Source organism: Notechis scutatus, chromosome 2, assembly GCF_049901735.1.
Source record: "Notechis scutatus isolate UNSWTSFEM ecotype Mainland chromosome 2, rNotScu1.2, whole genome shotgun sequence".
Classification (NCBI taxonomy): domain Eukaryota; kingdom Metazoa; phylum Chordata; class Lepidosauria; order Squamata; family Elapidae; genus Notechis; species Notechis scutatus.
The window spans coordinates 85,573,448-85,645,536 of NC_142010.1; the positions used below are offsets into that span (position 1 = coordinate 85,573,448).

The window sequence follows — 72,089 nt, forward strand, 5'->3', positions numbered from 1 at the left end:
TTTATTCTTTTGTATTCAATCTATCTGAATGCATATCATCTGATTTTCTTTTATTGTTCTGCTTTTATTACGTAAAGAACCCAGAGTCACCTGGAATAGAGCATTTTTTAAATCAATGTAAATAAATAAATTTCACATGGAAAAAGACCAGTTACTGTAGCATATAGCTAGGGAATTCTGTTGATGCAACCACATATTGTGGCAATGTTATCATCAGGCTTTTAATCAGAGGCAGCGTTCCCATGGTTTACAGGTAGTCCTCGACTTACAACAGTTCATTTAGTGACCGTTCAAAGTTACAACGGCACTAAAAATGTTATGACAGTTTTTCACACTTACAACCTTTGCGGCATCCCCATGGTCACATGATCAAAATTCAGATGCTTGGCAACTGGTTCATATTTATGATGGTTGCAGTGTCCCGGGGTCATGTGATCATCTTTTGTGACCTTCTGACAAGCAAAGTCAGTGAGGAAACCAGATTCACTTAACATGTTACTAATTTAATAAATACAATGATTCACTTAACTGTGGCAAGAAAAGTCACAAAATGGGGCAAACTCACTTAACAAATTTTTCACTTAGCAACATAATTTTTGGACCCCAGCCACAGAATTATCAGAGAAGCCATATAGATTGAAAAAAGACCAGAAAGCATGAATAGAAGAGATGATTCCACCAGACTGTCAATTATTTGGAAGCCTGCACTCACAAACAAAAAAATATCCACACCACAAGCCAGGCAAACACCTGGGCACAAACAGATCCCCCCTGGTACCTCCAGCTCAAACACATCCCAACCAGGCACCCAGATGAAACCTAGCTTCCTAATAAATGATAGCCGTCCATTTACTCGGAGCCAAGCCGCACTAAAAGCCTCCAATACAGGAACACAATGTTGCCAGCCAATCAAGATACAAAAAAAGCCACAAAACAGACAGAAGATATTAGAAACACTAATCAAGCAGAACACCCCAACTCCAAGACCAATAAACACAGACCAAGACTCCCAACCAATCAGGATGAAGAAAAAACCATTCTGGCACAGCAGTAGGCTAGCCCCAAATTTAAAACTAAAATGGCTGTGAAAGTCTGACTCACAGACGAACACAATACAGAAGCCTGATGATGGCAGATGAGATTCTGCCGAAACGTTGCTACAACTTTAAAAGCACTACTATAATGACGTGGGAAAATACCCGAACAAAGCTGAATACCATATATATATATATCTGAATACCATACATGTAAGTACCCGCGAAAACTTAAGAATATACATACATACATATATACATACATACATACATATGTATATGTATATGTATATGTATATGTATATGTATATGTATATGTATATGTATTCATAGATTTTCATGGGTACAATTATGCAGATCTTGGTGTGTTTGGGTCTTTTCCCGTGTAAGATTGAGAGTATCTTGGCGATGTTTTGACGAGGTCCCACTTGTCATCTTCAGGCTGGTGCTTTCGGCTTCGTGCTTGTGCGAGCAAAGCGTGATCTGAGCTGCCGTCTCTCTATAAATATTGGTGGGGAGGTTGGCTGTATTGTCATTTCTTGATTGGTTGATGGAGTTGATGTTTGCAGATTGGCTGGCTTTTTTGTAAGAACATGTGTGGCTGAGGTATTGGCTGTGTGTCTATCGGCCTCCTGTGTTGTAACGACCTGGGTAATGGGCTGTGTGATGACCTTCTGAGTTCTATTGTTTTGACATCCTGGGTTTTGTGCTGTAATCTCCTGGGTCATTGGTTGTGTTGTAACATCCTGAGGTTTTGTGGTGTAACCTCCTGAGTTCCATGATGTGATATCCTGAGCGGGTGGCTGTGATGTGATATTCCAGGTTTTGGTGTGTGTGTATATGTGTGTATATGTATATGTATATGTATATGTATATGTATATGTATATATTTCTTTGCCCTTGGCACAATACTTTATTGGTTTTAAATGGTTATATAGTTTAAGGATTTTGCTTCTGTGTGATACACAAGTATTCTTAAAAGCTGTCTTATAAAACCTTGAAATGGGCTTCATGAATAATATGCATTTTCAGGGTGAGAAGATGTATTATAGGCTGTCTATGGCTATGGGAACTATACACTAAGATAAATGCTTTTTTAGGAATGTTAACAGATTCATTTTGTAGGTAATGCTATGGTATACCAATGAAATTGTTGAGGCCGAATGGACATTTTAGAGATGCCGTGCATATTTTCCATCTCAAATACTTTGTTGTCCACCTTTTTGTTTGTTTCCAGGATGAGAAAGAATCAAAGGGGACAAAAGGGAAAGTTCACTGGTGGCTTAATTTTAGAGGGCAACTTTTCTAATGGAGGGACAGAAGCAATCTAATCAGGTGACACTGGCAGAGGAAGGAAAAGAATTGCATTCTGGCCATAATTAGTCTTCGGTCCCAATTTGCTGTTTCCATTCTTCTTCAAGGCAACATACCAGTTCTTATCTGCGTGCATCTTTGACTTGTAAGTATTGTAATTGTTTTCTTCCAATTTTTCCAGGAACACACACTCTGCTGTTGGCAACTGCTAAAATAAAAGAGTTTGGGAGCAGTCAGAACGGAAGCAAATACAATGAGCAAAACCCAGTTATGGCACCGAAGGACCATCGTGATTGTGTTTGGATTGTGGAAGAGTTGGACTCTTTCTGGTCCCACTTTAGAAGGTGGGAAAGCCTGACTATCTGCTGCCTTTTGGCAGATGATAAAATTAACCCTTTTGCCCCAGATCCTTGCTGCTTAGAAAGGTACTTTCCATTTATCTTGCAAGGCTTTTAGTAAGTCTTCCCATTGGTTTTGTTTTTTTTAAATTATGGTCATAGACCAGCAAAACTCAGCAAACCCGATTACCGGATGATCCTTTATTTAGTTTAGATTTAAATATGTCTCAATTCCTTCTAATGGTTTCATCTTATCTGGAGGAACCCTGCCACTTTCTAATAGCTAAAATGTTTAGGAATGTTGTTTTCAAATATTTCTCTTTCTTTCTCCAGAAATCAAAATTGGCCCAAAAGGATCCACCCAGCAGCAAAAACAAGTGACATTTAATTGTGCATGTGTGAACGATTTTTGATTCCAAGCAAGCTACAAGAACTTTGCCATCCACAAAGCTTCCCTATAATTAAGATCATGGGAACTTTATACTTACCGAGCCATGTAAGCGTCCATTGACATCCATAGCCAAGTACAGTCCAGATCCGATACCCTTTATGTACACAGCACCAAAATATTCTGTGCTGAGCAGTAACTGAACTACAGTTTGAAAGAAGAAAAAAAACATAGGAGAGATTATGAATCACTGTTAATACATAACTATTGTTGAAGCTGTGCAGTGAGGGCTAAGTTAATTGCCAAGACTGATAATGCTTTGGTGTTATCCTAGGAACTTCTGATTGCATGCAAATGTATTCGCCGGGCATGGTTTAGCCTGATTGGCTTGCGAAAAGATCAGGGACCCCAACTTGCCAAGCCTGATTTCCGAAGACAGAACCGAGGCTTTTCTGAATCCCTTCCTAGCTCTATACAAATATAATTGCATTAGCTTAATGGGCTGTGGAAAGTAAGGGCACTACCCAAGTTTATTTACACAGTCTGCACCAAGAAGTGTACTCTGTAACTAGGGTTATTCCACTGGCACATTACCGTTTAAAGAGTTTCCTCTGTAAATATTTTTTCAACAGGATGTCCAAGTTTAATAACTCATTTACAATAAATTCATTTCTAGCATTAGCAAACATACTTTTTTTTTTAGAATGTGTTGGCTTGAAACTACTTCCAGGAGAAAGAGAAAATTATAATTTGAGTGATATCTAATGGTTTTTTTTTTTACCCCTAATCAGCTCTTCCTTCCTTCTTTGCTTCCTTCCTTCTTTCCTTCCTTCCTGCCTGCCTGCTTGCCTGCCTTCCTGCCTGCTTCCCTCCTTCCTTCCCTCCCTCCCACCCTTCTTCCTTCCTTCTTTCCTTCTTCCTTTCCTTCCTTCCTTCCTTCCTTCCTTCCTTCCTTCCTTCCTTCCTTCCTTCCTTCCTCCCTCCCTCCCTCCCTCCCTCCCGCCTGCCTTCCTGCCTACCTGCCTGCTTTCCTCCCTCCCTCCCTCCCTGATATGTTAGGGAATCTTTCCCCAAATTGGAATTTTATCAAGATGTGCTGAATTACAGTACAGTTTCCGGAATTCCCAGTTATGGGAAATATTAGCCAGAACTTCTGGGAGCCTCAGGTTAGAAACAGAAGTAGAAGAAATAAATTCATAAGTATAAAACCAGAACTGAACACTAAATCGGGTGGTTGTTAGGAAATATCAACAAATTCAAAGGCTGTCATCACCCAACAGCTATGAAAACAAAATGCCTTTATGTGTGTGTTCCTGGTTGTGAATACCCAGAATATCCGGCCATTTTTGAAAACCAAAGGCTGAATTAACAGGCAGCAGGATTTTTCATATAGTCTTATGACAACAAAAGCAAGCCCTTCAAACTTAGGGGTTTGGATTTTCTCAGTCATAGAAAAGCACAGACCCAAAAAGTGGGCAGGAACAAACAAAAGTAATGCTCTTGTAAGACTTTAAAAAATAAAATAAATCCAGTTGATATCATTACTTCCCAGGTTAATCATGTTCTTCTTCTGTCACTTGGAGCATGAAAATTCCTTGGCTACATTTGAAGGAGCTCTGGGGGTGTCCATTCCTTTTTGAAAGATCTTTTTAGAGTAGCATGCAATCCTAGAGCATCAAGTTGTACCTTTCATGCTGAAGTTGGGCCTATTTTGGGCAACTCTGAAAAAGCCTGAAGTTGCTTAGTTTGAAATGCAGGTATGTGTGACGTACATATTAAAAAAAACAACAACACAGACTGGCGGGCCATAAAAACCCGCTTTATAAAATAAATAAAAAATACCATACTGGAAAAAAAATCTATATGGTTCCAGAGGGAAGACTTGAAAGAATGGTCTTACATTCAAACAGAAGCTCTGACCTTTTAAGGAGGCTTTAATTTGGATACCTGTCCTGACCAGTGTGTCTATGGGATTGGGGGTAAAGGAAAAAGTCAAGGTAGCATCCACATCTACACACACACACACACACACACACACACAAACACAGACACACAGACATCTAGATACACAGACCCCTAGACACACAGACACACACACACACAGAGACACACACACGCACACATGTATCAGGCTGCCAGCCTGACTTTTGACTCCATTTCCCCTAGACCGGGGACTGGACTCAGTGCTCCAAAAGGCTCCTACCAACTATAATTCATTGCCTCTCTTTATTTCATAGTGTTTAAACGTATGTATAGCCAAGGCTTCTATCCTTTTTTTTTCCAAAATTTTTATTAATTTTCAATAAACAAACATAGACAAACGAAACACAAAACATGAAAACATAAAACTTCTTTTTGGAAAGCGGCTTAGTCCCGGGTTACATCTTTTTATACAGACATAAATCAAATTCATGCTCACCTTATATACCATTTCATATCTTATTTAGCATTCTATATTTTCTATATGTCTTCTCCCCTCTTTTCACTCTCTTAATTCTATTTTATTTATTTCATCTCAGTTTAAATCATTATACTTGTATCTTTTGTCCGTTCTTTTTCAATTATCTATTTATCTTTTCTCTTTAATACAAAATTTCTCCTGTAATCACTGGTTGAAGTGTGACGCCTTTCTATCTTTCCCCTAAATTTAACACTTAAAATAATATATAATTTCCATTCTGATTCTGCTTAGTACATTCTACATACTACATTTTAAAATAAAAAAATAATAAGTTTATAATATAGTTAAAACAATGTTCCATAGCAAATTAAACTCTATCATTAAATCTTAGACATTTTACACATTCCCTTTAATATTTTATTAACTCTTATAATATTCCAATTTTCTAACTCTATTTCAAATACAAATACTACAATACAGTCTTATGTACTTTTGCAGAATCTCTTTTTTAATTGTATTTTACCCTTTGTCTCTGAAAAACCCCCTGTTTTTTAACATCTTGTTTCAAGCCTTTATAACTTCTCTTCCCCCTTTCCCTTCCTTTCTTGTCAAATCTAGCCTTTTTACCTCCCCCCCGTCTCTTAATCTCTGCCCTCTTAGTCTCCCCTCTCTGTTGTATTCCTCTTTTCTGTTGCTTTCTGACATTGTATCGATTTTTCACCTTATTTTTCCCTTTCTTGGTTGTTTTTTTAAATCTTAAATTCTCCATTCTCTTTCCCCTCTTTCCCTTTTCTTCCTCAACTAAAATTGTTTGTTCATTAAAGATGGCTTCTTCTTCTTCATCCCAGCCTTCTTGTTGTTGTAATTCCTGGTAGGTAGAAATTGCCATTTCTAAGAAGTGAAAAACAGATCCAGAAGAGCCCTTCCCTTCTTGTTCCTCTTCTTTTAGCTTTTTGAATTCCATTTTCAATTCTTCAACAGATAATGCCATTGTGAGATTTTTTTTAAACAACCCAAATGTTTTTAATCTTTCAAAAAATAGTTTCCAAAAGTCCCAAAGTCACCAAGCAATCCAAATCAACACAAACTGTTTCATTTAGCACTTTCTTCTTTTTATACTTTCTCTTCCTGGGGTAGAATTCAATTGCAAAGTTCCAAAATGTATTTTTTAGAAGTCTTATTACAGTTTATCTCTGATCTTATAAGCTCCAAGCAGTCTCCTCCAGCAAAGTCTTAATATAAATTCTTTACCTCTCCCTTCCCACTTATAGCAAAAAGATTTTAATTTTTAATTCCAATGTTCAGAAATCTTTAATGTCCCCTTGGCTTTAATTTTCAGATTTAATTACCTTCTGTTGCCAAAACGGGTTTTTCCGATTTCCATCTGCTATCTCCGTAGGGAAAGAGAGTGAGAAAAAACAAACTTTCCCTTTTCACTTTCATCCGCCGCTTTTTACGATCTTCTTAGGGCACAATGTATCTTTAAGAAAGTTGAATTTCCAGGGTATTTAGACGTTACTTGTTGTCCCGGTTCAGCCAAAAACTTTCACTTTCTCAGCTTCCTCCTGCACATTCTTGTCCGGCTGAAAGCTTCTTTGTGGCGGCCATTGCTGACCACCACTCCACCGCCTTTGGAAAAGGGAGTTAAGCCGGCTGAGGAGGGGGGTTGTGATTCCCCCGGACCCCTGCCCGGATCTCCCCTGTCTTCAGTTACCTCTACGGGGTAACTATAGCCTCCAAATCCAACTGGATTGGGGGCACTCCAGCAGCGAGCGCAGCAGGAACTGTGCACGATCGCGGATTCCTGCTGCCGCCAAAGCCTTGCAAACCGGAACTCTCAAGGCTTCTATCCTTGATGAGCATGGGGATGATGAAGGTGTCCTCTATTAAACCTGCCAAGTATTTATACAAGTGGTTTTTCTCTCATTCTCATAACCCCTGTCTGCTGATGGATGTGCAGTTGTCAGTCTAGACATCTTCCCTTCGGTTGCCATGAAATTAGTTTCTTTTCTTATCTGGTGCATCCATTCATGGGACTGATGATTCACACATGCATTCTGCAATGGCATAATGGCTTCAAGGTAGATCTCTTGATTCAGGTTGGAGACTTGAAGTGGCTTTCTGTGCATTTTTGGCATTTCTCATCATGGCAATGCAACTTCTTTTTCTTGTGGAAGATTTCCCATGTCACATGGGAAACCATTTCATCCAAGCCTGGATGCTAGGTGTTCCTCATATTACTTGGTTTTGCTTGAAGAAAGCTACAAAGCCAGTGGACTGCTTTGGAAATCTGATTATCAGACAGTCAAGATATTGAGACATTGATACCTAGAAGTATAAGGGCAATGGGAATAGGCTGACCCAGTCCATGATCATACTGCCCCGGAAGTTCTGGGAGTTCAAGCTCCATATAATCGGAGGAAACCAGGTTGAAGAACTGCGATCTAGAAGAGAGACATTTTGATTTACGCTTAATATCTAAGCACTTTATCACAAGTGTTTTGACTAGGCTGCTGTTGGAACCTAATGTTGAAATTCAAAGTGCTGGCAAAAGCATGTGTTACATTTTAGCTGCATTGCACTTTCCATGCATGGCATTTTAGTGATTGAGAAATGGTCTACAGCAGGGATGGAAATGGCTGATTTTTAAGAAACCAGCTGTATGAGACATGAAGAATTTGTTATGTACATTTTTAGATCCCAGAATGAGCACAGGATGTCAGCAAGTCCAGACCCCTGCAGGAGATTTCTGAGTTAAGAAATGAGGATACTTAGCCAAAATTTCCGAAAAGTGAGTCCCATTTAGCCTATGTAGCACTTGAAATCAGGCTGCCTCCTTGGGCATGGATTTCTGATAAGTGATTTCACAGCATGTGGCATTTTGTCTTGTGCTTGTTCTTGAAAACTGGAAGCACACTTGTGCTTTTACAGAATCTCTATCTTGTTTGCTTTCCTACCTCTATCACTTGAACAAGATTTCAGAAAGGCTATATGCCAGTTTACTCTACATTAGCGACTTCCTGCCTGTCCTTTGCTGTGTTTATTCAGGATGAGATCATCTTCATTCAGACCAGTGTTGAGGGTTCAAGCATGAATATGTAATAAACCTCAACCAACTTCAGAAAAAAAAAAGAGAGGGAGGGAGAGAGCGAGAGAGCACAGAGCTGGGGCAGGGAAGGAAAACCACGTATTCTTGTGGCTTTTCTTTTTTAAAATAAGTGCTTTTCTTAGAATTGGCATGTGCGTTTGACTCCATCTTCAGCACATCTTGCACCAAGGAATCCAGCTGGATTCCAGTTAGTGCTCAGCAATGCACGATGCAAGGAATTTCATCCCAGCATCAAATATTTCAAGATTTTCATAGTATATATGTGATTGATATATTAGAAATATAGAAAAAGAAGTGGAGAACTAGAAGTAGATAAATCATGCACATATACTGTAGAGTCATAAAGAAGACAGTCAATTTGTAAACCTGTAAAAGCACAAAGAATGGAAAGGCAGATTAACTGATAGCATGGGAAAATTTGCTTCCTATCAGAGGCCAAAAGCCAGTTTTCTACACTGCACTACCACTGGATAGATATTAGCAGATGTAAGGACTTTCCAGATGAGATGTTAGTTGTACAGTCACCACATACCCCTATCTGGTTCAGATTTATGTTGGCAACTTTCACTTGTTACCCACCCTTGCTTTTGTACTGATTGCATTTTTTTTCCTTACCACATAAAAATCTGTTGAATAATAGAAACATGGAATAATTGAACTCTTATTTTTTTTTAATAAGTAAAGCTCATCTCCCTTGAGTGAAGCTCAGTTGTTGATGATCTAGCTTCAATCATGTAGCTTCCTGTACTACAATACAAAAGTTATTTGCCATTTTAGGATTCCTCTTTTAACTTAATAGTTTGGGCTACAATCTTGGGATTACCCAAGAATCTCCCACTCAGTCACATTGACCGTGTTTGATCCTGCTTAATTTTAAGATCAAATAAAGTCAGCTAAATGCAGCTATTGTGTTAGGTAGCACTAAATTTGGGACAATCTGCATACCAATAATAACGATAATAATTACATCCTGTGATGATACTTTTAATAAAGCCACATCTGCCTATTTCAGGACTCAATAGGTGGAATCCAGCCAAATCCAGTCTGAACATCTGGCTGACTGTGCGATGAACCAAAAATGATAATACCATCAAATATCCACATCAGCCACTTGATAGGTAGACATGTCAAATCCAGTCTGAACATCTGGCTGATTGTGCAATGAACCGTAATGATAATATCCTGTAGCGACACCTTTAATATTATTAAAAAACAATATCTGCCTGTCCCATGCCCTTTGAAAGCTTGGGACCAAAATCCCAAACCCAGAAGTTCTGACAGGTTCTGGAGTACCAGTAGCAGAAATTTTGAGTAGTTCAGAGAACCGGCAAATACCACCTCTGACTAGCCCCACCCCCATCTATTTTCTGCCTCCCGAGTCCCAGCGGATTGGCTGGTCTTCTTTGTTTGCCCTGCACAGGAGAATGGAACTGGAAAACAGGTTAATGGGGTGGGGAGGGAATAGGATTTTGCAGTAACCTTCCCCCAGAGTGTGGAGGGAATGGGGATTGTACAGTATCCTTCCTCTGGAGGGGAGTGGAAATGGAGATTTTGCAGTATATCCTTCCCCTGCCATGCCCACCAAGCCACACCATACCCACCAAGCTACTCCCACAGAACTGGAAATAAAATTTTTTGAATACCACCACTGCCCAAACCCAGCCTAAACATCTGGCTGGCTCTGAAATCAACCAGAATAATAATATCTCCCAGCAAAAGTCCCACTTTAGGCATGATGTCAGCTGGATGATCTTGGGCCATTCATTCTCTCTCAGCCCTAAGAAGAAGCAGAGGATGGCAAATTAGTTCAGAATCTTGCAAAGACAATGGCAGGGTTTGTCCAGGCAATCACCAGGAGTCAAGATTAATTCAAAGGCACACACACACACACACACAAAAAAAGACAAAACAAACGGGGGGAAAAATCCTAAGAGGGGAGAGGGTTTCACTCTCTGCCTTGTCTCTTCTACTTCTGTCCTTTCCTGCTGATAGGGGATAAATCTCAGGCATCTGAGTGGGTATTTTGCCTCTATACACTTAGGGAGCCGGATTGATGAGTTACAATTTTGCTTTGTACCTTTCTTGTTAGTATAGAAATATTTGGCTGCCATGGTCCATTGTGAAGATCATTAAATCTGAAACAGGATTACAGTGGCAAAACCCAGCAAACTTCATGCTCTAGTTAATAATACGTAAAAGTAGGGTTAAAACTGCATTTTGTCAGCTTCTCGGTCAACTGGACATTTTTATTGAGTGTGGCACAAAGAGCAAGCTTCGGATCAATAGACCAAATTGTTTGTGTCCTAAGAAATAAAGATAGACTCCTGCAGATTTCCTAGCCTTCTCATTTCCTCTTTCCAGGCTGTTATGGCACAGAGGAGGCTTTTCAGTACGTTCTACTCCCTCAGGAAAATGAATCCGAGCTGAGAATACATCCTGCACAAACAGACATAAAAGGCATTTTGTCTTGGCAAGACAACAGACTTTAAATTAGTGCAAGGATGCCACTTCAAACAAACAGGCAAATGGGTATTATCAAGAAGGGCATGTCAGTGGGAGATTTAATATATGTAAAGGAGAGCAGCTACAAGCTTTAAATGCTTATAAGACATGTTTATAGCTTTTGCTGCCACAGCAGAAATATGTCCAATTTTCCTGTAGTCCTCTTTAGAGTACCAGTATCACAGGTCAATCGCTGGTGTAAACTTTCCTAAAAGGTGGGCTATTGTAGCTGAAATCTAACAGAATTTAATAGAATAAGAGAGTTGGAAGGGACCTTGGAGGTCTTCTAGTCCAACCCATTGCTTATGCAGGACCCCGTGGATTCCTAGATAGAGATGTTGCAATTTCTCCTGGCACTATTTTCAATACATTTGTGGGTTCCTACTGTACCAGTAATAGATGTGGTTAAAGCAAAAGGCAACCGTCAGTGGATTTAGTCCAAATGAACAGGGATGCAACAGTTAATCCAGACAAACATTATGTTTAAAGACTGTGGAGAGCTTTTCTCCCCTCCAAATTATACATCTGTTAAAAATAACTAAGGGCCCAGTTAGATATTACAGGGGATTCATAATGTTGAAACAGCCTTTGTAAACTGTTGGTAAGTGCTATGCAATAACACAGAACAATATTTTTTTCCTATTTGGATCAATTGATTGAATATGCTCAGGGTAGGGAAATGTTAAAAAAAATAATTATGGCACTTTACCCGTCTCTTCCAGAAGATATTGCCAGAAAGAGGCACAACAGAAATATAATTTGGCTTTTGCAAGCATGTTGCATAAAATCTCATTATGGGTCTTCATCTGGAGCTTTGTCAGAGGTGGTATTCAGCAGGTTCTGGCCAGTTCTGGAGAACCGGAAGCGGAAATTTTGAGTAGTTCGGAGAACCGGCAAATACCACTTCTGACTGGAGATTTTACAGTATCCTTCCCCTGCCACGCCCAGCAAGCCACACCCACAGAACCGGTAGTAAAAAAAATTGAATCCCACCACTGAGCTTTGTTATTCTGATACAACATATCCAATCCTTTCTTCAACTAACAGAAGGAGAGGAGAATATTTGGAGACTGACCTAGTGTCAGCCCTGCATCAGCTAGAACCTTTAAATAAGAACAATCCTTGATTCAGTTTGGTGAAAAAGGTATAGTTTACTACAGGTCAAGCAGAATACAGTAGAGCAAAGCCAGAACTGAAATTTGGGCACCAAAACCTCTTAAGTTTAACTTTCCACCCATGAGCCAGTCCCCACTGCTGATCTCCCAGTGTCCAATCATATTCAAATGAAATTGTTTGGGGAACAAACAAAGGGTCGTGCATAAGTGCACAATCGTGCCTACTGTCCCTGTCTTATTGTCCCCAATTATTAGTTCCTATTCCTTGTATTTAAACTTATGTTTATTCTTGTTTCTGTTATATTGTAAGCTTTTGACAAATAAAATAACTAAATAAAATAAAATAAACAATTGTGGACTGGGTGGTATGCAGCTGCATGCCATTCTGACCTTCAGACTGTGTCTCCAGAAGGTATGGTTGATTAATTATACAAATAGAATATAGGTCTTCTGGCTCTGCTTATAAGAGCTGTGGAGGCACAGTGGTTAGAATGCAGTACTGTAGGCTGATGACTGCCGGTTGACTGCAGTTTAGCAGTTCAAATCCCACCAGGCTCAAGGTTGACTCAGCCTTCCATCTTTCTGAGGTCAGTAAAATGAGGACCCAGATTGTTGGGGGCAATAGGCTGACTCTGAAAACTGCTTAGAGAGGGCTGTAAAGCACTATGAAGCGGTATATAAGTCTAAGTGCTATTGCTATTAGATATAGCCAACTACAATTTATGTTTGAGTTAATGGTTTAATTAATTAACACCACACTTAAAAACTCTAATGGGCTTTGGATGGGTTACTTCTGACTACTTAACTGACTTGACTTTCAGTGTTTGTGGATATGTGTGTGGATGTGGATGTGTATGTAGCATTTGACATCTTATTTATAGTAGTACTCTAAAAATAAATGTGATGCTTTGTTATATCAGCCAGAATGTATCAGGACCACTCAAACTGGATAGGGATAGGAACAGGTCTCTGCATGCTGTTTCTACCCTCATTAAGTGACAGAATGACATGTTTTTATATGAATTGTGCCAGAATCATTTGGTCTTCACACAGAGGATGCCTCCAAATCTTTTGCCATGCCACAAAGTTGAAAGCCACTAAGAGAAGGTCACTGAACTTATTAGTTGGGTCAGAAATAACAGCTACAATAACAATAACAGCCGCTTACTGTGGTTGTCACTCCTGTCCCTTGTGCCATCCACTTTGCCATCTGGAAGGATCCTCAGGAACTGACCTCCATTGCTGCAATAAAGAAGCTTGGGCTGGTTGTAATCTGCCATTGGCAGGTCAAATTTTTCTGTCATGGCAGGGAATGTTGTGGTTTCCCTCTAGACATCTCTTTTCCTTCCTTGGACTCAGGTCTTCAGTCCTGGAAAAGAAATTTAGCGGGATCTCAGCGAAAGGAGCCCAAATAGTAATGATATCTTCCATGTCGTGGCATGTTCAAAGCGGGAGGAAAAGTTTCCAAGCATTATTTATAGGCATTATTTTAGGTATTACCCACCTCACCAAAGTATCATTCAACATACAGAGCAAGACAGTGTGCAGTATGTTTGGTTCCCTCAATCTTTGAAAAGCCTTTCTGAATATGCCTACTCAATGCCATAGTATTAAATCAATAAAATGGTGTTTAATAAATAAAAACAAATAAAAGCAGGACAAGAGCCATATGTTTATGAGGTACCAGTTCAATCCCTATCTCTGTCTAGATAAAAAATAGGCAGACAGAAGAAAGAAAGAAAGAAAGAAAGAAAGAAAGAAAGAAAGAAAGAAAGAAAGAAAGAAAGAAAGAAAGAAAGAAAGAAAGAAAGAAAGAAAGAAAGAAAGAAAGAAAGAAAGAAAGAAAGAAAGAAAGACTAAGCTTTTCTGGATTATTTTTATTGTTTGTAATCAGAAATAAGTGGCTTCTGGAGAGGAGCTAAATGCTGTTAGAATGTGCAGAATTATAGCACATATGCACCCAGAGCAAGGTTTTGGCATAGTTTCCTGTTAAATGTGAGATCTATTTGAGATCTTTCATCTGTTTCCCATGTCAAATGACAGGAAGCTGCATTTATAATCAGAAGAGGTTCCAAAAAGGGGAAAAGGGATCCACAGCCTACACACGTGCGTGCGTGTGTGCGCGTGCACACACACACACACACACACACAAAAACAACAGTATAACTGCACTGTTCCTTGTTGTTTTGATTAAGTATCAAATAATTGGCTCTTTTTCAAAGCAAACACCAAACATGGGAGTGGTTAAGAAAAATATGGGTTTGGATAACAGCAAATGAGCAAATCCTTTTCACTTCTCTGAGGACTTCCTCAGGTCAAGTTGTCGATTCACCTCACATGGCATCACAAAATGACATTGGTAGTATTATCAGCAACTGTTTGATCCAGACATAATGCCCTGTTACAGTTAGTTGAAGCAGCAATCTCTAAGCCACCTAAGAAACCAAACCATTAGCTTATTTGTTTTCTGAAAACTGACCCCAAAACTGAGATAAACAGAATAGCAAAAATATAGAACAAGAAGTAAGATGTGTTGTTTCAATCACCGCCTACAGATTGTGGATAATTTCAGATGCCAGTGGGAGCGTTGTCCTTCTCTGAACCTTGGAATAGATAGATATGGATACGTGTATGGATCTATATCTGTACAGTATCTACAATATATCTATATTTCTACATCAACACCTGTGTATTACTATTGCTAAAATAAGGAAGGATAGATTAGGGTGCTGTCTTGTTATATTTAATGGCCTCATGCTCCAAGGGCCCCTCTGAAATGTTTTAATAGAGGAACTAGCTAGAACAGGGGTTGCCAACCTTTTGAACCTCAGGGACCACCAAACTCATAATTTTAAATCCTGTGGACCACTAATATGAATTTTGACTGGTGGTGGCTTGCTGACGTTGTTGGGAGAGAGAGGTCCCTCACATATACCCCATCCCCTCCAAATTCTTGGGGTGGGGGAGAGAGAGAGAGAGAGAGAGAGAGAGAGAGAGACGGTATTCTGCGATCGGTAGAAAAACGGGGTTGGGGATTTTCCTGCAGAATTTTTGGGGGAATTTTCCCAGGGTCCCTGTCTGCAGAGACACTGGGAAAATCCCCCCAAAAAACTGCAGTAAAATTCCCCACCCCGTTTTCCTACCGATTGATCGTTCTTTATTTGGGATCTTTTGGCTTCATGCAAAGAAAGCAACAGAAGCAGCAGAAGTCTTTCTTTCTCTCCCCCCAAACTCTGCCAGAAGTGAGTCTTTGCCGGCGCAGCCTCTTGGAGTAGGAGGCCTTACAGGGTCCCAAGGACTAATTTCTGGTGGAGTTTGGGGGAGAGAAAGAAAGACTTTTGCTGCTTTCCTTGCGTGCAGCCAAAAGCAGAAGAAGAAGGAAGTGGAAAGAAGCAGCCCAGTGGCCAGGCAAGTTCCCCACTCCACTCTTCCCCCCCCTCCCCTTACTACCTTGTGTTGTTCCAATGCAAGCCTTGTGTTCCCATGGACCATGTGGGCGGAGCAGCCTTGTGTTCCTGCACAGCCTAAATTAATTGCTTTGGGGGTGTGTGCTCTGGGGGTGACATTTCTCTGCGGATCACCAAAATTTTCTCGTGGACCACTCGTTGGCAACCACCGAGCTAGAACTCAGTGGGCTAGAGCAGTGGGAAATAAGTTAGCAAGTTCCATGTTTCTGTTTTAAGATTCACCACTATTTTTAGAATCTGTCCTTGCTTATCGATGGCCTGTGACTCCAGCAGAATACTTGAATGAATACAAGCTCCTGCCTCCATTGTCAGAATTGTGATTGATCTGAGCAGTGTTCTCATAATTTTAGGCTTGTCTACTCTTGGCTTGACTGTTATACTGTATTTTCTGATAAGGTTTTGGGTTTTATGGAAATGAAAGTAAACACACACACACACACACACACACACGGAGGGAGGGAGGGAGGGAGGGAGACTCAAGAAGGAGCAAGCATATACACACCAAAGACAAACAAGGCTTGTTTTTGTTGTTGTTGAAAGTCTAATCATTTGATTATTCAAAATTCTTGAAGAAGGGCAGGAAACATCATCCATGGTGAAATTTCTTTCCCAACCTTTGCAGCAAAGATGAAACAAGTGAGACACAAGCAACCTGCAAGGAAATATGTAGAGCAGCTTCTCCCAATCTCTTGCTGTCCAGACTGCAATGTCCATCAAATGTATTTGGAGGGTGAATGGCTATAAAAGGAGAAGCCATGAATGAGAGCACAAGCAAACAAGATGTTTTCCTACATGATGGAACCCATGACAGAAATAAAACTAGATTTTATGTTCACATACATATACACGCATGGAAACTATTATAGTGGACATTTCTGGGACATTCCAAACATAAAGAACTGGAATCTTCAGTAATGCCCCTATCAATGGATTCACATTTTAAAAAATATCTATGCATCTGAGATTAAAGCTGATTTATAAAAAAAACGTGTTTAGGGTATATTGGACTCCCAAAAGGATGCATTTAAAAGGATACATATCAGATTTTCTGTGTTGGTGGTTTAAAAAAATTGAGGGTTCAATGACTTGTATGATATGGTCATTTGATTGTCCAATATTTTTTGGGGAATAATGTAATAATATATATAAGTGGAACTGCATGGAACTGTTTAAATCACAGTCCCCAACCTTTCCAGCTTGGTGGACTGGCAGCGGGGGAGGAGAGGAGATGGTTTTGTGTGAGTGGCAGGTGTGTGTGCCACATATTGAAATGGAGCTGTGTGTGTGCAAGTGCTCATCCGCTGCTTGCATGGCCCGGTTCTGAATGGGCTGTGGCCTGGGGCTTGGGGATCCTTGCTTGAAATGTTAAATATTTTATTGTAATGTTGAACTATATACCAAAGTTCTTGAAACTGACTATTTATCAGGAATTATTATATTGAACACAGGGGCAGAGAGGCTATTGACTAAAAGAATCATATTGAAACAATAGACAAGTCATTTTATTCTAAATGTTTTAAAGTTAAAGGTTTTATTTTTTTGTCAATTATGCATTTTTAAGTGTATTTTAGGACTCATTAATTTTTTTTCTTATAGCTTGTAAATAATACTTGAACTAATGAGAGTATAAGCGCTTAGGTGTTTCAAAGTTATTTTTGGTGACATCAATTGCAAAAAATTCACTGATCTTAGTTGATTAGAAATCTCACTCATCCAAATGTTGGGCTGTGGCTTGTCAACTTTGTCCAATGATTCTTCAGTTATTCAGAGCTTTATCTGGAACTTGTCAACAGGCTTCTATGCCACTGTTTACTTAAGTCTCTCCCCGTCCCCATATGGATTGACAAATGATGCTGTTGCAGTTTTGGTAGATGGAAGGATGGGTGGGTAAACGGATGACGTCTTTCAGTTCCAATTCCATTCACAGATATGTGTAAACTTACAGTTTATTGGAACCATGTGGCATTGAATTAAGGGTCACTTACTCTGAAGGAGAGCCAGTATGGTGTAGTACTTATAATAACAGAATAACAAGTTGGAAGGGACCATGGAGGTCTTCTAGTCCAACCCCCTGTTCTAGCAGGAGACCCTATATCAGACAAATGGTTATCCAATCTCTTCTTAAAAACCTCCAGTATTGGAGCATTTACAACTTCTGGAGGCAAGTTGTTCCATTGATTAATTGTTCTACCTGTCAGAAAATTTCTCCTTAGTTCTAGGTTGCTTCTCTTCTTCATTAATTGAATGTTGAATTTTGAGCCAGGATTTAAAGATCAAGGTTTAAATCCACTCACAGCCATGGGAACTCATTGAGTAAGGTTGTGCCAGTCAGTTTCTGTCTCCATAGATTATCCCACAAGTAGGTTGTTGTGGAAAAAAAAAATTAGGACAGTATTGTATTTACCACCCTGTAAGAAATGCAGGATGTAAATCAGATCAGATCAGATCGAATCAAATCAATCATCTTTTAAAAAGGAGTTCCAATAGTATTAGGCTTCCTAAGAAATGCAATTATATTAAAAAAAATATTTGAAAGCTTGTCTTGCATGGTCCTTCATTTTATTTATTTTTGTTTCTAGTTGAAGAAACATTATTAACATTCTGTGGCTATAAAATGGCTTGGAATAATAGTGCAAGGCAATCCATTACTGCAGATTAATGGAGCAGATTAGAAATAGGGCAGTTTATGGAATTTGGTTTGGCTGAAAAGCACTTTCAGATATGTTTCCCCCCCCCCAAAAAAAGTTGTTCTTCATAAGTGTACACTTAAGAAAAAGACACATTTAAAAAATTCAAAGAAATTTTCATCTTAAAAAAAATACAAAATCCATATTAAAATTTATTTTTTCTCACTTTTTCAATAGCATAAATGTGGTGTGCTTTGCATGATCTCAGTATGTTGCTATTAAAAAGACGTCTCCATAAAAAAACCATGATTGTCCCAAAGGTGCTTTTTCAGGAGGCATTTGGATTTTCTTGTTTTTTCTTTGAAGCTGTTTCACTTCTCATCCAAGAAGCCTCTTCAGCTCTGACAGGATGGTGAGGAATGGAATCCTTGCAGACAGCTGGTCATTTGCATCATTTTAGAGGGACATTGAAGCCCTTGGAGGTTTATCTGAGTCCTCAGGGTCACCTGAGTAACTCTCCAAGTGCTTCAATGACCCTCTAAAAGAATGCAAATGACCAGCTGTCTGCAAGTTATATAAATCCTTGCATTCCTCATCCTGTCAGAGCTGAAGAGGCTTCTTGGATGAGAAGTGAAACAGCTTCAAAGAAAAAAAAGAAGAAAGTCCAGTTGCCTCCTGAAAAAGCACCTTTGGGATAACCATGACCTGGATGACTGAGAATCTCTGCAGACTCATAAACCATGACTGGCCTTATAAGTGGTACCTGGAAAAATGTAATGGAAAAAAATTGCTGAGTGGAATAGACATTTTTCCTATTTTCTCTGTCTGGTAATGTTGTGCAAGTTTCAGTCCTGATCTGATTATACCAACTCTTTCCACTTATGAACATTTTTCACACTTATGACCATTGCAGCATCCCCACAGCCATGCGCTCAAAAGTCAGATGCTTGACCATCAACTCATAGTTATGACGGTTGCTGTGTCCTGAATCATGTGATCAGTTTTTGCCAACAAGCCAAGTCAATGGGGGAAGCCAGAATCACTTAATAACCATGTTACTAATTTAACAGCTGCAATGATTCACTTAACGATGGTGGCAAGAAAGGTCATAAAATGGGACAAAACTCACTTTACAAATATCTCACTTAACGGCATAAAATTTGGACTCAGTTATGGTCGTAATTCGAAGACTACCTGTACTTTTATACCTGAAAATAAAAGACTTTCATAGTATGTACAAATTAGAATTGCTCACCTTGGTGAGATACACATTATTTTTGTCTCTCTGCCTGAATTTTAGTACCTGTGCATGTTGGGTGCACACTCAACAGTCTGAACAACTTATGCAAAATAATAAGTTGCCCCACAGATGGATTACTTTCCCTTTCCTCATCCATGCCATTTCTTTCTCCTTACTGATTTAAAGGCTCCATTAACTGTTCAAAACTAGACATTTGTTATTCATCATTAGCTGTACTCTTGAATTTTCATCTGTCTGAGATCTGAAAATTCCTCTCTATTTTCTCTTGTGGGATATATTTTTTTAAGGTCTATATTTCATGGTTTCCCCCGTCATCTTGTATGAAAACAATATCTCTTCCTTTCCCTTGCCTCCTACAATAACATTTATGGAATTACATTTGTCCAACTTCTTAAGTTTTTTGTGGTTGAGCAGTTACAGGGCCAAGTAGAAAGCTTGCCACTGACATTCTCCACAGACTCAACACTTAATCCAAAGGAACAGTAGTATGAGACAGATGTTTTTGTACTCTTCTAAACCTGCATCGAAAGCAATTAAAAATAGATTTAATAGACTGAAAGAATAAGCTGAAGAGGAACCTAAACTTTAATATAAAACAATGAACTTGAAAGGTAGGGTAGGTAGTTCCTGTTTTATAGATGGGAGGTTGAACAACTGGCCTTTTGGTGCAGCCAGAACAATCTGGATCTTAAAACTGTAAAGATGATAGTAGACTCCTGTTCTACCACCTCTTACAATATTACAGTTTTATCAGCAGTAGAGAGCTTGAAGTTTCTCGGTTCTATATTCTCCCAGGATCTGAAATGGATACCTAACATTAGAACCATCATTAAAAAGGCATAACAAAGAATGTTCTTCCTTCATCAATTCAGAAAGCTCAGATTGCCCAAGGAGCTGCTGATACAGTTCTACAGAAGAATTATTGAAGTTGTCATTTGTACTTCTGTAACTGTCTACTTTGGCACAGCAACCAAACAGGACAGATACAGACTTGAATGGTTAGTTAGGATGGCAGAAAAATCAATTGCAACCCGCCTGCTTTCCATTGAGGACCTGTATACTACACAAGCCAGAAAGAGGGCTGAGAAAATACCTACAGTCTCCTCACAACCTAGACACAAACTGTTTCAACTCCTCCCCTCAGAATGCGGATATAAGAGCATTGCATACCAAAACAACTACAGTCCCCCCCGCCATGCCACCACTCTGCTAAACACATAATTCCCACAGCATTGACTTATGCCTAAGAATATTTACTCATGTAGAAGGGCTGTATTTTAACCTTTCCTATTATCTTCTCCTATTGGTATCTTACAGTTTATCACTTTGTAGTTTGTGTTGTATTGTAGGAAGTTAGCACCCACCCCTCTCCTAGAAAATTGTAATACCCTAGGAAATATTAAAAAGGCAGAATATTTCCCCTAAAAAGAGTAGAAACTCAGAAGTAGAAACTCACCTCAGAAATAGAAGCTCGCCCCCATCTTTTTTAATGGGTGGGCCATTAAGGCCTGGGCCCGAATACTTTACATAACAAAGATCTCCAGATGAAGCTATAGCAATTGACCAAAGCCCTTTTCGGTGCATCATCATCCAGCAAGGCTCAACTAAGCCTAGAACTCAGGACAGCCTACAGAGTTGCCCCTGCATGGCCTCATGGGAGTCTGACAACCAATCAGAATACAAGCTTCAATTCAAATCCCAACAAAGGTTATAAAGCCCAGGCACTCTCAGCATCTCAGCCCTTCTTGACCTTCTCTTCTCACCTTGAAGCTTGTGATCATTCATCCTTTTCATTTTGGAGCTCCAAGCCATGTGGTCCTGCTGTCCACCATTAAACCATCTTTCCTAACGGCCTCGATGTTTCCAGTGTCTTTTCCCCCACTTGGAACTGAACCCAGAAGGATATTTTTTTCAACAGTATAATTTGTGATTATATCTTATGATTTAAGATTTATGATTTATCACTTGGTTGTTTGTATATACACTGAGAACTTATGCACAAATTCCTTGTGTGTCCAATCATACATCTATATTATATATTAGCACATATATATATTGAACCTTTTCTCCTTTTTTTTCTTGATCATATATTTCCTCTTTTGGGATAGTGCTTAAAATGACCTTCCTAATGCTCTCATCGGTTTTGTTTTTGCTTGGTTTTTGTTTTGTTTTCAAAAAAGCGTGTTTGCCTTTAATAATTTTAATAATTTTGATTGTACAAGGGAAAATTAATTAGGCAATTCAGGTTTTAATATGTGTCTTAACCTCCTTACAAGTCTCTCTCGTTCCCTCCCCCCTCCCTCCCTCTCTCTCTCTCTATCTGTTGGAAGAAATATCCTTCTGGGTTCAGTTCCAAGTGGGGAAAAAGACACTGGAAACATGGAGGCTGTTTGGAAAGATGGTTTAATGGTGGACAGCAGGACCACATGGCTTGGAAGTCCAAAGAAGGATGATCACATGCTTCAAGGTGAAGGAAAAGATCAAGAAAAAGGAGGGCTGAGTGTGCGTGGGCTTTATAACCTCTGTTGGCATTTGAATTTGAGCTAGTATTCTGATTGGTTGTCAGACTCCCATGGGGCCATGCAGGGACAACTCTGTAGGCTGTCTTGAGTTCCAGGCTTGGTTGAGCCTTGCTGAATGATGATGCACCGAAAAGGGCTTTGGGCAATTGCTATAGTTTTACCTGGAGATCTTTGTTATGTAAAGTATTCTGGCCCAGGCCTTAATGGCCCACCCATTAACAAAGGTGGGGGTGAGCTTCTACTTCTGAGGTGAGTTTCTGCTTCTGAGTTTCTACTCTTTTTAGGGGAAATATTCTGCCTTTTCAATATTTCCTAGGATATTTCAATTTTCTAGGAGAGGGGTGGGTGCTAAATTCTTACCTACCTACTTATCTATCTATCTATCATCTATCTATCATCCATCTATACACACACACACACACACAACTTGTGTGTGTGTGTGTGTGTGTTGTATATATATATATATATATATATATATATATATATATATATATATATATATATATATATATATATATATATATATATATATATATATATATATATATATATATACACACACACACACACACGTGTATACACACACACACACACACACACACACACATATATATATAATTTTCTTAAGTTTTCACGGGTACTTACATGTATGTTATTCAGCTTTTTTCGGGTATTTTCCCACGTCATTGTTTGTGCTTTTAAAGTTGTAGCAACTTTTTGACAGAATCTCATCTGCCATCATCACACACACACACACACACATATATATATATAGACACATACATATTCTCTATCTATATGTGCACGTACATGTATATATATGTACATATACAATTTCATATGTGGTACATGAACAGAGATATGATACTGTTATAGCTGCAACAGATGGCCTTAAAATGTATGCATTGCACTCAAATACACTAGCAGTGCATTCTTTGAACATGTGTGTATGTTTGTTCCTGGTTGCTTTTTTCCCTTAATCTCTTTATAGGTAGGTAGGAAGGAGGCAAATGTAAATCTGAATGTCACAGCAGAATGAATGGCTTAGTAAACTAGCTGAATCAATCCATCAGTAGGTATACAACTGTTTCCAAAGTTTTACCTGCTTCTTGAAGACAACAGCAAATTAGCTGACAAGGGGGACATCTAGTGTTAACTTGGCTGAAGTGCTATTTTCTTCCAAAAATGATATATTCACTTGATCACAGAAAAGACTCCTAGATCAAGCTGGTGCAGAAATGGCACTAAGTTAAACTTTATGCTGCAGGTGTTCATTTATGGATAAGACAAACTTCAATCAAAAGATATTTCAGACATCTGTGCCTTTACTTTGGAAGGTGGCAGCCACAATTGTGAGATTTATTATTATGCCATTCACAAGAAAAAAGGGCAGTACTCCGATCCTATCATTGTGGGCATCGTCTTGATTTTTTGACTCCCTACATACACTCCTGTTCATATACAATAGTACATCAGAAGACAGGTTTTATTTTGGTAAAACCAAGTTTGTTTGCTTGCTTGACAAGTTCTCAAGGAAACAGAACTTTTATAAGAGCTATTCTCCAAAGCACCTGAGGGCAGGACAAGAAACAATGGGTGGAAACTAATCAAGGAGAGAAGCAACTTAGAACTAAGGAGAAATTTCTTGACAGAACAATTAATCAGTGGAACAACTTGCCTCCAGAAGCTGTGAATGCTCCAACACTGGAAATTTTTAAAAAGATGTTGGATAACCAACTGTCTGTAGTGGTGTAGGGTTTCCTGCTTAGGCAGGAGGTTGGACTAGAAGACCTCAAAGGTCCCTTCCAACTCTGTTATTCTATTCTATTATCAGTTTCCTGCTGTATCAGACTCTTGGTCCATTTGGTTGAGCCAAGTGTTCTCACAATGGCTATCCAGCTGCACAAGGAAGCCCACAGCTTCTCATCAAATGCCCTCCAGAGGCACATGATGCCATGAAGGATAATTAAATTTGAAAAATAAATGAATACATAAGCTAGCAAGCAAATAAATATTAGCCACTGGATTCTATGACTTGCTCTAACCAGCACCACATCCCATGGCAGCAAATTTCAAACTTTACTTACAAGTTGGATTTTTTAAAAAAATCTTTCGCCTGTCATGGTTCTTCCAGGATTCCATTTCATCTCATTTATGAATTTATTAAATCTGAACATTGTACTTTTCTTAGCACTGCTGAAGATTTTTGTTTCTCCTGCCTTGAAACTAAATCCTGATTGGGTATGGAAAGCTCAGATCTCAGTTCTGCAATTGCTGTAGGGCTGACCACAATTGTTTACATGCTTCCCTGCAAGTCCTTTAAAAAAAAACGAAGAGACAGTTAACGTAACAAGGAGAAGGAAAACACTGCAGCCCCTGTCACGTAAGAATCCAGTGCTGGTGATAGTTTTCCAGAACAGAGTGGCTGCTGGATAGGCACGTGTCAGAGAATATGCTTTTAGAAACCTACAACACTCTATTTGTGACATGTGCTGCATAAATCAAGCAGATGACGAATTACATCAAATAACATTTTAAAGAAGAGGAAGGAGGAGGAGTGCATCCTCTCCCCAGTAAAGTGAACTAGGTGCAGTTACACTGTTGTCTTCTTGAGTAGCTGTTTTGGGTTGCCTAATAGCTACTAACTTCATGCACCCCTCCACAACTGCAGTAATGCAGGTTTAAAAATAAAGATCATGTGGTTATTTATGGCCAAGCAGAGGTGGAGGTTATGCAGTGAAAAATAGCTGTGCGAGAGAACCTACAATGAGCTTTTGGCCTACAATGTCTCTCCCATACAGCACACAAGAGGAAGCAGCCGGGGGGGACCGGCGGGCGGGGGGGACAGACAGGACGTTACAAAATAGCTTATTTTTACTCTTAGTAGTAAGGATTAAAATTGAGTAGCATGAAGAAGCTGTAATCCCGTGTGTGTGTGTGTGTGTGTGTGTGTCTCGATCATAAAAGTGACCTGAGAAGAAAACAGAACAAAAACAGGGGGGGGGGGGAATGAGAAGAACTAGATGGGGATGGATCATATTAATTCTGTGCTTGGTGAAGTTTAATTCTGTGTTTACTGATGGGATAATTTTCAGATGGAAAAAAGATTAATTTCTGTTCCTGAAAAGAAACTGGGTTGAGAAATCTGGCTAGTTCCTGTGTCTATTTGTTCTGGTAATTGGTTTAATGAGCAACAGCTTCATGGTTTCATTGTTTCTTTTTCTATCTGGGGAGGGGGTCTTCCTTCACTGCTTTAGTGGTATCTGGCACTGTCCTTTTGGGGATGTACTTCTAAGAGGCAGGATGCAAGTTTGGCACTGATTTTTTTACTACCTTTCTGGGGGGCATGTGACCTTTCCTTAAATCTGGATGATTTCCTTAGGATATCTTGTGAGATGAGTGAGACCAGCAGGTACCTTTAAGTGGTGCAAATGGATCTAAGGATTGCTTTTCCTGGGTGTGCTTTTTCTAGAGAGCTTAAATGACCTTCCTGCTAAAGGGTTTCACTTTATGAGCAAGAGTTGGCTGCTGATAGTTATCATTGCATTTTAACTATTTTAATTCCTCAAGGTGCTCTGGCACCCTGCCTGATTTGTAACTCCAGCTTGCAGGTATTTTTAATCTAATGATTGGTATTTAGGGCAGATTTTTGCAAGCAAAGAAGCTTTTTGTATTTTTGTACAAGTAATCCTTGATTTACAGCAGTTCATTTAGTGACCATTCAAAGTTACAATGGCACTGAAAAAAGTGACTTATGACTGTTTTTCACACTTACAACTGTTGCAGCATCCCCACTGTCATGAGAAGCCAGGCAAGAACAAGCGCCCCTTGATGTGAGTGACGTCGAGTCGGCCATGCCCACACAGTCACATGATCACCAAGACACACCCACCAACTAAGCCACGTCCACAGAACCAGTTGTTAAAATTTTGAATCCCACCCCTGAGTAAAATGCTCATTGAGATTGATTCAGGTGCCAAGTACCCAAAATTAGGATTAAAAACAATTGTTCCCTATCCATTTTGCAAGAACAAGAGTTATATAGTTACTTCTGAAAATGATGGGGCAAAATTTACAAAATTTTAATCTTGTTTGGAACAAGCACAAGATTAAGGTGGTAATGAAAGGTTGCATGTCCATCAATGAACAGCGAAAGCAAGTTTCTATGGGAAACCCATCAGGATTTATTGGGTGAAACCGGCAATCTATCTGAAAATAAACAAATCTCTCGGACCAGATGGGGTTTTGGTTAAATATTCTTAATATTGGAAGGTATGATATTTGTGGTCAATATTTCAGATTAATACTTATAACAACATCAAACCCAAATATATGGAATGAAGCAAGGATTTAATTATTATCCCAGAACTGCACTTGTGGGATGATTTGCTTTTTTGGACTTTTTATCGTTAAATCGGAACTGTGAAATCTTATTATTGTAGCTAACTGCCTGAAAAGATTAAATATATATACACAGAGAATATAACCAACCATTTTATTACACATAGATTATTATCAGATAAGACCTGCTATTTATGAATTAAATGAAATTAGTTAATAAAAGTTAACCCTGAAAAGTTTATTAATGTAAAGGTTTGGCCATGTTGGCTAGGAGTTATTGGCATTGCAGTTTCATTAATTCTAGTGGCGCATCAGATTGGCGAATACCAAATCCTTGCAAGAAACTACAGTAGATCCCAATCCATGCAACAGATAATAGTAGACAAAAATTATAAAATATTTTTGTAATGTAGTAAACTACATCATCAAACAAACCTACTCATAATTCTCATTCAGAGCACAAACGACCAAGTTCAAATTATTCTACTTCTGACACATTATGTGATGATCCAGCTCTCTGGAGAAGGTTCTACAGTAATGCTGTGGAAAGGTAGAAGGAAAAAGAAGAAGAGGTGGATGGATTGAGTTATAGTGGCAATGATTGCACCATTGGAAGAGCTGAAAGATCAGGTTAGGGTCAGGTAATCATGGAGAAAGTCTCTCTTTGTGACTAGTAAGAGTTGATAACCTCTTGATGGCATGTAACCTCATGACCGACTTTGGCCATCTATTTATTAGATCCATGATTCTCCTGGTTGGCAAAGGCCTCCTGGGAAGTGACAGGAGGGTGGGTTCTAGTGGTGGTGATTTCTTCCTTGAAAGAAGAGATTGTTCCCTTCATCTTTTAAAATGGTGTTGGTTCCCTAACCTCAATCATGCTGGGCAATTTTCTTCCACTATCCAACCTTTATTTTTTAGGCAAGTTTATAAGAAAGTGTCACATAACAGCTTCAAGGGATCCTGAATGAAGTGGATTATCAGTCTTACTTTCAGGCCAAGATATGGAACTTAAACAGCATTAAAGATGAAATGTTTCTACTACAGAATAACATTTTAGGCACAAATAGTGAACAGAAATGGAACTGGATACTCTGAAATTAAGGATCATGTCTTTTACTACTCAGGATATGAAAACCAGTGGAAAGAAATCAGCAAAGACAATACTTGGATATATAATGCCATTAATGACTAGATAATATCAATTAGATTTTGCAGACAACTCTCTCATATGCTCCATTATCCAAAGTCATACTCTAACCATTGATGCAGAAGAAGAGGAGACTGATGAGTTTTATGGCCAAGCTCAATCCAAAGTTGATAGGATATGCAGTCTGTTTGTGGTTGGATACCGGAATGCCAACATTACATATTTTAAGAGGGTTTGAATATATAGTTTGGGTTATATGGCCTAGGAATCAGGAATGAATCAAGAGAATGACTTATCGGTTTCTGCCAATCTGATGATTTCTTCATTGCTAACAAAACCTTCAAATAAGCAGAATAAAATGTACAGTGTATTACCAAGCAGAGCACACAAAATTGAAATGTATTGTATTATTCATACAAGTACATTGAAGAGTTCAGATAGCAAGGTGTGATCAGGGGCTGACTCTGGAACAGATTGAAATGTATGTTCTTATATAAGTTCCTAGTTCCAAGTTAACCTAAAGCAGCAGAAGAAAACCAACCAGTTTTCATCCTATGATCTTGAGCATGTACCCCCATCCTTTCCAGGACAAAACATCTGTAACTGTTTTGAAGTCTTTTATCAATGTTGTTAATAAAATATCAGAGGAACCGCTGGAAATGATTCTACATCTCTATCAAATCTCTGTTTAGCAGCTAGACATCCCAATTCCTGATTCTTCCAATTACCCTACTTCTTACCCAGAAGGCTGATTTGACAAAGTCATTACAATTACACTTACCATACTTTCAAGATCTAATTAGATTTTGGAAGTCTACGCTCTGTTCCTCCATCCTGGGGGAAATTATTTTACTGCTGCCCTTGTCTCTCATTTGAAGGGAGGCTTGTACCATCAATAACAATAATTTCCTAGCGTCCCAGTCCAATTCACGGCCATCTCCCCACATTCAAGCAGTTCACCCTGATGAGTTCTTCATTGCCAATAAATAAATCTTCTTTCTCAGTTCTTGAGTAACCTATAAATCCAATTTTAATTCACCGTTCAGTTCTTGCCTCCAATTTTGGAGAAGAAACCCCTTACCAATTTCCCCCACTAACAACAATTAGTACTGTAGAGATTTTATTCAGATTTTCTCCTCTGTACCGTTGAACCCAACACTCAAAAGAATAACCACTGATCTGCAAACAAATCAGTATGGTCAGCAGAGATTACTGAATCACACAGCGTTCTATTTTTAGAGCTGTGTCGTTTTCTGACTTTTTAGGAAGGCTTTCACATTTCAAAGAAGGATTCTATGTGGCCCATCTGCATTTTTAAACAAATACCACAATAGCTGCATAAGCAAAACCTTACTGTCTCATATGGAAAAGCTCTCCCTGCTAATTCCTGATGAAAAGCAGCAGGCGGAGGAGTGATTTTCTTTTTCTTTCTCTCAATGAGAATCTGTTAGAAGATGGCATATCAATGTTTCCGCTGATGTAGGAATTTGCCTAACTTGGTACCAGAGGTGGTATTCAGGTTCTGACCAGTTCTGGAGAACCAGTAGTAGAAAGTTTGGGTAGTTCAGAGAACTGGCAAATACCACCTCTGACTGGAGATTTTACAGTATCCTTCTGCCACGCCCACCAAGCCACACCCACAGAACCGATAGTAAAATTTTTTGAATCCCATCACTGATTGGTACCCTGTGGATATATTAGCCTAGAATTCCTAGCAACTTTAGCTAGCACTGAACAGAGAGCACCAGAATAGAAGACCAACATTATTTCCTACCTACTTTTAGTTTACCTGGTTTCCAGAAAATTTTATTCAGGGAAAATTTGGTAGTTAGCAATAGCAATAGCACTTAGACTTATATACCGCTTCTTAGTGCTTTACAGCCCTCTGTAAGGGGTTCACCAAGTCAGCATATTGCCCTCAACAATCTGGGTCCTCTTTTTACCAACCAAAGGATGAAAGGCTGAGTCAACCTTGAGCTGGTTAGGATCAAACTCCTGGAGTGAGCAGTGAGTTAGCCTGCAATACTGCATTCTAACCACTGTGCCACCATAACTGTTACAACATTATAAAATCACAAAATATATTTCTCAGCAGAGGTGGTATTCAGCAGGTTCTGACCAGTTCTGGAGAACCGGTAGCGGAAATTTTGAGTAGCTTGGAAAACCAGCAAATACCACCTCTGAATGGCTCCTCCCCCATCTATTCTCTGCCTCCCGAGTCCCAGCTGATGGGCTGGGTCTTCTTGTGTTGCCCTGCACAGGAGAACAGAGCTGGAAAGCAGGTTAGCAGGATGGGGAGGGAATGGGATTTTGTAGTAACCTTCCCCCAGGAGTGGGGAGGAAATGGAAATTTTACAGTATCCTTCCCCTGCCATGGCAATCAAGCCATGCCCACAGAACCAGTAGTAAAAAAAAATTGAATCCCACCACTGTTTCTCTGGGTATGTCTCTTAGGAGGAAAAGATAAATAAGCAAGAACCCAAGGCCCCAAATATTGATATTTCTACATGGGCATGTATGTTGGTTTCTATACCTTAAAGGTAAGAGCCAGTTTAATGTTGTGGTTAAGACATCAGGCTAGAAGGAGGAATACTGTGAGTTCTACCTCTTTCCTAGGCACAAAGCCAGGTGGGTGTTTTGAGTAAATCTCTCACTTTCAGCCCTAGGAAGGAGGCAATAGCAAACCAGTTCTGAAAAACCTTGCCAAGAAAACTGCGGGGACTTGTCTCTCAGAATTGGACAAAACTGAACGGAAGGGGAAAAAAATATTCTATGTCCTCATCTTCAATTTAGCTCCGGGTAACTGCTCCCATGCCAGGTTTATCAGCGTTAACAGATTTACTAGCTATCTGAAACCTAGTTACTATTCAGAACGTTCTCGTCTAGGCAGAGTCAACATATTTTTATCACATACTGTAGATTACCATAGAGAAAAAAATATTTACATAATTTCCATTCATTATTTCAATGGCACCTTTTCAATACCCTGAGCGGCACTGTGTTTAAAGTGCAGCATTTTAGGGAAACTCTGCCCACACCCTGGAGTTTGATCCTGACAGGGGCTCCAGGTTGGTTCAGCCTTCCAGCCTTCCAAAGTCAGCAAAATGACCCAGATTGTTGGGGGCAATATGCTGACGTAAACTGCCCAAAGAGTGCTGTAAAATGCTATGAGGTCATATAAAAGCCTAAATGCTATTGCTATTGCTAATACCACACTAACACCACTAAACACTAAAAGATAAGACAGACTCATTTGGTTTGGCTTAATATGAAAGACATTACCCAACCATGGTTATTAATAAGCAATATTTAGGACTCGGTGCCTTGTGCAAAGCCAACCAATTCTTATGGCATCAACCCACCTTATGGTAACATGGGTGGCTGATAAATGTTATAAATAAATAAAATATAAATAAATAAATTTCTGGTTATTACAATATCTGCCCCTATTCAGTCAGAATATCATGCTTTTCTAGATGACTTCTGGTGGATTTACTTACTTACTTACTTACTTACTTACTTACTATGTTGCACATTTCACTATCCAGGTAAAATTAGGATAGGGAAGCAACACCCTATTAATTCTGCTTGCTATCTCAATGGTATCCTGGATTGCTGCAAGGATTGGAAGTTCAGGCTCTGTTCTGCAGGAGTTCTCTTCCTTCCTAAGAGGGCAGATCCAGTTAGTGGAAGCATGGTGAGAGGTTGAGCCTACAATCCTCTGCATTGGTGATGCTGCAGAAGTTTCCCCTATCTATGTAAATAGGAATAGCAATAGCACTTAGACTTATATACCGCTTTACAGTGCTTTACAGCCCTCTCTAAGTCATTGACAGAGTCAGCATATTGCCCACAACGCTGCACTGATGATGTTACCTTGTTAGTGAAACATCTGCAAGAAAACAAGCAAGCTCAGAGAACACCAAGGACTCCTCATTTCAACCTTGAGCTACATTCCTTTATTGGTGCCCCCAACAATATGGGTCCTCATTTTACCAACCTCGGAAGGATGGAAGACTGAGTCAACCTTGAGCCAGTAAGGATCGAACTCCTGGTAGTGGGCAGAGTTAGCCTGCAATACTGCATTCTAACCACTGCAGCACCATGGCCCCAATAAAGCCACTGAGGGAGGGCATCTGCTGACTCAGGGTCAGGCAGCTGTCTGTCTAAACATAGGCCAAGATAGAGATGGGGTTAAGATTCTGCCCTTAGGCTTCAAGGCTGCGGATGGCCTAAATGGGGAGAACTTGGTTTAGAGCAGGGGTCTCAAACACAATTTACCTGGGGGCCGCTGGAGGCAGAGTCTAGGTGAGGCTGGGCCGCACGTAGAAGTGTTTAGCCAGCTAGCGACGCATGGAGAACGCACTATTATACTTTCATATCACGGTGGGGGCCACAGGATATCATCCTGCGGGCCGCAATTGGCCCGTGGGCTGCGAGAATGAGACCTCTGGTTTAGAGTTAATCTCAGCAAGATGGTTTTCAATGCAGAGGTCTTTTTTATTCTGGATAGATTCTGTCTATGGCTCTGGATGAGATTATGCTCCCTCAAATAGATTTTTAAAAATTGATTCTATGCCATTAAGTTAATATTAAGCCTTAGAGACTCCCCAGAGAGATTTTTCTCCAAGACCTCTATTTAGAGGTGGCTTTTAAGGTGAGGAAACTCAGTTCTGCTTGAAGGAAATAAGGAGTAATTGTATCTCAGAATGTTTTCATTGAGATTTATCTTGTGTCCCAATTATGAAGTTTCCTGCGATCAGGAGGCTTTTCTGACAGTCCATTCGTGCTCTGACCGCCATGTACCTTTCACTCACTGCCCTGGAACTCTCCCTGAAGTTCACCTGGAAACTGCAAGTGGTCCTGAAAATAATACCTCAAGCAGTTAGGGATCGAAAATAATGTAGTATGTTATGCTCTGCTTTGAGAACTTCCCTGTCTACTGGTTTGCTTCCAGGTGCAATCCAACGCACAGATTATCACCTTTAGATCCATCCATAGTTAGGACCTGAACAGTTGAAAGACTGTCTTCCCTATTGGTGTGTGCCTATTTTTTGAAATCTGGAAAAGGGGGCTTCCTCAGAATTCCTACTTTTAAGGATTGTTACTTTCAGGGATCCAGATCAAGCCTTGTAAAATTCTGTTCTCTTTCTCAGGAAAAAGTTATCAGATGCCACCCGACTCTGTTAGTTTTTCATAAAGCCATTGTTTCAGCAAGTCTGTAGATCCTGAAGGGTTAGTCTTGTCTCTCCATATACATTATTGTGTATATGGATTATAGTTATTCCTTGTCACTGGGAAATGCAGCTGTTACATTATGTTCTTGTTTTTAATATTACTAATGCTTTGGTGGTCTTACGTCTCTCATATATGAACTGGCTGCCTTATAAGCTTGGTAAAATTAATTAATTACATGCAAACTATAGTGAAGCAAATGATAGTTCATAGCATAATAAGGCAATTTTATTTCCCCCAGTATCACACAAGAGAAGATTGCCTTATTGGAAGCGTGTTACATGTCAACTTCCACAATTCCTAGACAGCATTAACCTGAACCTTCATAACAATATAATGCAAAAAGGATCAAATATACTTAAATGTTATTATTATTATTCACACCTTATTTGTATTTAGCAAAAGGCAATCACTACATATTGTTAGATATTCAAGCTATGTAAAGGTTAAAGTAAAATGGCCCTATCTGTAACTGTGTTTAATTACAATAAAATCTAGACCTCTTTACTTGCTATTTTTTTTCACCAACTCAAATAAAATAATATCTGAGTAGCCAAACAACAAATCATAAATTATGCAAGACTTCACCAGTATGAAGTGGAAGCATCAGCTAGTTATTATTATTTACTATTACTATTATTTACTATTACTATTATTTGTTTTTAGCTGCATATAATCTAGAAGAATGTAGTTTTATAGAGTGCTACAAGCAGAGCAAAACAAGCACTATAGCTTAAGCAGGTCAATGCACAGTGGCTGTACTCCATTAGAATCAAAAGATAGTTTAGCAAATAGTTTCTCAGCTGTATCCAGTTTCTGGATCTTTCAGGAGATACATCTAGATATCCAGAGGCTGGCTCTGGATTTGTCTTCAAAGTTATTGATGCAGCTTCACTTATATAGAAGTAAAATAGAATATAAGAATGACAGGGAAGCATCTCTTTATATGTCCCGATTAATTCCTATGCTCTGATCTACTTTTTCCTTTGTTACCAAAACCTTAAGAGAATGCAAGGAATGTGGTGTAATCTTTTTCTTTGGAAGCAGTTCAGTACTTCTCTCCTTCCACAAAAGGAGAAGCAATTCTGTCTGCGATCTTTCCAGAGCTACTTCATGCATAATTAAGATAGTTTAGATACCTAAAGAGACAATGGAAGGCTCTTGACTTCTATAAGGCAAAGCATTTTGTTGCAATATTCCATGTCAAACCTTTGTTATGCTCTCCTTGGAATCAATCCACAAAAACCTTTCCTTCCCCAGCCATGACAGATGTTTGCTTACCTGGTGACAAGGGACTCACAGAAAGGCTCCTATGTATGAATTGTCTGCTTCGGTTCAGCATTTAACAGCAGGTCTGACCCAACCAATCTGCTGATCTAGAAAGAGTTGACTGAATAGACTGACTCATCTATGGAGAGAGAGAGAGACAAAGAGAGAGAGAGAGAGAGACAGAGACAGAGACAGAGACAGAGGCAGAAAAAAACAGAGACAGAGAAGAAGCAAGGAGGAAGACCCTGTCTACATATTTTACTTCTGGGTTCTCTTAGAACATATGTTAAGACATTGCTTTATAACTACCAGGCAGGTTTCTTCTATGTAGACAATTGAAATGGGAACAGTGAGACAAGTCTATTGGGGCTTGCAACATTTATGCCTGGTGAATAACTTAATACTGAAATGATAGCTGGGATTGGCCCTTAGTTCTGAAGGAGAGTTGTTCACTATCTGTAGACTGCAGACAAAGAATAAATTATGGCTTATTGAGTTGCAGGGGGAAAAAAAGCTATTGGCCTTCTTCCCCTGTTTTCTGAGTAATCATGTGTCCAAGCAAGCCACATCAAATCATGTTATCATTGCTCAAACCTCTTTGGTTTAAAATGGAAAGTGTCATTAGTCACTACAGCCAACAAAAGACATCAAACAGATGGGCACTGACCTACCACAACAAATGAATCATTCTGATCTGTTCCCCAGACACACGCTCTTGCCTCTGTACCTGAGAGCATTCAAAAGACACCATTTGGGCAGGTAGGAACCACTCTGGATTTCAGTAAAAGGCAATGCAGAAAATTCTATACAAAGTAAGTGACCATGTGAATATTGATTAGATACTGTACTTATATCAAGGAAATCCAGATTCAGGATTTCTGTTGTTAGCTAAATAGTTACACTTAGACCTGTTACTATATCTCAGCTGCAAGGAGGAATGATATGCTAATGTTGTTTGGAAAAAGCTCTTTGGTCCAAAGTGCTTTGGACAACTTTGGAGTTTGGACAAAGTTCCATGGCAAAGTTTTTTTTGGACAAAGAACAGATATTGCCTCATTAATGTCATAAGAGAAAAGAAGAGGAAAGTTAACATCTGTTAGACTCCAAACCAATTTTCTGCGATGGGATACTTTGGACCCCAACAGATTTTACGTTTTAATCAAATTTGCCCAGGAGGTCTTCCAACCTTCAAGAGAGCTTTTCAAGACACACAGCAGGAAAGTCTAGTGATTCTCTCTACATTTTCTCTCTGGCACTGAGCATCCTTAGCTCTAACACTGAAGAAATAAAGGCCGAGGTATTTCCTGCAAGGAAAGAAATGGGTTTCTGAATTCTTCCTCTGGAGTCGTGGTATTCTAAGTAACCCCAAAGAAGAAAATTTAATGAATCATTTAGCCTCTGGGTTTCTGCCCAAGGATTGTTGCATTGCCATTTATGATATGTGACATGGAATCTGGCTCAATGTCCAAAGAAGTTAATCTTTATATATTTTTTCAATTATTTCTTATGAAACTTCTAACAATTTTAGATTGTTATCTGGTTGTTAAACGTTTTCTGGGAATATTACTATTTTATTTCATTATCATTTTTGTGATAATTGCTAAGCAAAGTAATCATGTTTTGACAGTATTTTGATTTGGAAGGTCTGGGTTTTGAAATATTTTGAATCAGACATTAACTCCCTATGTAGTGAATTGGGCCAGATATTTCCATCACTTTCCTTTGTCTTGTCTGCTTCTTCTTATTTTCTTTTTCTTTTTTTACATGTACATAAATGTCAGACCACAAAAGCAATACAACTCAGGTTTGTTTGGTGTTTTCTGCAGGTGTGGCTTCCGTAGCACAAAAATCCTGCCCTGAATTACCTCCTACAAAAGCAGTTAGCCATTTCCTCCTGCTCATACAAAAACTCATACAAAAACAGCAATCACCTCTGGACCAAGGCAGGGCATTTAATAGGTTTATTTCACTATGCCGTTTTTAGATACCATTCTGTCCCTTTTCCTCTGCTTCGTTTTTTAGGCCTGCCTGAAAATATAAATAATGGCCAGTTATTTGTGGTCAGCAAATCAGCCACTCACTTAGAATTTATCCTGTACGTTGAGACCAGAGCTTGAAACAGGATATATTTAATTTCCAGGTGTTTGTTGCTCTGCTAATGCAGTCAAAAAAACAACCAATGTCAAATAGAGCCAAAATGAGAAGTATCACATTTTCCCCTCATCTCCATTTTCAAAAGACAAGATCTGGTATTAGATCTAGTCTACAGATTCTATTTCTCACGCTAAGGACCCAAGACATGGAGAATGGGCGTTATTTGAGCCTAAAGTTTTAGGACAGCCTGACCTAACTAAAATACTGTTATCATGAGGAGTAGAGGCTAAATCATGTTTGCAGACATCCTTCTGCAGATCTGGGACATAGAAACAATTAACCATGAGTTATTATATTATTATTTCTGCAGGCAATTCAAAATCATCCTATCTTATCCCTGCTGCGTCAATATCCAAGAAGAACAGATAATTATGATGCAAATTTCCTCTCTGGAAAAAGGTGATACAAAGATGGACACTGTTTCCCTCCCTTTTTTTAAATTCTACCTTGATGGACTCGGCTGTTTGCTGAGCAAAATAAAATGAGGTTGTTTGGAAGACAAGGTATTACTGAACAGATGGAGAAGATACTCCTGAGATTCCTTTTCAACTACTTTTAGATATTTTAAACTTGTTGCAGGTAACCTAATACATAAAACATTCTCTTACTTTTAATACATAAAAACCATCAAAGTGTAACATGAGGGTACACATTCCAAACAAAGGCTGGATTCAAACAACACAATAAACATCAAAACAAAAGAAACAATACATATGATGACTTAGTGTAATATGTGAACCCAGTCAACGAGTGTCCCAAACTGTTCTCTAATACATGGAATGTGCTAAAACTATGACTTTTAGACACAAAGCAATTGTGCTTCTTTAGGCGACATGTACAAAGTGGTCCCAAATTACTTTTGCCAAGGAAAGTGGAAAGCTCTCTGAGGATACAAGCAGCATGGGATATGGTCAAGGATGGAGGGAATGGAGATCTGCAAGCGCAGTGTATAAGCAATTTTTAAAATTTTAAATCCTGAAAATGATCTCAGAATTAAGAATGGAAAGTAACAGTGAAGAAAAACTACTAAATGCATTGCAGAATTCTGATCTATTGCTAACAAATGATGATGATGATGATGATGATGATGATGATGATGCATTACTAGAAGGATTAATTCAGAATTTAGCAATGAATACAGTGAGGAAAAAAAGGGTACAAGTGTAGTGTTTGTTAGGGTTGGGGTACTGATAATTTTCACTCGTTTCATTTTTACTCACCGGTCCTTGAATCTTTATTTTATAGCGAATACCTCTCCTACTTCTTTGTAACCTATAATGGGATAGGAATAAATATATCTCCTGAAATAATTTTCTTATCAGAAGGTAGCCCCTTTGCAGAACACAATTACTACATCAGCTAGAAAATGAAATTATGTAGCTTGTTGATAGTGTATGGGGCAGTGGCTTTCTCTGAGCACAAAATACTCATAGAGATGCTTAGGAGAGAAAAATTGAGGAGGAGGTGCTGTACACATGAATTTCCAGAGGAAGAGATAGGATCTAACCGAAATATATTAATAAAAATGATTGTATGGACCACGAATTACTTCTCTGGTACTATTTTGAGATCAATATTAGAGCACAAAAGAGCAACAATAAACTGAAAAATGCAAATCTTTTGAATGTTTAAATCTAGAAATACTCAAGCTTATATATAGTCATGTTATGCTTAAAGGGAAGCTTGGTGTTTCGGTTGAAAAAAATATCCATAGACATGTGATGTCAATTGAGAAATACTATTTAACTTTTTAAAACTTATTTTTTTTATTTTGCTGAAGTATCACTTTTTTCTCTACCCTGGACACATTCCATGAATTCCAAACTGTTCATTCCTCTTTTCCTGAGTTAATTCCTTGTTCTTTTTTTTTAAGTAATGGAAATATAATATGGGAAGGAAGGTTCAGCAAAGGATGTGTATTTGGCAAATTAAAATAAGTGGGGAAAAATCTGTATTTATGAATGGGAATGGCAATTGCTTTTACAAAACATGGCTCTGCATTGAATTTTTAAAAATTAGTTGTTGACTTGAAGATTGTGTTTTCTCATTTTCTTAGTGTTAGTCATAGAAGCTGCAGTGACCCCCATTCTCTTGACCAAAACAAACACTGACAGACACCTCCACAAAAAGCAAAAGAGTAAATGAAGGGTTTTCAGTATTCTAACACCGGACAACAAAATTATAAGCTTGAGTTGCCAGTACTTTTAGTACTGGGTCCTTTTATAATTAAATCCTGTAAATGGATGCAATGCATCTTGTCACTTATGAAATAGGCTGTTCTGCAAATAGAAATTCCCTCCTGGGACTCTAGGCTGTGTTCGATTCCCCACCTCCTGCTGCAACATCCAAGTTATATATAGTCATATCTAGAAACAAATGTAAGGGTGTTGTGGCAAAAATGGAACAGGGATAATGGGAAAGGGTTATGCATTCATCTCTTTGAGCCTTTCTTTCTTGCTAAACGAATCAGGCTAAAAACTGGGAGGCCATGAGTTCTATAGATCAGTCTTTGGAAGTCCTTGGGCCAGTCTATCTCTCATGTCTTCTGAAACCACTTCTGAAATCTTGCCAAGAAAACTGCAGGGCCTGTCTAGGAGTCTATTGGAGTCAACTGAAAAACAAAAAACCTGCAAGGGTGTATTATATTGGATCATCTTTGCAGGAAACATTTAGCTGGCTAAGCCGTCCTCTTTTTCACTAACCAAGAGAAGGAAAGCTCCATACATTACTTGTTCTTGTTTGTGACCTTAAAACATAAACCATCAAAGTGGCTTCTTCTTTTGCTATGTCAAATATGATGGTGTGGAGGCTGTTTTCCCCATCTGCCCTAAGTTTCAGAAGATTGAAGAGGAACATGAAGGAGGAGGAATATCAGCACAGGAAGCTAAATGTGCTAAACTACTAAGAGATAATGGATTAGAGATTGGACTGCCATTTGTCAGAAATGGTGTGGGGTCTCCCGCTTGGGGGGGCGGGTTGGATTAGATGACCTATAAGGTCCCTTCCAACTCTGATTATCTGTTATCTGTTATAGGTTTTATTAATGGCAGTGAGACAGAAACAGTCGGAGCAGAGTAAGTGTGTTGTTGATGGGTATGCTTCAACCCTGCATGATAGACAGAAAAGACTAGTGGTCAGTGGTTACAATACTTGCCTGAAGCTTCCTGTAATTTAGGGTCAGTTAAACACATATACAAAACAATATGTTTACTCGAAGGCCTTCAATTATAAGTCCTAACTGACCCAAAAAGGTTAGCCTTCAAAGAATGAGAAATGAGGATGGGAGTGGGGAGTAAGATAGGCTAAATTTATCTTCCTGATTGTATTTTTGAGAAATCTAATTAAGGACTTTTTAAAATATGTGCAATAATCTGGACAGAAAGTAGAAAAGATGCAATCCTAAATTGGACTTCCACTACAATTATACCTGTTGAACCAGTTCCCAGAACTTCAAATCCAGTTCTCTGAAGCCAAATTAAGCCCAAGATTAATGATGTAAACAGGAAAACATTTATAACTCATTTTGAATTGCTTTATTCAATCCAAGTTCATATATGTTTGAACTTCCTTGTGAATGCAATGCAACCCTTACCTCTTTGTGAACGAATACTCATTTGTATTACCATATCATATGATATTACCAGAAATACTAGACTTTGTATTATATCTCATTTATTCATGAATTACTGCATACATATAGACTGTCACAATATATAATATGGCAGGTTTGTTCCTGATATACTTCTTCCCACCCACCCCCATACTCCTATCCTGTAATACCAGCTCAACATCAGTTCAACATCATGTAATATTTTATGTGGTTATTGTTACTATTAAGATTGTTTATGTTGGGGAGGGCCAAAAAACATATTGAGTAATTTACACACTGTTCAAAACAGAACAGTCTGATACAGGTCTTTGTCTCTCTAGAAGGCATGTAACAACTGCTAACATGTTTTATGTTCTGTCTCCCAAGTCTTTTTAATAAAGTAATATTATCTTATATTATCTTATGGATCAGCAAATCTGACTCTTTTACTGAGTCACACTGGAATGAATGAATGAATGAATGAATGAATGAATGAATGAATGAATGAATGAATGAATGATACTATCTGTTTCCCAACTTACAACTTCTTTGAAGGTAGGAAAGGCTGCTTGATATTGACTAAGAGAGGCTGTCTACAGCTTTTTCCCAAATTCACTTGAAACTTCCACACTGAATCTGTATACTGCCAACAGAAAATGTGCTATACTATTTAGCCACCATATTTACTAAGTGCTAGAAAGTAGTAAATAATTAACTGGATAGGACCAGCTATTGAGAAAGAGCTGAGAAGTTTTCAGCGTAGGAAAGGTGAAAAATGGTGCTTCATACCTAGATTAAAGCCTTCAAGGCATCCAGTTCCTGATGTAGCAGCGGGAAATACAAAATCCAAAGCTGGAATCTTATATCAAGAACCAGAACAAATGACATGTGAAAGTTCAGTTTTGGGAAAGATGACATTAATTAACTGCACATTAACATCCTAGACATCAGCCAATTGAAAAGGACTGCAGTTTGATGCTTCCAGTCAAAAAAATCCTATAGCTTACTATTCAGAACATACACACACACACACACACACACACACAGAGAGAGAGAGAGAGAGAGAGAGAGAGAGGGGAGGAACATTGGAATGCAAGCAAATGTTAAGGAAAAATAATGAAAGATAGACAGTGAAGATATTGAAATGGTAGGTAACTTCTGGCTTTTGGGATCAAGCAAAAATGTAAAGCAGTCAAGGAAAGAATTTCCTGCAGATTAGTGTTTGGTACATCAGCCACAAGGCCTTGGAAAAAAGGTTACCATATGTCTACACTTACAAAAATTAGAGTAGTTCTGATAAATCTTGGGAAGCAAAGTTGGTTGAAAGAAGCAGGATAGAAGAGTATTGATGTTTGAAATAAGGTATTGAGAATACCATGGATAGCAAAAAAACAAAACAAAATGACAACAGGAAGAACAAATGGATCGTTAAACATTCCAGAGTTCTCATTCAAGGCACAACATTATGTGAAGACCTACTGTAGCTAGATGGACAAAGCTCTAATGATGAGAAGAATTGATACTCACCCATAATTAATCAATTCTTTATTCTTTAAGTCTGGCCATGGCATGAACCTGATTTTCAGCATTTACAGATTACAGATAATCAGAGTTGGAAGGGACCTTGTAGCTCATCTAGTCCAACCCCCCACCCAAGCAGGAGACCCTATACCATTTCTGACAAATGGCAGTCCAATCTCTTCTTGAAAGTCTCAAGTGATGGCGCTCCCACAACTTCCGAGGGCAAGCTGTGCCATTGGTTGATTATTCTCGCTGTCAGAAAGTTTCTCCTTATTTCCAAGTTAAATCTCTCCTTGTTCAGTTTCCATCCATTATTCCTTGTCTGGCCTACAGGCGCTTTAGAAAATAGCTTGACCCCTTCCTCCCTGTGGCAGCCCCTCAAATATTGAAAGACCGCTATCATGTCTCCCCTGGTCCTTCTCTTCACTAGACTAGCCAAGCCCAGTTCCTGTAACCTTTCTTCATATGTTTTAGTCTTCAGTCCGCTAATCATCCTGGTTGCTCTTCTCTTCACTTTTTCTGGAGTCTCAACATCTTTTTTATAGTGTGGTGACCAAACTGGATGCAGTACTCTAGGTGTGGTCTTACTAAGGCTTTATAGAGTGGTATAGAGCTTTGAAAGGTACAGAAATCTGCTTATAGTTGACTTAAATAAATTATGAAAAGGAAGTTCCTTTTCTTTTATATATTTAAGGAAGGAAATAACATGTTATTTTTCTTATTATGGGTGCAATTCCTAAGATGGCATTTCACAACAATTATCCTATTACTCTTGCTACAAATGCCCTGCACAACTGGTACCAGAAGGAAGGAGCCATGAGGTGGATCAACAGGATTTTCTTACTCCAAGACCTATTATATCATTAAGAGAAGTTCTTAAAAATGTGTTAATTCTCTTACCAGATTTAACAAGGACAGTCTTGAATGATCATGTTTACCTTTATGTAAGGAATAGACAGTAAAAGAAATACTGCAGTGTCATACATAAGAATTAATGGATAAGCATGCATCTACAGCTTTTATGATATTTACCATAATTTATCTTAAATATATTTTTCAGCAATTATCTTAGTGACATACAAGGGTTGGTGAATAATTGTCTTTTATCTTTTGAAGTTAGTTATTACAGTGGAAGGGGGCTTCCTTTAAGAGGATGCAAACATAACTTTCAGTTGAAATTACCTTGGGATATTATTGGGATTTCTCCAATAATATGCAAATCATTTCAAAAGAATACTTTGGTTACTAAATGAATGATCCTAAGTCAAGGACTACCTGTATTTATCAAGGTCATGAATCCACAACAGCTGCTTCAAGACCCTCCCTAACCTAGCAACCTCTACTTGGATGGATGGTAGAGCATTGACATAGCCTGCTGTTCAGTGACTCATTCTTCTGATGAGTTGAACTGATATGTTAATTTCCCAGATGTTATCAAAAGCAATTCCATACAAAACCTACAAGTAGACAAGACACTATAACTGAAACTTATAGCTGAGATTTATGAGCTTAATTAATGCTCAGGAATGCAGATTACATAATGGTAATTCTTGGAATTGTTATGAAATTACTGTACCTGGACTAATGCTTATGTATTCAACATTGCTAATTCCATCCCTTGTAAAAAGATGAGGTGGAAAAAAATGGGTGCAACCCTAATTAATAAATGTTACTATACAAGTTAAAAACAGTGTTTTCAGGATGTAACTGGGAAGTTCGTTTCTTCACAATTCTTTGAATTTTACTTATCCTGCAGGACAAACTCTCCCAACAATTTCACAAAACAAGGATAGCAAAATCAGATGAAATTGGGAAATTAAGCAAAGCCCACTATACAAATTATATAGTAGAAATGAAAAAACCATTACATTTAAATTACTTATTAAATTATGTTTTCAAAATGATAAAGGATTTTACATGAAACACTCACAGGTGAATGCTATACATTTCCCCTGTCTATTTTCACTTTGATATGCATTTACTTACCTAATTTTATTGTTTACTTGTTACTTATTATAATGTTAATTATCAATTGGGCACCAAGCTAGATTCAAGGGTTTACTTCTGACCGATAAGCTCATATGTGATTTGGGTCTAGGACACATAGATTCACTTTCTGTGTACCGATGGTTGATTGTTAAAAACCTCAAAGAAAATATTTCCTTGTTCACTGCCAAATGATAAATGATAAATTTATATTTGCTTACATGCAGGTCTTCTCTGCAGTAGTACCTCTGCTCTAGAATGTTCCTTCCACTGAAACGCAGAAGGTCTTACATCTTTTGGATGCCTATTGAAAATCTGACTCTTCACTTAGCCTCTTCTTTCAATGTTGTCTTTCAATATTGTGAATTTGTTTGGTTTTGCCCTCTTTGCCACATACTGCTTTTTAAATTGTTGTGTAGGATTTGATGAGGCTGAGCCCAAGGGTGGGATAAAATGCATCATCAGTTTGGAGTCACTACACTCCCACAAGAGACCTAAGTTCAGCTGCCCATGAATTCTATTGACTCCTATCTAGAGCCAATTTGCCTTGATTGTTAGTAATTCAGATTCTTGCGTACAGGTAGCATGAAATAAATTTTTGCAGTAATTTTGAGCTGTCTTGGATTCCTGATTTCTTGCACCTGACATATGCACCTCTTATGTGGTTCCTAATTTCTTGCATCTGATATATTGCATCTTATATGGTTTTAAAATATTGTATCATTGTATTTTAATATTTTTTAGTTTTATACCAGTAAATCACCTGGAGATATCATTTCATAGAAAGCAATACATTAAAGTGAATAAATGAAAAAAAATGTTCCATGCATTTGATAATTTATACTTCTTCCAAAGTCCGTGTCATTACACGTCTTCATATTTTGACTAACATAAGATAACTTTGTAGTTTTTACACATGGAAAAAAAAATGATGGCCTCTGTATTCTTTCAAAGGTATCACTTAGGACAAAGAAACACTGTTATCTATATTATAATTTCAATTCTGGATCTTATGAAGGAAGTAGTTCAGTTTCCACCCATGGAGAAGATGAGAAGATAGCTTAACACACCCTATAAGTAGCCTTATCCTTATGAGAAAAAAAGAGAGACTATAAGTAGCCTTACCCTTGTGAGTTGAAAAAAATGAGTTAAATATGTAATTAAAGTTGGTTTAATTAAGAATGCATGGGCAGGTGATTTTGAGTGAGAGCTCCAAACTCAAAGCAGGAAGTATCAAATCCTTAGATTCTTCCCTCTGGCCTCTTCCATTGGCTTCTGAAACTGTTTATTCACATTTCTGACACCAGGAAGGCCCAGTATAAGATATTGGGAAAACTAGACAGAGGCCATGCTCAGATGGGCTTGGAATCAGACGGAGAGCTACTATAGCTATGTTCCTCCTTCTTGGCTTTGATTCCCGTACAATTCTTACAACTAGAAGACAATAGATAATAGGGGGGTTGGGGAAGTTCAGGAAAGTGGTATGGAACCCTTTGTTTGCTATCACCTTCTAATCTGCTGCCAGCACATAATTAGAACATTCAGAGCTTCCAGTATTGAAGTCTTCTGTGGAATGCCTTAGATCAGGGGTCTCCAACCTTGGCAAAAGGTAACGCTGGCTGAGGAATTCTGGGAGTTGAAGTCCACAAGTCTTAAAGTTGCCAAGGTTGGAGACCCCTGCCTTAGTTGACTTACACTAAGGGAGGAAATTTAATGCAATATTATATATACCAAGATGTATTTACCTTTATATGACTTTTCTTTTGAAATTAAAGAAGTTTTCTGCTGTGATTTTTTTTATTAGAAAAAGGGATGGTAAAGGAAATAAAGGGATATAGGAAATTTAGAATGGAGGCATGAATGCTTTTCTGATTCTCTTGGATCACTTACAATGGTTTGAATTTTTCTGAGCAAAATAATATCGAAACAAACAACTCTTATGAGAACCTCTCATCCTCTTTTCCCACTTAAAATGGCTCCAGGTCTGCTTTTCTACCCAGAAAATAAAAGATATTTTCCCATAACTAGAAGAATAAATGTGCATGGGGAAAGGGGGGTGGGTTATTGCTGATTAAGAAAATAATAAAAAACAGTTCCGGTTTGAGTCTCTTTGGTGACAGACCGAAATCCGTGATCATGCGCAGTTTCGATCTGTGCTCACCGCCAGAGCACCCCGAGCCAGCTGGTTTCGGGGCTAAGCCACCCCATAGAGGTGGTGAAGAAGGGGGAGACTTCCAGCAGGGTCGAGGAGAGCCGCATCTCTCTTCCCCAGCTGGCCATTACTCCCTTCCCCGAAGGCGGTTGCAGTGGTGGTCAGAAATGGCCACCTCAAAGAAGAACTGAACCGGAAAAGAATGTGCAGGAGGAAGATAAGTGGAGAAAGTTTTGGTTGACCAGGTTAAACCGAAAAAGCAACAACTTAAGGTTCCTCTGGAATTTAAAGTAAATAACATTGTTCCCAAAGAAGATTTTGAAGCTGCGAAGGAGAGAGAGAAGGGAAAGGATTAGGTGTTTTTTTTCTTCCCTTCCTTATACTGACAGCTTAAGGAAGAAATTGAAAAAAAAAACACTTTGACATTAATAGGCATCTAAGCTGAAAATAAAAGTCAAAGGGATAATAAAGATTTCTGGATATTTAAAAGTTTTTAAAAGCAGGAAAGGAGAAAAAAAAGAATAAAAGGGCAGGATCTGGAAAAATGGAGGAGACTGCCTGGAACTAAGGAATGGAACTGTAACTAAAAGGAACTTACAGTGAAATCTTAACAAGATTCCTCAAAGATACATTTTAATTGAAACTTGGTAACAAAATAATAGAACCCCAGGAAGAGAAAGTGGAAAAAAGAAGCAAGAAGAAACAGCCTTGGATTATTTGGATTACTTGTTGATTTTGGGTTTTTGCATCTAGATGACTAAAATTAACTGGGTGGTTGTTTAAAAATCTTTAAAATGGTATCACTCTTAGAAGAACTGAAAATGGAACTTTAAAAAATGGAAAGAAGATGCACAAGAAGGGAGAGATTCCTTTGGCTTCGTATTTCAATTCTTAGAAATGGAGATTTGGAACTATGAGAAACAACAAGAAACACTTGCAGAAAAAGAAGATTGGGACAAAGAAGCAGCCATCTTTAATGATCAAATAATTTTAAGTGAGGGGAAAAAAGAAAAGGGGGGAAAGAGAGTGAAAGGTTTAAGACTAGAAAAAACAACCAAAAAGAAGAAGAACAATTTGAAAGATAAGTATAATATTAGGAAGCAACAGAAGAGGGGATTACAGATGAGAGAGTTAGAAGTAGAGAGACGAGGGGGTAAAAAGGGGAGGGGGAAGAAGAGGGGGAAGAAGGCAAGGAAAAGAAGTTGTAAAATACAGAAACAAGAAATGGAGAAACAGGGAAAAGATATAAGGATTGTGACCATAAGCTTGTTTAGAGATAATGGGTGAAAATTTAATTGTAAAAGGAATTCTGCAAAGATACATAAGATAGCATTGTTATATTACAAACAGAAATAATTTTAGAAAATATGACTAAAATGATGGATAAGATATTTACTGTAATGTAGTGGAATGTTTGTTAATAAATAAATGAATTAAAGTGATTGAGAGAATTAAATGGGAACATTTTAATTAGTAGTAATGATTTATAAAAATATAAGTGAGAAATATGGAAAAAAAGAATTAACTATGGAAAGTTTATAAGTGTTCCCAAGGAAGTATGATATTTAATTGAAAAGAAATGTTAAAGGTGTTAAGATTTTAATGAATATTAATGATAGAATTGAATTGGAATGGAATGTGTTATATATGTATGTGTGTGTGTGTGTGTATATATATATATATATATATATATATATATATATATATATATATATATATATATATATATATATACCGTATTTGCCGGCGTATAAGACGACCCGGCGTATAAGGCGACCCCCACCACCACCGGAAACGCCCTCCAGAAATCCCGGGGCTGCAGCGGCAGGGCAGGGGCCGTGGGAAGAACAGGAAGGCTGCAGCCTCGGGCGGAGCGAGGCGGCGGGATGAAGCGGAGCGACGCAGGGGATCCAGGAAGCCAGAGGCGCCTTCGCTGCGTCCAACAAGCATCCGAAACCGGCAGTGGATATGCCGGCGTATAAGGCGACCCCCCACTTGGAGGCATGTTTTTGGGGCAAAAAGTCGTCTTATACGCCGGCAAATACGGTATATATATATATGTTTTCTGAGGTTCTGTGGTATTTGTATGTGGATCTTTGGTTATTCGGGTTTTCTCCGCGTAAGATTCAAAGTATCTAGGCAACGCGTTTCGATGAAGTCTCATTCATCATCTTCAGGCTTGCTTCTTCGGCTCTGTGCTTCTCAGAGTGATGTGAGCTTTCAGCTGCTTCTTCCTTCTAACTGCCAGTGGGGTGTGACTTGACTGGGTGGGGGCTTGGCTGCGTTCCGATTGGGTGGGGTGTGTTCTCATTGGTTGGAGGCTTGGCTGTGTTCTGATTGGTTGGGGGCTGGCTGTGTTCTGATTGGCTGGAGCGTGCTCTGTTCAGGTGGGGGCTTGGCCATGCTCAGGCTAGTCCCAGCTGCTGGGGATTTGAGCTGGTGAGCTGGGATCTTGCTGTTTGGCTTTGAGTTCGTGGTGGTGCCACATCTTCATGGCGGGGTCAGTTCGCTTCATGTATGGCTCAGAGGGGTTTGAAGTGGGTAGTGATGCAGCTGCAGTGCGGCTTCTGGTCTGTGGTCGTGTCTCATCTTCTGTGTGGGTGTGAGTCTGATTTTTACATGGAAGTGTGGTGGTGGCATCTTGTGTGGCCCTCATGGGTGTGGGTCTGGTGTCATTCATCATGTTGGGTACTGCGTCTGTTCATGAGGGTGGGTTTCCAAATGGCTGGTAAGCGGGAGGTGTCATCTCTTTTATTCATGCTGTGTGGGCGTTTTTCTATCTCTATGGCTTCTCTGATTATTCTGCTGCTGAAGTGTTCAGTTTTGGCGATAGTTCTGGTATTTTTAAAGTCATGACTGTCACCTGTCATTGCAAACCTGTTCATGGAAGAATTCGAATCCAGAGCCCTGGCCAATGCCATCCTCAAACCCAAACTATGGTTAAGATACATCGATGACACATTTGTGATTTGGCCCCATGGACAAGAAAACCTAAACAATTTCCTAACACACCTAAACAGCGCACACCCCAAAATCAAGTTCACCATGGAAACAGAAACAAACAAACAACTACCATTCCTAGATGTACTAATCTACAAAAAAACAGATGGCACACTAGGACACACCATATACCAGAAGAAAACACACACCAACCGCTACCTCAACGCCCAATCCCACCACCACCCAGCACAGATAAACTCCGTGGCTAAAACACTAATTACCAGAACCAAACGCCTGGCAGGCAAGACACACATTAAGACTGAACTATGCACCCTGACTAAAATATTGACAGCCAACGGCTTCCACAAAAGCAAAATCACCAACTTGATCCACAAAAACACACTGAGACATAATAGAGACCCAGAAGATGAACAGACCCATGGAACAGCTGTCCTGCCCTACATAAGAGGCACTACAGACAAAATTAGTAAGATACTATACAGACACCACATCAAGACTGCCTTCAAAACAGACAGAAAAATAGCAGCCATCCTCAGAAACCCCAAAGACAAAATTGACCTGGAAAACCAAGGCATATACGAAGTCCCTGTGCATCATGCCCGGCCACATACATTGGACAGACCAATAGAAGAATAAGCACCCACCTGGATGAACACAAAAATGCAGTCAAAAAACTGGAACACACTTCCTCACTAGTCCAACACATGGAAGCCACAGGTCATAGCACCAACTTCAATGGCACCAAAACCCTAGCCACTATAGAAAACCCTAACCACAGAATCATCAGAGAAGCCATAGAGATTGAAAAAGACCAGAAAGCATGAATAGAAGAGATGATTCCACCAGGCTGTCAATCATTTGGAAGCCTGCACTCACAAACAAAAAATCTCCACACCACAAGCCAGGCAAACACCTGGGCACAAACAGATTCCCCTGATACTTCCAGCTCAAACACATCCCAACCAGGCACCCAGATGAAACCCAGCTTCCTAACTAATGATAGCCGTCCATTTACCCGAAGCCAAGCTGCACTAAAGGCCTCCAATAAAGCAACACAATGCTGCCAGCCAATCAAGATACAAAAAGAGCCAAAAAACAGACAGAAGATATTAGAGACACCAATCAAGCAGAACACAGCAAACTCCGAGACCAATAAACACAGACCAAGACTCCCAACCAATCAGGATGAAGAAAAAACCATTCTGGCACAGCAATAGGCTGCCCCAAATTTAAATCTGAAACCACTGTAAAAGTCTGACTCACAGACGGACACAATACAGAAGCCTGATGATGGCAGATGAGATTCTGCTGAAACGTTGCTGCAACTTTAAAAGAACAACTATAATGACGTGGGAAAACACCGAACAAAGCTGAAGGCTATATATATATATATATTAAGAAACATATATATATATATATATATATATATATATATATATATATATATATATATATATATATATATATATATATATATAATTTTTCTTTTTAAGAATATAGTGTCTATTTTAAGAATGTACCAAGCAGAATTTGATTGGAAGTTATGTATTATATTGAATGCTATAATCTTAAAGGTATACATTGAAGCTTAAATAAGAGTTTGAATGGATAAAATTAAAAGATATAAAGGTGTCATACTCCAATTGGTAACTACAGGGAAAAATTTGTTTAATAAGAAAAGATAATATGAAATTGAAACAGGACAGACAAAAGTATAAATATAATGATTTGAACTGAGATGAGATAATTAAAACCCATCTCTATTATTTTTTTATCTCTTACACAAACAATGTAATCTTCAACAGTGACATTTTTTCAGTATTAATTACCCTAAGGCATGCATTGTATCACTCTTTCTTACCTAGATTACTAAGAAACTCTCAGATATGACAGTTTCCCCATAAATCTTATCCAGCGATCACACATTATACTGGAAGGATACAGTATTTCCCTTGAAGTCATTAGTCAGGATCTGCTAGAAATGTGATTTCAGCAGGCATGGAATCAGAATTTGGTTTCTGCTCAACTGAGGCACCAGAATTGTGTGCATCATACCGCAAAGCAAAAAATTTACCCCAGGTTTCAAATAAAAATACTAAAGTTGCCAGGAGTTCCTGAGATAAATGAAATCCTCTTTCATACCAACAAATATTATGGTGGTAATAACCCCTGGGGTGCAATTTAATTATTCTACAACATAGATTTCATTGCTTGTGGGGTCTTCAAACATCTAGTGATCCTTGAGTGCAAGCACCATTCTTTCTTTTGTTCTTTTAGAAGAACACTGTATTTTAAAAGTAAAAATAATACAGTGAGCATATATCTCTATGGCTTTATACAAAGACAGGAAAAAGAAAGCATGTTCCAGCAAATGGTTTCAGCCCTGGAGGGCTCTGGCAAACATATGCCAACACAGGTAGTAATAACATGCTTGGTTTACTGATCTGGGTAAGGTCCAGCTACAGCACTATCCCAAAATAGTCTATGAAATAGTATTGCATTTGATTCATAAGCCCCAAAAAACCCCAAACCAAAACAAAAACCCAACCCATTACTGGATATTTGAGAATCATCAGACACTAGAATAACACTGGGTTGTTTTTTCTAGATTTAGAACAAATGTAATTGGATCATATATTATTATTATTTTCACAGCTACCCATGTTTCTGTAAGCCAGAGGCAATGAGGGGTATAAACTTTAAAAGGAACATTTGAATGCAATGTTCAAGGAAACACTTTAGCTTTATATCAAGATGCTGAGATAGGTTCCCTTAGACCCATGTGATTTGGAACACAGCATTTCACAAATAGAAACAAATGGAAAGACATGTTGTACACACGCTAAAAAATAGCCATGTGATTCCAAGCTGCCGCCACCACCACTCTAATTGTTCCACCTGCTCCAAAGTATCAACACTTGGAGAGAAACAGGAGAACATTTGAGATTGACCAGGAAGCCTGCAGAGGCTTCTCAAGCTCTCCTGAGCCATTTGTCCCATCTGTTTGATGCGGGGCGGGGAAAAACTCTCAAGGAAGCTAAGAGGGCCAACTCACCTCCAATGTGAGACTTCCATTAATTTATAAATTTCTTACAGTGGGGATTTAGCAAAAGAAAAGTAAACAAGTAGGCAAAATTCTTTACACCATCTCATAGATATTTCGACAGGATTTGTATAATTAAAGGCAGGACAAAAGGTAATTTATATCTAGGAGCACTCCCCCCACCTATTCTTGCTAATGTAGAAGCTAGACAACTGGCATCTAAGCAAAACTAATCTTTCCTTGCTGTCTCCCAGCAAATATTCTTAGAAACTTTCCCATGAATTCACCCATATTCAAGGGTGGCCCATCACTAATAAAAGTGCAGTGATGGGGAAGAAGGATGCCTTTCTGACTTCTGGGTCATTGGTCTTTGAGATTATCCCTGGGCACACATGTGAAAGGAAGGAGCCCTTGATTATGTCTCTACCTTTATCTCTACCTTTATAGCCTGGATGGATTCTCAGTACAGATTATCTGTCTTTTATAGTTAGCAGTAACCTATACAAGATGCATCAGGCTTTCTGTGCTTTCCATCTCTTCCTCATCCATTTCCTGTCTGCTCAAGCATTCTTGGCCGTCTCTGGATAATATTATCTTACCTGCTAAACTAGAGGGCAGTTCAGCTGACCGAGTGGAAGCTTTCGCCGTCTGGATCAGGAAGCAAAGCCGGTATGATCTGAGCAGCAAAAGAGAAGGGTGCCAACAACACAGTTGCAGGTTTCTTTCTCTTACTCTTCTGATGCTTGTAGAGTTTCACTCACAGGCTGCCTGTGCTTTCCACCTTCTCCTCTCTCTGTTACTGTGAAGAACAAATGTGACAGGCCACAACGTGCATATCAGGGCTTGGAAGGTTTCCAGAACTGCGTCCACTTCAGCAACGGCTCCGTTGGATAAGAAAAGTCTTGGGAATCGCTGTGGTTACACTTTATGCCTCAGAGATCCTGCTAGACAGAGCAGGGAGAAGAAAGCCTTTCCACCTAAAACCACAAGTTGACAGAGAGCAGAAAGAAGTGACAGGAGAGGAGGGATGAAACCTGAAACAGCTGCCGGTAAATAAGAACAGCCAGCTCATCTGAGCGACTATCAGTCCTTGGCAGGCAAGGAGCTGCTACAGTAGCAGCAGCTCAATGCTCAAATGAATCAACCTCCAATGGGCTCTCTTTCTAGGCTGGTAATTGAATTAGATGGACCGCTCGGCTGAGCTGCAGAGATATTTTCAGACTCCCACTGCCAAGGGAAGAATGGACTGCGCCCCCGTTGGACTTCAAGTGTTCTCCACCATTTTTTTCCTCTCCAAAGTGTCATAGTATTAGAGCAAAATTAGGCAGAATGATGATTTAAAAAAATAAAATAAAAAAAATCTTGGTCTGTCTGATCATATCTAAAATAGCACATGTGGGATGGTGTCTGATTTTTTAAAAAAAGGGCTGAGAGAGATATTAAGTTCTCTCTTTCCTACTTTCTCTTCTTATCTCTTAGGGTCCTTTTCTCTTAACAGAACCTGATAGCAAAAGAGCCCAGCAGAAGGGGAAGAAGGTCCAGTAACTGATTGGAAGAACCATTTACAAGTTAAAACCAGGGCCAGCTTCAGAAGGCTACCTCTTATTATAAAGTTCAGATAAGCAGAGTAGCTAATTATTAAAAGGAGAAAAAAAAAAGAGAGAGAAGCGATTGTCATGCATCAAAACCGATTTCTCAAAAACCAACTCCTCACTTTACAATAGTTCTGCTTATTTATTTAGATAAGCCAAAATGCAAGTATTAATTTTAACAATAGGTACCCTTATATGAGGATAAGGAGGCAGAAATATTTACTTATTTATTTGCTTGTTTATTTATGAAAACTTATTTGGCCATCCACCTCAGTGACTCCAGGTGGCTTTCAAGGATAAAATCCCAATATAAAAACAATGAAAGAGCAATACCCTCCCCCCACCAATATATTTTGGGCCATTTCTGACCTTTGAGAAAGATGCCACTCAGTACATCTCCTCCCCTTTTTCTTCTAATCTCAATTTATTTACTGTAGAAGAGGTTGACAGGGACAAAGCAGGAAATAGTGGCCTCCCTTTCTTCTGTTCCCTTTATCCTGCCCACCCATTAGTTTGCATTCTCCCTCTGAACCAATGGCAAAGGGGAGCTTCTCAGTAGTGGGATTCAATTTTTTTTACTACAGGTTCTGTGGGCCTGGCAGGGGAAGAAGGACACTGTAAAATTTCCAGTCAGAGGTGGTATTTGCTGGTTCTCTGAACTACTCAAAATTTCTGCTACCGGTTCTCCAGAACTGGTCAGAACCTGATGAATGCCACCTCTGGAGCTTCTTCAGAGCCTGTAACTCTGGTGATCAAGAATGGAACTTAGTAAGACATGGTCTAAGGAGACATGGACTCATACCCTATGTATACATTTAATTGTAAGAAATGAGCATTCCAGCTGCCTTACACAGTTTGACCAACTATCACATTCTCTGGCCTACATTCTCCTTTATCACCCACAGAATTGATCCACAGGGAAAACTCTAATGAAAAAGCTATCATCCAATTCTCCAGGTCAGACAAAATAGCTGCAGAGGATTAGGAAATAAGGGCAATTCCTTTCCCCACAGATAACCCAGAGTCCCACTGTTCTAAGGCCAAAGGTTGAAGAACCCTTTTTTTTAAAGAGATTACATATGCATCTTGATTGATTGTCTATTGTGGCTTATACTTCACTCCAGTCCAATCAGTAGCTGAAGATCATCTCTAAGAAAAATTTAAAAATCATCCATACAAGAACAGCAAATAATTTCATACAAAAATCCATAACGAGACGTTCCCCCTCATAACAAATCTGTTCCTAAAGTTCTTTGGAATATCTATGTTTAAATGGTTTTCAACAAACAGACAGACACATATTCCAAATCCAGTATGGTGGAGATCAGTCTAAGTTTGGAGGAGAGAGGGAGAAACTGAGAAGGATCATTTTTGTGAAAGAGTGATTTTGTGATTTTTATTGGGCGGGTAAGAAGGCAGTCTTAAGTCATGTAGAATGTTGGAGATGACAACATACAACCAGAATCTTGAATTGCAGCTAGAAGGAAACTGTTAATTGGTGCAGCTTTCAAAACAGAAGGGATACACTCCTAAGCTTAGAGGCTCCTTTCATTAGTCAAGTTACTATTCAGCTGAAGCTTCTTTGTGTAGTCATTATAATAGTCCAGATGAGAAAGTATCATGGAAAGGTCCTAACTGGTATACTAGATGTAGTTGTGCAAAGACCTTTTACTCATAACTGTGTCTGTTTTTCAAGTGGGAACTGAGTCCAAGAAGATCCTCAAGTTATGAACTAATTCCATATGCAATACAGTCCAGTACCAAAGATGGAATATTCCTGATCTTGGAAGCCTTCCGAAACTATGATCATTCCATCCAGTCAATATTAAGCCTGAACTTTTTAATTCTCATCCAGATTCAGAATGGATAGAATTAAATTTACACTTTCGCAAACGACTTCAGAAGACCTTTCTTCATGGCTTCATTGCAGTTTTTAGGTGAGCAATTTCTAGTGTGATCTGTCCGAGGTCCTGATAGGGTCTACCGTGCCCTTGCCTTCAGCAAAGCTCTTGGTACCAGATGTGACTCTTCTCTTCCAGCATGTGCCAATGAAGGGCCAATGAAGGGCCGAGCCCACTTTAGGAGGATTCAGGAACTAAGTTAGAGCAAAGAAACAGTATTATAAATGTACCATCTACAAACATGCTTAACAGAGGCAGCACAACTCCCCCTGCCAAATTTAGCTTTGTCTGTGCTTAGGGCACCAGTGAGCCTTAATTTGCCACTGATCATTTACAGTCCTAAAGCTACCAGGGAAACGTTCAGGATGAATATAAAGGGGGGGAAAAACCTAAACTTCATCTTTAATGAAACTTTTAAAGAAGTAATCCTTTTATTTATTTTATTTTTTATTTATTTATTTGATTTGCCAATTGTTTACAAGATAATAAGTATAAGTGTATACATAGTTGTGAATACATGAAATGGGTACATATAAGAAAAATAAAAGAAGAATAAGAGAAACAATAGGACAGGGACGGTAGGCACGTTGGTGCGCTTATGCACGCCTTTGCTTAGAGCTTTATTTATTCATAGGTTCTCATAGCTCAGCCAGGATAATTGAGTTAAATTCCATTTGATAGTTGATAATCCAATAGGAAGCCAAGGCACTGCCTGATGATTAAGATGAGCTTTCCTGTTTCATTAAGAGGAAGTGAAATCTGCTTCAAAGCCAGACACACAAGATTCAGGCAGAATAATGAATTACTCCTTTTGCTGAACACACCCAAACTGCATCACAACATTCTGCTGGGAAATTTAATAACCACAAACATGTTTTGCAGATCCCTTGTGATGGAACCGGAGAAAACAATCACCGCAGTGCAGTTTCCCTTCAATTACAAAAATTGAAGAGGAAAAAAAATCCAAAAGATGACTGGAGAATCACCATGGAGAAGAGTATCTTGGAAACTGATTTGGCTGACTTTTGAATTCTAAAATGTGCATGCAAGGAAAAAAAAATAAGTAAAGAGCAGCACAATGGAGATAAAGGCAGTGAAAGAAGAGCCTTATTCCGAATTTATTTACCACTTTTTGAGCCTGGTTAAATTTCTGGGATCAGTTTCTGGAGAGTGGAGTAGTGTCTTTACTTGTTTTTTGGCTTTAGATTAGGGCATAGAGAGAGACAGGTTTAAAATCCTAGGTAGGCAGGAAGGTCACTAAGTAACTCTAGGATGCCCATTCATTATCATCTCTCTTACTATGAAGAGGGTGAAAGGGGAAGAAAGGTATTATATCATGTTGCCTGCTTTTGTACCTGAATGAATGAATGAATGAATGAATGAATGAATGAATGAATGAATGAATGAATGAATGAATGCATGCATGAATGGATGGATGGATGGATGGATGAATTCTTTTCAACACTTTCTTTGTAAGGACCAAGATAGCAGAAATGAGGGCAAGAAGTTTTATAAGCCTGTCAGTAGTAAAAGAGCATCATCAGACAATCTGAGAAAAAATCTCAGGTTGGCTAAAAGAACTTGAGGCATTGAGGTGCACACATCTTAAAATTTTCCAAGTTTGAAAAATACTTGACTAGACCATTTGCAAGTTTCTTAGAAGCCCCTCCCTTCATTTGCAGTTTATTATTCATTTAATTGGCTATGTTGTCAACTACCAAAGTTTCTCAATGGTTTACAATCAAACATAAAACCAGAATGAAAAACAATCATATCAATATCAACAATTAAAAGTGTAAGCAAAGAAAAACTGATTTTAAAATGTACTTATTTTTTTTTTAAAAAAAACCCAAAGGTCACGTCCAACTCTACAGCATAGTGCTTATCCTCCATTTCTTGGCCAAGGGAGCAGTGTTGTCCAAAGACAATTTATGTGATTGTGTGGCCAGCATGGCTATATGACAATGGCACATTGAACGCTGTTACCTTCCCAGCAAAGTGGTACCTATTAACCTACGTGCATTTACATGTTTTCAAATTGCTAGGAGGACAGGAGTTGGGGCAAATAATGGGAGCTCACCCATTTGCATGGAGGTGGGGTCTTAAACCCAGGCTGTCAGCTCTCCAGCTGACAAGCTCAATATCTTTAATGTCTGAGCCATTGTGCCCTTTAAGCAGGGATGGGATCCGACCGGTATAACTCCGGTTCTGTTGCTCTACGTCGCGCGAGCATGCGCAAGTTGCGCAAGTGCAATTTACGACCTGCTGAGCTGCCTGGACAGCTATAAAGTGCTGCATGCAAGTGCACAGTGGTTGGAAAAGCCCTTTTTTCCTGCTTTTTCAACCGTTCAAACGGTTGAAACTGTTTGCTTGCTGACATTTCATTACCTAACTAGATAACATCATCAGCTACCCAAGCAGGTAACCTAATCAGGTAATGAAACCCTGCAAGCAAACAACCAAGCTCAGCACCAAGGACTCCACAGTTCAATCCTAAGATACATATGTTCTCTTTTAGGGTGAATGACAAATTGTACATAGGCAGAAATAACTCCTTCCATATATTACAAAGTCAAGAGCTGAGGCTCAGCTTTAGTGATTGGTATTCAACTGGTCTATCTGATGATTTTTTTCTGTTGATTTAAAAAAAATACATTTTGAAGAGCTCCAACAAGATGGGGCTTCATCCTGCTTTTTGGCAATGAAGCCCCCCTTTCTGCTTTTTCTTTGTTCCTATCTGTGTTTGTTATTTCTGCCATCTTTGCTTTTCTTCAAAATTTTATTTTGTTTCCTTGTTTTAATGTTTTTTTCCCCCCGATGTGCTGTAAACTGCCCAGAGTCTTGGGAGTTTGCTTATAAAGAAATAAATGCTGTTCAATATTTCTACATGCCACTCCCTCCTAAAAGAATGAAATATTTTAGGAAATATTAAAAAGGCAGAATATTATATTTCCCTAAAAGAGAAATAGAGAAACATGCTCTTGGAGACAGAAAGCAGCTCCCAAGTCTTTCCTAATAGCCCCCAGCAGATATTTTGTGCCCGTTGAGAGAGATTGGACCAGCCTATCTACGAAACAAAAGACCTCCAGCTCCAGGATGATGGGAGTAAGATATGATCCCTTGGGACATAATAGGGCTAACCCTCTACCATCTAGCAGCAGAGCTCACCACATTGCACAATCTCCTGGGGACATTGCATTACCCTCCAGGCTTCAACCAAACTTAGCTCAGACAAGCTACAGAGCCAGCTATGACCCCTACAACAGCCAATAGAATACATGTTCTTGCACAGGAACAGGAAGTTGAAGTGCCAAGCCCAAGAGAAGGTATAAAAACCCCTCACTCTTAAATCCATGTGGTCAGCTACCCGGAATCACACATGCTTGGTGGTTCTGCTTCATTAATAAGTGGACTCTCTTTCCAATGAGCCTCCAGCTTCCATTTTGTCTCCAATGCCTTTCTCCCAGCTTGGAACTGGACTGGATATTTCTTCCAACATACAGAACATTACTATTTTGCCTAGAGATGAAGACAGATTCCATTTCACATTTTTAAAGCATCAGTGACTTTTTCACTTCAAGAGGCTGCAGTTCTTTGGAGAGTCCTAATTGCAATCCTAAACCATCGGTTTCCTAATGAAACCAACAATGAACGTTTACAACCTCCTCCCACATTTTGCCTCAATGTTAATTTATATAAACAAATAAGGAAACCTGTTCCTCCCTGCTGCCTCTTTTGCTTATCTTACTGCTCAGAGTCAAAGAACTTTATTTCATTGGCTTGACCAGATGAATCTTGATGCTGAAAGAAGACCACTGGAAAGCTCAAAGGTTGAGCCATTTTTGCATGGTTTTGAGTTACACTCTCAAAACCAATGGAGCTCATTATGGTTTTTGACTTTTTCAAGTGAATTTTCATGTCCTCATTTCAGCATTGGTCTACAAAAGTTATGAAGCTCTTATTTATAACTGTTTATACAAGGGACAAAAAAAAATACAGGTTTGCAAACATTTGGACATCCATTATTTATTTTTAAAAAATATTTAGGGTATCCTATATAGCTTTCTCAACATTCAATTAAAAACAAGTTAAATGAGAAATGCACAGTCCTACAGAAGGTCCATTATGGTATCAAAAATGGTCAAACACTGGCACCTACAGGCAAGATTACATCATTCCTGAAAATGTGCAGTGTGTAAGTAGACATGGTAATCTCACTCTTGTTAGAATAGAATAGAATAGAATAGAATAGAATAGAATAGAATAGAATAGAATAGAATAGAATAGAACAGAACAGAACAGAACAGAACAGAATAGAATAGAATAGAATAGAATAGAATAACAAGACACAGCTGAGATAAAAAAAATTAATAACTGTTATGCTTAGCCACCACCAGGGCCCTCAGGGAGAAATAGCATAGTGACCATTTCAGTGCAAACCCTGCCATTTCCCTATGTGCCTTGTGATGTCACACATCACAAGAAGGACCAGGGGAGACATGACAGCAGTGCTTCAATATTTGAAGGCCACAAAGAAGAGAACCTATTTTCCAAAGCACCAGAAGGCAAGGCAAGAAATAATGGATAGAAACTAATCAAAGTGAGATCCTGATAGACTGGTCTCACTGGAAAAAATATGTTTAATAAGAAACTGCACAAATTAATAGAAATTAGATGATCAGTGTCTTCTAGTCCCATGGTGGCGAACCTATGGCAGACCCAGAGGTGGCACGCGAGTCATCACCCCAGCTCAGCTTTGCCGCGCATGCGCCTCCTGCCAGCCAGCTGGTCTTTGGGTCTCTGCCATGTGCACATCCCCAAAATGCCCTGTCCCCACACATGCATGTGAGCCCCCACCCTTGCATGTGTGCACGCCCACATGTGTGCCCCTGCTCATATGTGCACAACCCCTGTGCGCACATGCATGGGGTGGTGTGTGCATGTGAGGGGGTCGGGGCACATGTGTGTGGGTGGCACATGCATGCGTGGGGGCTGCGACGCGCACACGCATTGCATTTTGGGGATGTGCGCACATGCCCTTTGGGCACTTGCTTCCCAAAAGGTTAGCCATTACTGTTCTAGTCTTTATTTTATGGCTGGCCACATCACAGCAGGGACTCTGGACAGATGTACAAAGTTAAAAAGAAATTCAACAATCTGAATTTCAACACCAACATAACATTCGAGAACAAAACAACAATTTCAAGAGGACAACTTTAACTTGCAGAGAATGCTTCATCTCCATCTAGCCCCAATGCTCGGGGGAACAGCCAGGTCTTTAATGCCTTACCAAAAGGCTAACCCCTTCCAGAACTAGAACAACAAACTTTAAATGAAAGTGTTATGGAACAAAAGAAGAAGATACCCATCATCCACCTCTTTATACCTGAGAATTCAACTGACCACTTCTTGGCGTTGAATGCTGGAAGATGTAGATCAGTGACTGGATCCAGCAGAATTCTTCTATCCTTATGCTAGGATCAAAGCAAGTTTTCCATTTTCATGGGGACCAAGTCATCCCCTTCTTTCCTTTTGTAGCTGGAACCCTGGGGGTTGTTATAATTTCAGATAAAAATTATAACTGAGAAATAAATTAGGACTTAAAATAAGGTTACAGTCCTCAAGAGGCTGACTTGAAAGTATGTCTAATATGTCAGCAATACTTTCTCTAGAGGAAAAAGATTTAGGATGGGATGTTAATGAGAAATATATTGGTAATACTGTACATGTCTAGAAATCTAATTTGTGGGTTGAAGCTTGTGCCAGACCATTCTTTTTCTGTTTCTCTACTTATTTCTTTTTTCCTGGTGCTCACTGCTCTTATTCCTTTCTTCCTATGGCTTAATATTTCTTCCTATGGCTTAATCTTGACTGACATGAGGCAAACTCTGATGTATCCAAGAGAAGATAACTGGTTACCAAGATTGGCACATGGAAAATTAGAATGAATATGGTTGATTCTTCCTGTCATAGCTTCTAGCATAGCTGAAAAGCAATACTGGCTAGAATAGAACAGAACAGAACAGAACAGAATAGAATAGAATAGAATAGAATAGAATAGAATAGAATAGAATAGAATAGAATAGAATAGAATAGAATAGAATAGAATAGAATAGAATTCTTTATTGGCCAAGTGTGATTGGACACACAAGGAATTTATCTTGGTGTAAATGCTCTCAGTGTACATAAAAGAAAAGATACATTCATCAAGAGTCAAGAATCATAATGTACAACACCTAATAATAGTCATAGGGTACAATCAGCAATCAAATCATACTAGGAAACAGTCAATATAGATAGTAAGTATACAAGCGACAAAGTTACAGTCATACAATCACAAGTGGGAGTGGATGGGTGATAAGGAGTGAAGAGAAGATTAATAGTAATAGTAGTGCAGACTTTGTAAATAGTTGGACAGTGTTGAGGGAATTATTTGTTTAGCAGAGTGATGGCGTTCGGGAAAAAACTGTCCTTATGTCTAGTTGTGTGCAGTGCTCTATAGCGTCGTTTTGAGGATAGGAGTTGAAACAGTTTATGTCCAGGATTGAGGGGTCTGTAAATACATTTACACTTTATGAATAGACGTGATGAACACTAGCCATGCTTGGGGTTCTTCACAATCTAAGCCCCATGTCTCTCTGATGTTATGGAACTTCCTGAAACAATGCTGCTTGCATCGAAAGGTGCTCTTTCAAGAGGCCACTGGACTTTCTTTGTTTTTCTTTGACAATGTACCTTACAGCATCAACAGTTGTAACCACAAGGGGGAGCTTTAGCCACATTCTCAGCCTCTAAGTCAACTTGGGCCATTTCCAGGAACAACTGGAACTGATCAACCTCCCTTTAAATGAAACATTTGATAATGATATTTTTACAGTTGACTTCATATTGGTGAAAGAACTCATCTGTTTGCAAAATTGGCTGTCAGCACCACATTCAACAGAGTCACCCAGGCACCCTTATTAGAGTCAGAAATTTTGACAGGAAGAACATTGTGCCCAGGCATACAAGTGTCCAGAAGTTCTCTTGAAACTGCCCAGTCAGTATTAGACGTTGAAGACAGGAACCACCCATTTTGACTGATAAAAATGAAGATTTTTTTTTAATTCGAGCAATGCTTTATTTAGAGAAAACAAACAACACAACAAATGAGCAAACATTTGAGCCTACACAAATTATTTATCAGGCTAAGACATGGGAAACATGTTATGTCTCCTTCCTCCAGTCGTGCCTTGGGGCTCTGATCACATCTCAAATGTTTCATGAGAATCATCACATGCAGAAAAGTGCCAGTATAATTTTCCAACCCTAAGAATTATTGTATTGTTTTATGTCTTAGAAATGTAGTAAATTACATGTGTGTGAAATTGTATTCTCATTTATTGTAATGTTGCAAGAACACCCACTTCTACATCCCAAAGGTGCTTTTTTCAAGAAGCAACTGGACTTTCTGGTTTTTCTTTGAAGATATTTTTCTTATAGGTATGTGGACAATACTTGGGTCAAGATCAAATCACAGGAATGGGGAATCTTCACCAAACATATCAACTCTATGGATAGATACATCAAATTCACATAGGAAGATGTTAAGGAAAACAGTCTAGTCTTCCTGGATTGTGCGGTACACATTAAGGAAGACAGAAACCTCAACATTGAAGTTTACAGAAAATCCACTCATACAGATCAGTGTTTACATTTTGATTCCCACCATCCACTGGAGCATAAAATGGGAGTCATCAGAATCCTATACCACAGAGTTGAAGACCTGCCTACCAACACAGATGGGAAAGAAAAAGGACAAAAACACATCAAGGAAGCCCTCAGAACGTGTGGCTATCCCAAGCGGGCCTTCATCAAATCTCAAAAAGACCCTACAGGAGCTCCTCCATAACACAATGAACAGAACAATAAACAAAGCAACATTATTCTGTATGTTGCAGGCATATTGGAAAAACTCAGGAGGATCTTCAGCAGACATAACATACAGCACATGCACACTGCAAACTCAAGAATACACTAAGGTTTATCCCAAGGATAAACCACCCAGACAAAAACTGAGCAATGTGGTATATGCAATGAGCCCTGTGCAGATCTTTACATTGGGGAAACAAAACAACCACTTCATAAGTGCATGGCACAACAAACACATCAGGATTAGATTCAGTAGTCCATCTGCATTTAAAAGACACGGGCCACTCTTTTGAAGACAACAAAGTCCACATTTTGGACAGAGAGGACCGCTGGTTTGAAAGAGGGGTCAAAATTGAACAGCCCCCTCTCAACAGAGGGGGAGGGATACAACATTATCTATCTCCAATCTACAACAGAGTCCTTTCAACAGTTCCAAGAAGCTCCACATCCATTTGCACCAATCAGGTGACCCTGATGACACACTAAAAGAATGCAAATGACCAACTGTCTGCAAGGAGTATAGATCCTTCCATTCTCCACCATCCAGTCAGAGCTGAAGAAGCTTCTTGGATGAGAAGTGAAATGTCTTCAAAGAAAAACCAGAAAGTCCAGTTGCCTCTTGAAAAAGCACCTTAGGGACAACCATGACCTGGATGACTGAGAATCTCCATAGACACCCACTTCTATGATCTGCCCCTGTCTGTTGTCCCTCTGGACTAAACAATACCAAAGAAGAGAAAAGAAGCAAAACAGAGGGAAGGAAATACAAGGAAGTGGGTGTTTTCTATCATGATATGAGATGAATTTTTGAGCTGGCAGGCTAGATAAGAGTGACAGTCCATGGAAAATTGTTCCCGTGTCTTGAACAAATTAAGATTTCTGAGTTCTCTAAAGGAACTAGACTGGCTCCAACAAAATCCTCCCAAAGATGGAAAGTTTTTGATCCTGTGGAGATTTCTCCTGGCTTGAGATGGGAAAAGTTATTCTTTATCAATTCTTGCTCCTTCTTGTAATCAACTGTGCCCAGCAAAATATGCTCTACACAGGACCCTCCAGTGGGATAAGGCTAAAGAAAGTGGGATTGGCAAACATTTCTTCTTCTATTTTCTACCACTGAGTTTTCTGAGCAACTCACTGCTCATGGATGTTCTTGTGCAGTGGTTCTCAAACTTTTCTTCACTATGGACCCTCTTTAAATACCTTTTGTAGCCACAGACCCTGGCCACGGATTCCCAGGTTGAGAACCATTGCTCTTGCGAATGAAACTAAAACTCTGGATCCACTCCACTGTCTGATAGAAGAGGTTTCCAGTGAATCTGGAGTTTCAGTTTAATTAAATATGGAATTCCCAAGGTAGTTTGTTTTCATGGGTTTGTCCTGATTTTTGTTTATGGTTTTGCCCTGGTTTTTATGTTCACTTCACAGATCACCTTTAGACAAATTAAACTATCTGGGGGGGAAAAAAACAATTTAAGAAGAAAAAATTGAGATTTATGACAAGTTGAAATTAATTATTCCAAGCTGCAAAGTCTGAGAATCATAAAAATATAGTGAAAGGATGTTTTTATTATTGAATAAGTGAGTCTTTATCACTCCTGACACCGAAGTAAAAATTACCCTGAGACTATTTTAAGCCACTAGGAGACTATTAATTCAACACACAATCCACACGTTGCATAAGAATCTAAGGAAGTTTTGTGGGCAGATGTTGCTTATCACCGATAGATAAGGTTATGTCATTAACACATTTTTTTTTTCCAGTGATGATGATTTTCTTAGCTGTGGTGCATCCCAATTAATGGAACATTCTATCTGGATTTCTATTCAGATGGAAAGGAGCCCGGATCTAAAGATTGGTTGCTAGTCCAAAGGAGAGGAAGTGCACGCGTACGTGCAGGAAATACGGGAAGGAGGTCTTTGTGATATGGAGTGAACGAGAACAAGTATCTGTTATGGAAATTCAGCCTGCTCCTGCTCCTTCCTGCCTTCTCCAATATTATTCCACAGCAGGAAAAGGAGACGTCATTTTCAAAGTCCACAGTAAACGTTCTTGGGACAGTTCTTAAACTTGACTTTCTGCAGGAACTTTATGGACTATTTTTGTCTGGTTTCTCAACAAACCCTTTAGAAATGAGCTTCTCTGTGGGCTGTCCTTTTCCTATTTTAATTGTTTTTGTTCCTCATTCATTTCATGTGCTGATCCTGAAACTGACGTTTTGCACCTCCTGCTTTTTTCAGCTAGACGCAGAATGATTCTTGGCTCTTGTAATTTTGACGTTTGCAATTCCTCCATTCCCAGAAAGTGGTCAACACCGCTGAACATGTTTCCCAAGAGAAAAACGAAACTCGTGGCTATTCAGATCCATACATTGCTGGCCATACCTCATTGCCTAAAATCTTGAAATATTCTTTATTTTGTCTTCTCTTTCAGCTCAGCAATTAGCACAAATGGTATCAGACAGGCCTGTTCAGACAAAGCCTGCCTGGTTCCCTTACAACAGGGGCTCTAGAAGTCCCGACAAAGGAAAGTCTGTCTCCCTTTCCATTGGCATCCAGGCATTCACCCAAAGACCCGTAGTTTGCTTTTGTCTCTGGCTTTTTCTTTTGCTTGGGCCTTTGCATAGTTCAGGCTGCCTATGTCAGCAGAATTCCTTGATCTGCACAGTGTTGCAGCTGTCTGCCCAGGTTGCCACCGATATACAACTGTCCTTAATATTGAGTGTCAGTGTTACTGAAGGTCAAGCCATTGACATGGCTGAGTGAAAGGGATTCGGGGAGGGGAGGAGCCTAGTTGGGACCATCCTGGTTAAGAGATCAGGAGGAACCACATCTTTCTTCAGCTTGGGCCTCTTGATTCAGCCGTATCTTGACGTCAACAACCCCCTGAACTAATAATAAAGAAAGCATTACCAGCAAAACTTGAAAAGTACTAATGTATACACAAAGAGAATAAGCCATCTGAAATCTTTTTTCCTGAGCCTAAGACAACATTGTGTGTTACATGACTGGCTGCTTACAGAAGAGAAAGAATTAAAAAATGGGCTCAGATTGGAAGCATCCAGAGGTTAAAATTAATTCCAACTGCAGAAAACTAGCAGTTTTCCAAATAAAACGGAGACTGTTCTCCAGATTCTAACATCATAGTTGGCATACCTCTTAAATATAAAAAAATATGATTAATCTTCGCTTTCAAACTTTTCACTGCACTGAACATTATTTAACTTGTGAAGAATTAATAATGAAGCTTTTTTTTCAGGGGAGTCTGGATGGGCTGGCTTGTAATTCCTATTATTCATTAGCCAGCATGGCCTGTTCTGGTCTAATATTCTTAAATATATGTGAGATTATGAAGAAGAAGTGGTGGTGGTGGTGGTGGTGGAGGAAGAGGAGGAGGAGGAGGAGGAGGAAAGGATAATGGGAATGGAAGTTCACATAAATTGAGAGTGCCATATTACAGTAAGATGTTCAAATGGAAACAGTCAACCAGATTGTTTAAGATGAATAATTAGTTGTCTAGGCATTTCTTCCAAGATGTTTTTCAATCCACTAAATTAGACTATAGACTGGTATTCCCTAGTGATCTTTCATTCAAATGCTGATCATATACATTAAGATTGTTTGGGAACAATTTATTCAGATGTTACTTACAAGATTGTGTAATATTATAGCAGAGGAAACAGAAAAACAACAAATTTTACTGGATAAAACAGTGATTGTGATCTAATTGTGGATTTGGAGTTTAAAAATGTGAGGTTATAAAAATGATATGGAAAAAGATGTTGTGGATCTTTTGGAATAAGTGTAATATAGGCTTCTGACCATGATTTAGGTATCTTCTTCTTTAACATAACTTCATTCATAACTTCTAGCAATGGAAGATTCAATGATTCTTGTAATGTTTTATAAAATTCTGCCGGAAGTCCATCTGGACCTGGTGCCTTTCCATTATTTTGCTTCTTGAGTGCTTCAGTTAACTCCATCATCGTTATATTGCTTTCTAACATTGTTTCAGTCTCTTTAGGTATCTGAGGTAAATTAGCAATTTGTAAGTACTGCTTAACTCTTTCTTTATCAATATTCTCTTGCATATATAATTTCCCATAGAAGTCTCGAATGATTTCCTTCTTCTCTTTGCTACCGTGGCAAACTTGGCCTTGGTCATCTATTAATTGCAATATTTTCCTTGATTCTTTCTCCTATCTCAATTTGTATGCTAACCATCTACCTAGTTTGTTTGCATCTTCAAAGTAGTTCTGTTTAGCACCTCTAATTTTCTGTGCTAATTCTTCTTTTTCTATTTGACCCATTTTGTGTTTAATTATATCCATTTTTAGCTTGATGTCCTTTTTCTGTGGCATTTTCTGTAGCTCTTTTTCAAGTCTTTTATGCTCATCCTCTAGGGCCTTAGAGGCTAGCCTTTTCATAGTATTCCTTTTCCTTGTATAGTCTATTATCAAGCCTCTAACATATGCCTTCATTGTATCCCATACATTCTGAATTGATGTATCTTCTTTTTTGTTTTCTCTAAAGAAAAAAGCCAACTGTGTGAAGTCTTTTTCCTTTAAAATAGTATTATTTAAAGTCCATCTAGATCTTCTTTTTTGTCCTTTCCATTTAATTGTCATTGGATTGTGATCTGCCCAAGTACTTGTTTCAATATTTATTTCTTGAATGTTAGATATTAATTCTGTTGACATCCATATCATATCTATTCTGGAACATGGTAAGTGTCTATTTGAATAGAAGGTGTATTGTTTAGTTTTGGCATTTCTTTCTCTCCATGTATCTTTTAAGTTTATTTCATCTACCATTTAAAAAAAAGATTTAGGGAGAGTCTTTCTGTTTTGCTTTATTGTTTTCTGTGCTGTATAGTCCAATTTATTGTCTACAATTCCATTAAAATCTCCCATCTTAACTATATTAGCATAGTCCAGTTCAATTATTTTCATATGTAATTTTTTGTAGAATTCTTCTTGTTTGTCATTCGGAGCATAAATTGCAATCAGGAGTGTTTTCATATTACTGTCCATTATTTCCACCATTAGTATTCTTCCATCATCATCAGTATAGATCAATTTTGCTGGGGTGGTCTCTTTAATATATAAAACCACTCCTCTTTTCTTTCATTGGGTCAAGGAAGTAAATGTTTTCCCTAATTTTGGCTGTACCAACAATTGTTCATATTGTTTTTTAATATGTACTTCTTGTAGACAAATTATATCAAATTTTAATTTCTCTAATTTATGAAAGGTTTTCCTTCTTTTAATGGCTAAGTTAAGTCCATTTATATTAATTGTAATCAAATTTTTCTCTTTCATGGTTATATTTTATAGTTAAGTTTAGCAGCTCTTGTAGATCTTAGTTCACGCTGTTCTTTGGCTTCCACCTACTGCGCCTTCTTTTTTTTCAGTCGCCATTTGGCAGTCCCCTTGGAATTCAATTAGTGAGATCTCTTTTTCTGCCTCTTCCTCTTTCCTTCCAAAAAATTCTGTATAAAATAATTCCGCTTTCTCAATTGAGTCAATTCTATGTCTCTGTTCTTGCCATGTAAACATTAAACCTTCTGGAATCAGCCATCTATAATTCACCTCTTTTTTTAAGTAGCATTTTAGTCAGGAATCGGTATTCTCTTCTCATCTCTCTCACTCTTCTGGGTATTTGTTTCAAGACCACAATCTCCTTGTCTTTGTATTTCAATGTTTTCTCTTTTGCCACTTGCAATATTTGCGTTTTAATGGCTTTCTTTGTAAATCTAATATGAACTTCTCTTGGTAAGCTATTTCTCATCGCATATCTTGTGAAAACTCGATAAACCTCATCTATTCCATCCATCATCTTCTCTTGAGTTATTTCCAAAGCTTCAGCCAGTATTTCTATCATTATCTCAGCTAAGTTTTGTCCTTTTTCTTCCTCTACGTTTTGGAATCTAAGATAGAATTCTGATCTATCCATCTCCCATCTCAACATACCACTTTTATCTTGTTCAACCACCATTAATCTATTATCAATATCTCCAATCTTCTTGTCTCTTTGTTTATCTTCTTCTTCAATTTTTTGGAAACTCTCATCATACTTCAACATCATTTGTTGGATGTTCTCCACTTTTTCATCGGTTTTCCCTGTTCTTTGTTCAATGTTCTCTGTTCTTTGTTCAGTGTTCTCTGTTCTTTGTTCAATGTTCTCTATTCTCTTTTCAATATTCTCTGATCTTGCTTGAATATTTTGAATTCCTTGCATAATCATCTGCAGAGTCACTTTTTCTTGTTCTTTTTCTTGCTTTAACATTGTCTGTATTGAACGTTGTCCTCCAGATGGTGGAGAGGAAGAAGTAGAAGTTGAAGAACCAGGAGCTATAAATTTCCTACTCATTTTAAGCAATTCAAAATCTTCAGGTTCTTCTAAACCTTAATCCAATTGTGAAGTAACCAATTATAGTTCAAAATAAAAATAGAAAAAAGAAGCCCAATAATAATAATTTTTTTTAAAAAAAGGGAGGACAAAATTTCTTCAGGCTCTTGTATACCTTAATCCAATCAATAGTTAGATAAAGAAAAGGACTTAAGACTAAAAAAAAAAAAAAAAAAAAGAGGAGGCCGACCCATTACAAATTAAGAACTATAGACTTATTTCTCTACTAAATGCAGATTATAAAATCTTTGCTTCAATATTGGCAGAAAGACTTAAAAAATATTTAAATAATTTTATCCATCCTGATCAAAATGGATTTCTGCCAAAGAGACAAATTAAAGACAATATGAGAGTAATCTTGGATACTTTGGAAAACTACGAGGCACATCCTGAAAAACAAATGGCTCTGATATTTTTAGATGCACAGAAGGCATTTGATAATGTGAATTGGTGATTCGTGTTATTACTATTGGAACAGATGGGTTTTGCTAGAAAATTTATTCAAGCAATAGAAGCTATATACTATAAGCAAACGGCAAAGGTAATGATAGAGGGAGAACTGACAGACTCTATTAATATAAGAAAAGGAACAAGACAAGGGTGCCCACTATCACCTTTGTTGTTTGTGTTAACTTTGGAAGTGTTAAACAGAAATATTAGAGATGAAAAGAATATAAAAGGAATGAAAATCAAAAAGGAAGAATTTAAGCTGCAAGCATTTGCGGATAATCTGGTTTTCATCTTAGAAGACCCTTTAGAAACAGCATCAAAATTGATAGAAAAGATGGAGACATATGGAAAGGTGGCTGGTTTGAAAATAAATAAAGATAAGACAAAGATCTTGACAAAGAATATGCTATTAAGACAAAAGGAAGAACTGGCAGACCTATTGAAAATTCAGGTCATGAATAAGATCAAGTACTTGGGGATATATTTGACAGCAAGATGTAGTACATTAAAAGAGAATAATTATATTAAACTTAAACAGCAGATAGCGCTAGATTTGGTGAAATGGGAAAACTTACAACAGTCACTAATAGGGAGAATTTCAACAATCAAGATGAATATATTACCCAGAATTTTATATTTGTTTCAAACAATTCCAATTAGGCTTGGAAAAGACTACTTTGAAGATTTTAAAAAAATATATGGCAAGGTAAGAAAGCGAGAATAAAATTAAAACTTTTGCAAGATGCTAGAATTAGAGGAGGATTTGGTTTGCCTAATTGGGAGTTGTATTACCAAGCTACAAATTTGATGTGGGTTAAGGAATGGATAACATTAAGAAATACTACATTGTTGACATTAGAAGGACATGATCTGTTGTTGGGATGGCATGTTTTTCTATGGTATAAAGGAACTAAAACACAGGGGTACTTTAGAAGACATTATATACGGGAGTCTCTGTGGTTAAACTGGGAAAAGATTAAAAGACAACGTTATTTGAAAATTCCAGTCTGGTTATCGACTATTGAAGCATTTTCGTATCCTATAATATACAAAAAGGAACAAACAATTAGATATGGTGAAATACTGAATGAAAAGGGTGAACTTAAATCTATGCAAAAACTAGAGGAACCAATTCATCTTTATAAAAGGTATAAAGATGAATTGGTTTTCATATGCGCAAATACATTCAAGGTATGATAAAGATTCTAAAACAGAAGGTTTCTATGATAAACTGACTGACTTAGATAAGATTTTGACAGGTACTGATGAAAAGGTGATTAAAAAATTGTATGGATATTTATTAGAAATTAAACTAGAAGAAGAACAAGTTAAAGAAACTATGGTTGCTTGGGGGAAGAATTTTGGATATGGGATTGATTTAGAGAAATGGCAAAAATTGTGGTCTCAAATTATAAAATGACAATGTCAACAGCATATAAAGAAAATTTGTATAAGATGTTTTACAGGTGGCATTTCCCCCCGACAAGAATAGCAAGAATGTTCAAGAATAAATCTGAAGAATGTTGGAAATGTCATCAGACACCTGGCTCATATTACCATATGTGGTGGACTTGTGCGGATGTTAAAAAATACTGGACTAAAATCCACAGGTGGTTGGAAAAAATGACAAAAAAGCATATAGACTTGAAACCAGAGATATTTTTATTGGGAATTTTACCTGAAATATATAGTAAAGACTTGAAATACCTGATTGTAAATGTATTAACAGCGGCTAGGATTGTATTTGCTAAAAACTGGAAAAATGAGAAAATACCATCACAGGAGGAAATCATTAAGAAAATATTGGAATGTGCTAAAATGAGTAGATTGACATTTGAAATTAGAGAACAAGAGGATAAACAATTTTATAAAATTTGGGATCTTTTCTATCAATGGTTAGACAATAAAGTACAGTAATGAAATATGTAGACTTTTAGAAAATAATAAATATATAAACTTCTTTCTTATTATATCTACAAAATGATTTTAGGATAGATTTGGGGTGATAATATGAACTGTTATAAAATCAACTAAGTAAATTATGGTTATCTTGTAAAACATGAATGAATAAAAGTATAGTCAAATGATTGATTAATAATGATACTAAGGTATTTAATTTTTGATTGACAATATGAGATTATATGTAATGTAATTGTAATTGAAGACTATGAAATGGAGGCACAAAACAATTTGTAAACCAACCAGCACACTGTATGTACACCTATGGAAGATAGCTTGATGTTTTTATGTTTTGTTTGTTTATGTTTGTTTTAAAAAAAAAAGATGTTGTGGATCTGAAAATGGATTTTTAAATGCCAGAATATAAGAGCGACATAGAAAACTATACCAAA

The 72,089-nt window shown here is 38.4% G+C and overlaps 1 protein-coding gene across 2 annotated transcripts; it reads right to left on the bottom strand.

The window, feature by feature from the left end:
* Positions 1-1,910: 1,910 nt before the first annotated feature.
* Positions 1,911-34,201, bottom strand: FGF1 (fibroblast growth factor 1). Of its 2 annotated transcripts, XM_087955390.1 has the most exons (4): positions 34,083-34,201; positions 13,370-13,570; positions 3,175-3,278; positions 1,911-2,556 (listed from the first exon to the last, which is right to left on the bottom strand). In XM_087955390.1, exons 2-4 carry the CDS (start codon positions 13,503-13,505, stop codon positions 2,362-2,364), a joined length of 435 nt encoding a protein of 144 aa, XP_087811516.1. In that variant the 5' UTR covers positions 13,506-13,570; positions 34,083-34,201; the 3' UTR covers positions 1,911-2,361. The 2 variants fall into 2 exon arrangements, with proteins under 2 accessions (XP_087811516.1, XP_087811518.1); XM_087955392.1 differs by lacking the exons at positions 13,370-13,570; positions 34,083-34,201 and adding an exon at positions 7,804-7,886.
* Positions 34,202-72,089: the final 37,888 nt, after the last annotated feature.

Excerpts from the sequence above, each read along its gene's own strand:
- FGF1 (XM_087955390.1), bottom strand. The coding sequence starts at position 13,505 with ATGACAGAAAAATTTGACCTGCCAATGGCAGATTACAACCAGCCCAAG. Across the intron at positions 3,279-13,369 it reads GGACAGGAGTGACAACCACA|TTCAGTTACTGCTCAGCACA; the intron begins GTAAGCGGCTGT and ends TTCAAACTGTAG. Across the intron at positions 2,557-3,174 it reads ATGGACGCTTACATGGCTCG|CAGTTGCCAACAGCAGAGTG; the intron begins GTAAGTATAAAG and ends CTTTTATTTTAG.